Source organism: Urocitellus parryii, chromosome 10 (assembly GCF_045843805.1).
Source record: "Urocitellus parryii isolate mUroPar1 chromosome 10, mUroPar1.hap1, whole genome shotgun sequence".
Taxonomy (NCBI): Eukaryota; Metazoa; Chordata; class Mammalia; order Rodentia; family Sciuridae; genus Urocitellus; species Urocitellus parryii.
The window spans coordinates 104,301,158-104,373,246 of record NC_135540.1 but is presented as its reverse complement, the minus strand read 5'-3'; the positions used below and the strand labels follow the sequence as shown (position 1 = coordinate 104,373,246).

Here is a 72,089-nt window from a genome sequence, read left to right as displayed (position 1 = left end):
GGTTAATGGAAGTTGTACATACAATGATATAAATTACTTTAAGATAGACTGAGATGTGATAGGATATGTACTGTAGAAGAGAGAGAGAGAGAGAGAGAGAGAGAGAGAGAGAGATGGAGAAACCTTTACCACCCAAAAGACAATAGAATACTAAAAATTACCCAGTAAATGCAAAAGAAAACATATAAGCAAAAATATAGAAATAAATAAGAAGATGAAACAAATAAAAAACAAACTCAAGATGTTAGATTCAAACACATTAGTGTTAGCTTAGGATGGGTTTGCAGCCGGAACGGTGGAAGCCGGTAATCCCAGCTACTCAGGAGTTTGAGACAGGAGGAGTGCAAGTTCAAGTCCAAGGCCAGCATGGGCCAGATGCTGTCTTAAAATTAAAAGATAAAAGGGCTGGGGATGTAGTTCAGTGGCAGAGCACCCCTGGGCTCAATCCCCATTACTGCTACCAAAAAAAAAAAAAGCTTGCAAATTCTTTGAACATTGATGTCACTGAAAGACAGAGTTCATTTCCATGTCCTTGAAAGTGCATAGGCTTGTGGATGCACCTTTCATGGTTAGATCATATAAGATCTACAGCTTTTTCACTTTTCACTGAATGTTCACTCTGAGCTGCTATTGTAGGAATTTCAACTACACTAGCATTACACACTGGGAAGGAAGCACACTGCAGTGCTTTAGTCAACAGTCCCCATGAACCTGTCCTTTAGCCACTGCAGTCCAGGCATAGTCATGCCAGGGAAAAAGTCCCAGAAAGTGATTTTCCAACCCTGAATGTTCCAGATCTCAGCCATTTAAGTCATCCTGGCTAAAGCCCATGACAGTATGGAGCAAAGAATAGCCATTGCAGCTGTACCCCTGTACCCTTTCTGAACCCCTCATCCACCTAACCTGTGAGCATAAATGTAATAGTTATTATTACACCATTAAAATTTTTTTGCTCTAATTAGTTATACATGACAGCAGAATGCACTTCAATTCATTGTACACAAATGGAGCACAGTTTTTAATTTCTCTGGTTGTACATGAAGTAGAGTCAAACCATTAGTGCAATCATTACGTGTACCTAGGGTAATGATGTCCATCTCATTCCACCATCTTTTCTTCCCCCATTCCTCCTCCCCTCCCTGCTCCCCTTTGCCCAACCTGAAGCTCCTCCATTCATTCCAAGCCCCTTTCCACATTATGGATCAGCATCCACTTATCAGAGAAAATAGTCAGCCTTTGGTTCTTTGGGATTGGCTTACTTCACTTAGTATGATATTCTCCAAAGCCATCCATTTACCTGCAAATGCCATGATTTTGTTCTTTTTTAATGCTGAGTAATATTCCATTTTGTATATATACTACAGTTTATTTGTCCATTCATCTATTGAAGGGCATCTAGTTTGGTTCCACAGTTTAACTATGGTGAATTGTGCTTCTATAAACATTGATGTGGCTGCGTTTCTGTAGTATGCTATTTTTAAGTCCTTTGAGTATAGACGGAGGAGTGGGATAGCTGGGTCAAATGTATACCATTAGCTTTTAAAATGATTTGTTATGCAGCAATAGATAACCAGAATACTAACCATATCAGTAATCATATTAAGTGCAAATTAACCAAACACTTCAAATAAAGGCAGAGATTATTAGATATATTATAATGTAGTTCCCAAAATACATATACTATTTACAAGAGAAATTCTTTGAAAAAGATAGATGGGGTAAAAGTAAAGAATCAAAGTATATTTCAAGGCAGGGAGTATTACTAGATATAAAGAAAGACATTTAACACTGATGAAATGATCAATTTATAAAGAAGACACAAAACAAATCTTACATGTCCTTTATAATGATAAAGAAAACATTGGTGAAATTAGAAGAAATAAATAAAATTATTATAAAAGGTGGAAATTTTAAAGAACCTTAATAATTGACAGAACAAGTGGATAAAAATCAGTATAGATATATGATGTTTGACTAATATTACCAACCAACTTTATAGAACACAGTAAACTGCAATTTGGAGTATGTATCTTTTCAAATGCCATGGAATATTTACTTCAATAGACTATATCTTGGCCATAAAACAAATTTTAATAAAATCCAAAGGACTGATAATGATCAAGTATCTTATCTAACTACAGTGAAATGTAATTTGAAATCAAAACAAATATATATAGAGAAAATTTCCTATATATTTGGAAATTAAGCAAATTATTTCTAAATAACCCTAAGCTAAAGAATAAATTACAGAAGGAAATAGATAATATTTCAACTAAGTAGTAATGAAAATATATCAAAATTCATGGAGGGTGGGTAAAGTAATGCTTAGGAAAATGTTAATAGTTTAAAATGCTTATTAAAGAATAAGGGCTAGGGCTATAGCTCAGTTGGTAGAGTGCTTGCCTTGCATGCACAAGGCCCTGGGTCCTATCCCCAGCACCCAAAAAAAAAAAAAAAAAAAAAAAGAAGAAGAAGAAAAGTTAAATGAGCTAAATGCTAAATTTCTTCCTTATGCAGCTGAAGAAGAGCAAATTAAACCTAAAAAATGTTTAATAAAGACAATGTGAAAATTGATGAAATAGGAAATAGACAAATACAAGCAAAAAAACAAACAAAACCCCCCACCAAAAGCCAAAAATTGTTTCTTTAGAGAGATTAATAAATTTGAAAAATGGCAGCAGAGATCACATGACTGGCAAAGCCCAAAATATTTACTATCTGGCCTTTACCAACACCCATTCTGGATCACCTACAGCTCTCATGCATTTATTGAGGAAATGTAAAATGTTACGTTCCTTGGGAAACAGTTTGGCAATATTTTATACAGTTAAACATGTACGTACTTTTGACTCAGTAATTCCATCCCTAAGTGTTTACCCCAAAGAAATAAAACATAGGTACACAGAGGATTTGTTCAAGAATGTTCACAGTGGCTTTATTTATACTACTCAAACTGGAAACAGTTTGAGTAGTATAAATAAAAACAGTCCACGTATCCATCATTCAGAAAACAGAAAAACAAACTGTGAAATATTTATAAAATGGGATACTATTCAGTAATAAAAATAAATCATTGATATACTTGACAATATAGGTGAATCTTAAAAACATAGTGCCTATTGTTTTAGAAAGCCTCATACAAAGAGTGTAGAGTATATCATTTCATTCATTTAAAATTCTAGAACCAGGGGCTGGAGTTATAGCTCAATGGTAGAGCACTTGTCTTGCAAGTGTGAGGCACTGGGTTTGATCTTAGCACCACATAAAAGCAAATAAAGGTATTGAGTCCATATACAAATTTAAAATTTTTTTTAAAATTCTAGAACCAGAAAAACTCATCTATGGTGGAAAAAAATCAAAATTGTGGCTTAATTTGGTGGGTAGGAAATTGGCAGAGATTGATTGGAAGGACATAAAGTAAATTTCTGGGCTTGATGGAACTTCTTTATACCCTAAAGTGATTTGGGTGCATGAATTGTCAAAATCAGTATATATACACTTGAGCTGTATTAATTTTCTTATATTTGAATTTTATGTCAAAAGAAAAAAACTACAACAAATATTAAGCACTACTTAATATTACACAAACTGAAATATTTAAAGAGAAGCATGCTGATGTCTACAATGTACCTTAGAAAGCAATAAAGAAAAGATAAATTAATAAATGGATAGAGAGATAAATAGATGATAATGATAAAGCACCTACACTTAACTATCGATAGGCACTAGGTATACAGGTGTTCACTGTAAAATTCTTTCAACTGTGCTGTGTCTTGAAATTTTTCATAGTAAAATGCTACAAAGATTTTTTAAACCCAAAACATTATTTAATAAAGGGGGAGGGGCCGGACAGGGAGTGAGTGGTCGGGGAGTTGTTCCTTTGTCTTTTCTGTGATTCTTTATAGATAGAAGAAAACACTTCTATAAAAACTAAGTAAACAAAAATCCCAGTAGAGTGGAATTTTACAGGATATCTATATTAAGTGGTGCTTAAATCCTTCCAAAATATGTCGGAAAGGCCCAGGTTCCTGAAGTTTCAGGAGATTTTCTTGCCTGAATTTGCCAGGTCACTGGTGACCTGTTTGGAATTGAACTAGAGATACCAATGCAGTAAGATTATTTTGCTTCCAGAAACACTCCGGCTGAGAGACCTATTGAGAGGATAAGGTCTATAAATGGATCTCTCTCAAAGGATCCTATTATTTTATAAAAGCCCAAAGAATGTTTCCCATCAAGTCCACAAGGGAAAATAATTCCCTGTATTCTGAACTCTGTGAAGGCAGAAACAGCTATCTTGCTCACCATTTTGTTCAAGGTCTTAGTGCAGAATCTAGCATAAAGCAAAGCTCTGTTAAATATTTGTTGAACAAATAAATGGATGCATGATAATCCCTCCCATTAGAAATCTTCGAGTAACTTTGAAAACAAATGATCCACACATTTCAACTGCCCCCACTCTGGATCAATAGAAACAACTTCCCATTAAAGACTTGATTAAATATAGAATTTTCATCTTTATCTGAATGGTTAAAATATCTTTTCAACAAGAGAAAACCCCAAATGACAATGATTACTGCGACTGCCATTTATTGAGCAGCCACTATAAAAGCTAAAAATCATGTGGGGCACTTTAATTTGTTACCAATTCCTACAAAAATCCTAAAAGGTAAGAAAGCTGAGAAAACTAGTGCCTAGCCAAGATAATTCGCCAAAGAATACACTGCTAATAAGACCTAGTACACTCAAATAGAAGCCCCTGACTCCAAAGCTTATTTGCCACAGACACCTATCATAGTAGAAGGTGCATGTGCTCTGTGCAGTAAAACACGTAAATAAATATAGAAAAGCTATTATCTAGTTAGGTTGCTTTTTCCCATGTGCATATATGGAGAGCCCACTCTTGGCAAACACTGACTGTAGACCGTGTGTGTGTGTGTGTGTGTGTGTGTGTGTGTGTGTAGTAACAGCCTAAACAATTAAAAGGAGGAAGGAAGCACATCCTCTTTGGCCTTTGGCCTCTCCCTTCCTCACCCTCTAGTCAATGCGAGTCCATCCAGACCAGAGGTCTCTTTCTACTTCTAGTAGAAGTGGTGGTCCCAGTATTGTTATTCTGTGTGCAGCCCACGTTTAGGGGCGTTGGTGTTGTTTACACAGCTAATCTCATGAGAGGTCCCCTCCTGGGGTATGTTGTCTTTTCATGCCCTTCTTGAATGGACACTCCAGAGTCCTGTTCCTCTCCCCAAGGAAGCGTGTTTAGACACTGGACATTTATGCCCCTACCCTGATCACAACCATCCCTAAACAACTGCAAGAGAATAGCAGCCATGTGAGGGTGAGGGACCTCACACCTGGGAAGAAGCCTAAATCCTGCTCAAATCCAGAGGCCCCAGATGAGTGTCCAGTGCCGCCCACTGCTCTCATTCATGTCCCTCTTCGCCATGTTGAAAACTCTCCCATCCAATTGGAACCTTGATTAGCAAAGAATACCCACTGATACATGGGCCTGAACTAGGACAGGGGATTACCAGGCCTCAACAAAATGCCAGCTGTTACAAGTGCTCCCTGTTCAGCCCACTCACTGTTATAACCAGGGTTCCACTCCCACAGACATGCGTCATACCATTAGATAAGAAAACTGAACAGAAAGTGAAAATAAAATTCCTACATATTTTACTTTTATTATAAGATATGTCATGGTCTGGGATAATGTACAAGACTTATGTGTACACTTAAAATAATACTTACAAAGAATACCCAGCTGAATACTCAAAAACCCTAAAAAGTTCACTCCTGAGAACAATTATCTAATTCAAGAAATGGAATACAGCTATGGTCCCAAAGACCCTTGCATGACCCTCCCCATCACTTTCTCCTGCTTCTTTATCAGACATAACTAGTCACCAATCTCTAGTGATGAAAGATCCTCTAGTGATTACAGAAGGTTATTATTTACAGTTTATGTGTGTGTGTCCCAAAGCAAAGTAATTTGGATTTGCCTATTTGAGCTTGATATAAGAATTTTAAACAGGCATCCTTTTGTTCTTTCTCACTCCTCCCACTCTGCCTCCATACAATATAGGTACCAAAGAAGTTCTATCTCAAGACACAGCAAGAAGGCAGCCATTTACAATAGAAGCAAATCCTAACCAGAAATCAAGCAGGTTTGAAACTTGATCTTGGAATTCCAGCCTCTACAACAGTCAAAAACATATTTCTGTTGTTGAAGCTTGCTGTAGCAACACAAGCCAACGAATGCAATGCCTAAGACTAATGAAATACCTGCTGTCCATCAAACCACAATTTGCTCAGGACCACTTCTTTCTTTGATGCCTTACCACTTGTAAAAGAGAAATGATACCTTTGCTAAAATCTCTTGGTACAAAGGCATTTGAATTCACTGCCTCTACTCATTCATAGAAACAAAGCATTATATTTTATAAATAAAGCTACTGCTTCTCATCTCTGTTGACTGCATTCACATAATGTCAACAGAGTTGGCCGGCAGTGGTTCTGCTCAGGCAGCCATTGAGGGTCTTGGTGGTTGATGGGTTACACCCCACCTGGAAACTGTCTCAGCTATTTTCCATTCAAGTCTTTCCCACAGTGAAAAATATAAAATTTTAAAAGAACCCTTACTATTTAATATTCAAGTTGCCCTTAAAGATAAAAATAAATATTTTTCTGTACTAAAACACAGTTAATACGATGTGCTAAGCAGATTTAGACAGCCTCTGCCACCTGTCTGACACATGAGAATAGTAAGTTAGAAAATACGGTATCCATAGCAGAGGTTCAAAAGAAAGCAAGAGAAATCCACAGGTACCAGAGTCCTAACAAGTAACTGAAGCTTAGTAGGTGATGGGTGTTCTGAACTAAAGGATCTTAGGCCCGAGGCCTTGCCAGGACAGGTAAGTTGCTTGCGTATCTGGGAGGATACCTGGTCTCCTGCGGAAAGTGAGAACACAGAAAAGCTTACCTCTAGAAATAATCTTCTCACTGATCTGGAAAGCACGAATAAAGTGGGTTCTCTATCTGGTTATGATTTTTAAATATGAGGTAGTAAATTCTCTTCTTGTTTAAACCAGTGGTTCCTAACTTTCACTGTGTCTCAGAATCCCTGAGAAAATTTAAGCAGTGCTGATTCCCAGGTTACTGGAATGGAAAGCCAGGATCAGAGGCAAACTCCTGCAAACTCCGTGTCTGTTAGGCACATCTGGAAGTGTTTTGATTGACAGGGTCACCTTCATGGACATCTTCATCATTGTTTTCCTTGAACCTTCAAGGCAGAAATTTGCTTTGGGTTTGCCCACAGGTTCCTGCAGGGACTGAACTCTTGGCATCTAAAGTGATCCACTATTACTTCCGTTTCTTGAGTGTTTATAACAAAACCCACCCAAGTCCACTTGCAGGTGACTTTGGACATTTGTTTCATATTAAGGATGAAATATATAGATGAACCTGCTAGATTATTTTATAAAAGTGCTCATTGTATGTTTTCTTAAGAAAATACTTTGTAAAAAGTTACCTTTAATGCAACACTTGTAACTTTATTTCAGTAAATGTTGAGTTTAGGTATGGTATCAACTACAGTATTTAAATCTTGAGGTTTTGGTGTTTTCACTTGCAAAAGGTGCAGGGCTCTAACGCCTTCATTCACTGAGGTTTTATAAAATGCCAACGGGCTCAGAGAAGTTTGATGCAAGTATATTCTTAAAGTTGCTCTTAGCAAGAAGCTTTTAAATAGCACCTGCATAAAGGGGGTGTTCAGCAAGCGCTTGGGTATCCCCCCCCCCCGCAGCAGCTCTCAATGGAGACTATGGGAAGCGCCATGTCTGAGCAGCTGGTGGGTGCATTGGGATAACACAGTCATCTCGGAGATCAAAGGTATATAAAATCAGGGAACCCCAAATAAGAATGACAAGTTTCAAACTGACCTACACCCTAGGTGCCCCCGCCTGAGGAGCACATTGGCCTGAGGAGACAACCATGAACCTTTCAGATACTACCCTTCCCGGTTCGGTTGTGGTTGTAACAATTAACACAAGCTGCAGGCTGCCAATAAAACATAATAAGCCAGCCCTCCAAAAATGCAAAATCACTGTGGGAACCTGGTCAGGCCTGCCACACTTCTGATAGTTTTCATGCCATTAAACAGCAAGTAAGTTAATAATTGCAGCAGTTTATCTCAATGCTCCCTGCTGCTTTTAGTGCTTAACTTAAATGTAATGTTGATCAGCTTCTGCCAGTAGGCAAGAGGGAAAGCTTTATCAGGAAATGTAAAGATGCTTTGAGATTGTTATTATGCCTTAGGGCAAAGCTACCCTTAAGTGCCCCCACACTGCTCCACATGGAACATTATCTCCTGAAAGCTCTGGAAATGAGTGCCACAGCATTCAGTAGATTTCCGCCCATGCCTGCCTCTCACCACTCCCATAGACACTTTTTTTTTTTTTTTTTTTTAATGTAGTGCTGTGCTGTCTTAAATCACATAAAATGGCAATTGATAAGATATGGTGAGTGGTGTCTTATTCTCAGCATAGCTTGGCTGACCTGGGCACCCTGTACCGCAGTCCTACCTAGTCCTTGCTGACCACAAAGCCATGGGCTTTCCGATTATCCTACATCTATTGCACAGCCTCCATTAGCTGGTGTAGTAGATGCTCAAGAAATGTACTGTCCCCTTATACTGACTCGGTGCTTTGTAATGCAGGGTGAACCAAGAACCCCAGAAGGCTGCAAAAGCCAACAAAGACTGACTTTTAATTAAGTGCCCTGGTGGGAGAATCTTTTGTCATTTAAGAGGAATCATTAAAGCTGCCACTTAGAGTGATTCACTTTCTAGAAGTTTTCCATCACACGTCAGTGGATGGAAGAGCTATCTGTCATGTTCAAGTGAGCTGTGCTGTCACATGTTGTCTGTGCAACGAATGCAAATTGGATTTTCAGGATGGACGTTCTTGTTCTTAGTGTTTACATATATCTGATTGGAGGATACCTAGAAGATATCAGAAGGGAAAGAGAATGTCAACTCACAGAAAGGTAGGTAGAATGCCAGCCAGCCTCACTGCAGGCTGCCTGAGCATAGAAAGGCAAACTCTCCAGAGAACCTTTCTACCACAGCACTAGCTGGCCGGTTCCAAGGAAAAAGCCTTTGGAAACATTTGACTTTAAAATCCCAAACTTTCCACAACCTTCTTATCATCTCATCCCAATGGTTGCTTCTTTGCTTGTAAAGCTGGTCCCTGTGAAACCGAAGAACTCCAAAGATAGAATTGCAAGTGCTTTTTCACTTTTTCTCGGTTCTTCCACCATCTCCAAAAGTTCCCAAACAACACAGCATTAACTATGACAGAAAAACCCTAGCAAATTCCAAAAGATCAGGCCGGACCAAGCAAGAGAGGATAAACAGAAGACCTTCTTAGTTTATTCTTAGTTTGATCTTGGTTGATCAAAATTTCACTCTAAAGTGGCATCTTGGTTGATACCAGAGATTGACGGATACCATGGACGGATGTTACTAATGAATACTGAGTTAGTTGTTATAAGCATAACCTCTAGAATGAGGTTCTTAGAGCTAAACCTGGATCTTCTACCTACTCATTGTATAACTTTGAATAAGTAAATTAACCTATCTAAACCTCAGGTTCCTCATCTATGAGGTGGCAATTGTATTAGTCTCAAGCTCATAGGTTGTTGTGAGAAATACATCAGAGAACAGATTCATCACCGCTTATCAGTACTCTGCTTAGCACAGAGTACGTGCTTAATAATTGTTATTGTCGTTGTTTTATTTACACTCAGTCAATGGAAGTAACACCTAAGTGCCATTAGCATATGAGGTGAGAGCCATTCAGTAGCTTACTTGACCAGAAATGAGACTGAGTCTCCTTGCTTCTGACAAAATGTTAACCTCATTCAAAACTACAGCTTCAACAGCCTGGCCTGGCATCCACTTGGCAGTTCTGGAGGGACAGCAGCCTTCACCAAGATTGCCTGGCCCTCCCAGGCAGCCTAACATCATGGTGTCAAACCCTGAACCTAGCAGAAAACACCGAGGGAGCTGCCATATTGAGCCTCAACATGACTTCTTCAAAGCCTCCTTCATGGAAACAAAAGGCTCAAGAACATTTGGTCTTCCATGGCTTTGATTCCCCCCATCCCAGGTCCTGCTTCCTTAAGAGCCCAGGAGCTGCTGAAACTACCGTACTCAGTCTCCTAATCCATCATCAGGTGCCACTCTAACAATCTAGCAGGAAAAGGTACCTGCCCTCCGCTGGGCTCCCCTGGGGCGGGCTCGGGATGATTTATGAGGCAGCAGCACCCCTTCCTCACCGACTTAATATGCTTAACAGCTAATTACATCTGTGTAGGGATTATACTTTACATTGTCCAGCTTTATGGAAACAATCCCAGGCTTCCTCAGATTCCCTGAAACCGCCTCTTATCTTGGAGAGTGAGATCCTTATCAGCGCCATATGTTCCAGGGCCTGTGCAGTTTCCAAGTGACCCCAGGAAAGCCTCCTGGGACCTAATCAGTCTGTAGGTCAGAGGAGGGGCCTGAACAGTGTCTCAACCTGAAATTGGGGGGCGGGGGTGGGGAGGAGGTCACAGCCAAGAGGGAAGATTCCTCCCTGCCCTATGTCCTCCATAAAGCTGTCAAAGGTCGAGGATCTGGACCAAGATGACCCACATCAGCCCCTCTCTCCAGGTAACCAACACTCCCTTTTCCAACCTTCACGCAGTGTGGACCTTGAATGTGCAAATCCTAAGGAGGTGGGGGTGGGGGGCAACTTCCACCAAAGTCAAAGTGAAGGCTTTACATTTCCAGGGATGCCATGGAAGGACTGTTTTAGTGGTAACCCTGGTGTTCAAAGGATATACCTTCAGCCTTTTCACTCACAAGCTAGCCAAGCCTCTCCAACCCCGGAGGAAATAAGTCAATGTCCCCTTTGGCCAGGATGACAGGGGAGGCCCCCGCCGGGGAGCCAGTTTGCCTCACACACAGTTTTCTCAGGACCTGGGAGTTTCCCAGCCTTGGCACACACTAAGAGCACTCCTGCCCTTGGGTTCCAACAATTCAGTTAAAGACCTTGTCTTAAGACACTGGTGGGGGAAGGGGGGCGGGTGCTGGTAGAATGCAAAGAGCAGGAAATGTCTCCCTAAGTGAAGAGCCCAGGATCCCCAGGGATGGGGCTGTAGCTTTCCAGTCTGTGACTCACAGGCCACTTCCCTGCTGAACCCAGGCGGGACTCCACTCCTGGGCCACCGTGTCTCAACCCCTCTTCCTGTCTCCATTCCGCTCAGACCCCTGAACAAAGCCCAAGTCTGGAGTCCACTGCAGAGACTGAAGTGTTGTGTGTATATTTGGGCGTCATCTGTGGAAGCAGCTATTTTGAAAATAAATAAATAAGTCAATAACTTCCCTGGCCTCCGGAGATCTTGGTGAGCTCTTAGAAGTACATACTTTAACCATTTGAGACCGAAACCTTGTCAGTTCTTGAAAAATGAGAGGTAGGCACAATGCATTCCTTTTCATTGATTCACACTAGACAAGGCATTTCCTGAGTGTTTATTATGTACCGGGTCCTGTGCTAAGCACTTTATATTCATTATGGTATTTAATCCTTACAATAACCTTATCATAAATGTCTTAGTCATATTATCTCCACTTTGTGAATGAGGAAACCACAGCTAAGAGAGGTTGGGTAACTTCCACATGATCACACAGCGAGTAAATAGTGCAGCCAAGATCCAAACGGAGGCCTGCCTCATTCGAGACTGTAACCTGCTGGGCTGAAAGGGAACTTAGAGGCCTCCTTGTCCACCTGCCATTCTGATTTCTTAACTCTTTACAGTGTCTTGACTTCTGTCCAACAACCTTACAGAACAGTCACCGTCTCCTCCAGGGAGGGGAGAATCCAAGAGGCACAAAGGAAGGGACACGCGATTGACCCAGGGTCTGTCATTCTCATGGTTTCTATTCATTGGACTAACTTTGCCCTTTGAGAAGACAAAAGAAAGCCACAGAACTTTCCATGGAAACCTCTTCCTATATTGAAAGAGAGCCCTTGCATCTCCCTTCAGTCCTGTCCAGTCTATTTTGTTTCCTAGCTATTCCTGAGCTGAGGCCACTCTGCAGCCTCCTCTCAGCCGCAGTCTGTCCTCGCCTCTTAAATGTGGTTACAAGCATTGAGTGTTAGTTAGGTGGATCTGACCAGCCTGGGGACAGTAAGACAACGCCTGCCTTGTGCCACGCGTCTATCTAGTTACCCAGCATAGCATTTCCCTCCCTTTATGGGAAACTCCAGCACCCTGAAAACAGTCAGAAGAACATCTGAAGATTTGCTGGGAATAACAGCAGATTAAAATGACAAAAAACAACTTACCAAAGGCCATTGGCTAAGATTCTATTCACCAAATTTTTATCTGATTTTTATCCCTGTATTCTATTTATTGACTTTTTTATTTATTGAGTGTCTGCATCATCAAGCACCATTCTAGATAAAGCATTGGTGTGTGCGTGTGGGAGGGAATCTAGCATAATGGAGGTGCTCCAGCCATTTCTGAGTTCTTCTCATTCCTTTTGGAAGTCATTTAAAATTTTTAAATATTGGGACATTTTTAGCATCCTTTCAAGGATGCCTTGACTTTCATGTTTGCCTTAATTCTAGCAGTTGGTGAGAATTTTCATATTAATGTGATTACTGTGAGCCTTTCCACAAGGATTTTTATATTAATGAAAAATATAATTTTAGGCTGAAATCAATAAATTTGAATCATTAAAATGATTAACTGTATTCATGGGAGGTTTAGGCTCTGTCCCTCAACTTTTGAAAAAAATTGAAACTTTTATAAAATTGTGTTAGGAAGACAGAGTGAAAATCAGTCCATTAAAACTTTGCAGGCATCTTTAGTGTAAATTACTACCAATTTTTAAGTAGTTCTTAAGGATGTGGGCTTGCTCATAAGTTTAATTTGATGAGTTACTCATCAGGCAGATTCGCCATCTGACAAACTGGTTTTTAGTAAGTTGATCGTTGTTGAATTGATTCCTGACAAACTGATATACAGACTGATATTTGGTAACCAATTCAAAGCTGCTACTACTCAGCTACAGTATTTTATTCCACAATTTAGGCAGAAAATCAAATTAACTTGTATGATGCAGCCTTCCAATTCTGAGCAGTGACTCTCTCCAAACCTGGACTGTATCACACTGTAGCCTCCCCAGGCACCTGTCACCAGAAGTTTCTTTGCACAGCAAGAGTCCTTGTGCATGTCTGGAAAATAAATGGCAGAGAGAGCAGTACGTTCATTGGAGACCTCCATGGTAGTAAAGAGGTAAGGGCAAGGGGCTGGGGCTGTAGCTCAGTGGCAGAGTGCTTGCCTAGCATGCATGAGGCACTGGGTTCCATCCTTAGCACCGCATAAAAATTAACAAATAATGGGCTGGGGTTGTGGCTCAGTGGTGGAGTGCTCCTCTAGCATGCTTGAGGCACTGAGTTCAATCCTCAGCATCACATAAATGTAAAATAAAGAGATTTTTCCACTTAAAATTAGAAAAGAATAAATATTTAAAAAAAATAAAAAAGTAAAATAAAGGCATGTTATCCATCTACAACTAAAAAAAAAATTTAAAGAAGTTATGGCAAGTTATTGAGCACTATAATTCAACAAGGTATAAATATACCTAACTTCACTATCATCAACACCATCATGAGATTATAATAATAGCTAACCTTTATTGAATAGCTTCTACCCACCAGGTAGAATGTGACATCTCATTTAATTCCTGTCCGGAGGAAGAATGAAAGACTCAAAGAGGTTAAGTAACTTACCCTCAGTCACGCAGCTAGTAAGTAACACACTCCCTTTTCTTTGGAAGTTAGATGTTTATTATGACACAAGCTTTTATGCTTAGTCACAGCCTACTGGGTTTATCTTATAGATAAGCTGTCTTAAAGACGGGAATGCTAAAGCTCACGCCCACTAAGACGCTTAATGGTACCAGATCTCCTAACATGTACCTTTCATGTGCTTGGTTGATTTATTATAGGATGAATCAGCTTGCTGCCTTCCATCAAGAGGGAAGAATCTATCCTGATTCTTATCTCAAATAAGAAGATGTGCCCAAGATCTTCAGTGGACTGCACTCAATCTTGATATGATCTTGTATAGAGGTGGAGGTTTTGAACCTTAACTGCCAATCTTCACTTGTAACACAAGAGCTGTTGCAAGGATTTAATGAGATAATGTATGAAATTCAATTCTAACATATGATAGATGATCGATGATCAACCTTAGTTCACCCTTCAAGCTGTTGAGGCCTAAGAGACCACAGAGCTACTTAAATGTCCATCACTATGAAATTAAAAAAAAAAAAACAAAGTTAAATCCACAATACATACTTATCTAGAAGTTCTGTTACTCCATGATTATATTTTCGCCAACATACATGTCACTCAAAATTAATATTCAGTGGAACATTTTTAACGTGAGCCTTATTAATAAATTCTCTGAGATCCGACCGACTCTGGAAGGGATTCTGGCATGACAGCCTCCTGTCTTGTTCCTTGGCTAAGCAGAAAGGAGCTTTCTCCTCCAGTATCAAAAGCTACAGGAACAAAAGCTGAGCAGAGCTCTAAAAGTCACTAATGAATTGGGACAGGAAAGGAAGGAGGATCTTTTTTCTCTCTTTGTGACAAATCTTCAAGGTAATTTGCCAACCATATTAGACAGGCAGGGGGTTAACCCAGCAATATATCATCATCTATCCACAGTGATTGAATCGACAGGAAATTCATTTCTATTGACTCTGACCACAGAGTACTTAAAGGATTCTCAGAGTGATCTGTGTAGAAGTATACTTTTTTTTTTCTTTTTTGCAAAATCGATGTGTTTAGGAAATATTTTTATGTTATGTGCAGATATTTTGAAATGCTTCAAGGGGAAATCATTCTATGAAACAAATCCTATTGAATAATTCCTAGTAGCACTAATGACAATAATAGAATTCTTTCTGTACTCTGGATTTTCATCCATTGGAAAAGTTTAAAATGCAGAACAGAAGCTTAACAAGCAACCCAGCATTCCTCGAAACAACACCAATGATTCCTTCTGTGTTGTCCTTCAATCCTTGCCCAAACGAGATTCTTCTGGAACAGTATCCCATCTAACTTTACAAGTGAAATACGAATCTTGTTACATGAAGAGAACAAAGATAAGCCTAATTTCCTCAGCCTTTAGTAAGAAGGTTCTTACCTGGTTGTTCCCATGTGACTCCCAACCTAAAATCAGGCTGGCTTCCTGAAGGGTGCATCTATATATTGTAATACTTAACACGGTTCCTGAACCTAATGAAGCATGGCTGATAAAGAATGGCTGAACCAATAAGAAAATGTGCTCAATTCATTAAGATGAGAACATTAAGATACACAGAGAGTTTTGGATGAAGAACAGAGTTCCTCCTATTTTTTTTTTTAATAACTCTTGGCCCATGCAACTAAGGAAATAATTTTGACCGTTAGCTGTAGGATGTCTGGCAAATTCTGAATCCTTAACAAATACTTGTGGAAGCTGTTAATGAGGGTCCTTTTGTGTGTTTTGCCCTGGCTTACCCACCTGAGCTACACTGTGACACATTTAACTTTTGGGTTTCTACCACTTAGATGAGTTAATATGAATAAACTTTTGCAAAGAATATATGGCATATTATAAGCATTTTATAGGTAGAGTCAAATGGAAACCAACAAATGAGAGATTCCTTATTCAAGTTCAGTATTAAACTTTGATGACTGCTTTCTAAGAAATACCTTGCTTTTCCCCAGTATATACTGCAGAATACCTTCTGCCATTTTTCCTGTTAACTTGGGGGATGCCCATGGAATGTTGCTGTTTATATTTTATCTGTCCTGAATTCTTTTCATTGTCTCGGTGGCAAAAAATAGAATGTGGAATGTTTTCAATTCCCTTTGTTGGGATAAGCCACTTGATCTTGAAAGGATCCCCCATGTTAGCACCAGGATCCCCTTACTCCTCTCCTGGTAATGCTAGTTCAGAGGACTCTGACGAGTCAGCCCAGGCCCTGTCCTGTGAGCTGCGCATGGTCCCAGAGTCAAATGTTGGGAAAGTGCCTTTAACTACAGAATTCAACCCACTTTCCTAAATTTATTCACCTGGCTATGGTTTTAATATTTGTCCCAAAAGTTCATAAGCTAGAAACTTAATCTCCCAAGTCATCTGTTAATGATATTTGGAGGTGGGACTTTGAAGAGTTAATTAGGATTAGATGAGGTCAGAAGATTGGGGCCCTCATGATGGCATTAGTGGCTTTGTAGAAAGAGGAAGAGAGACCCCAGGCTAGCACGCTTGCTCTGATTTGCCACATGATAGCCCCCAACGTGTTATATGCAGCAAGAAGGCCCTCACAAGGAGACAAAGCCTTGCTATTAAACTTCCCAGCCTCTGGAATCATAAGCTAAGTAAACCTCTCTTTTTTATAAACCTCTCAGCCTCTGAGGTATTCAGTTATAGTAACAGAAAACAGACTAAGACATCCCCCAAAATATTACTTTCTAATGAAATGAAAAGACAAGCAGAGTAAAAAATGGAACAAAACTAGAGCAAAACCAGTCCTCTTATTCCTTGCCTTTTTTCTATTGCAATGATCTAAAAGCAATTAAGGTATGAGGATATGCTGACACCAGTTTCTAGTAAGTATACCATTGTATGTTTTAGGTATAAACAAACAGTGAGGTTAAAATGAAAAAAAATCAAACTACATATTTTCCTCTTTATTTTTAAACTAAAGCAAAAAAAATTAGTGAAACCACTAAATTTGATCTTATTTTAGAGGCATTAAAATGCTACATAAAAATCATGTGCCATAAAGAAGAATCTAAGGTATAATTTGATGTCTTCTCACTAACATTCACTTGATTTCAACCACAGTTTAGTGTAATCCTTGTGTTATCAGTGGTTTTCATTCGAATATGTTGTCCTGACTCAGAGCCCTTATCTCTGGGTTAGACTTCTGGGTTGGTACTCTCTATCTACTCCTTTAGCTCTAGAACTTCAGGCCAACCTATTAAAGTTCTTCCTGGGGTGCTCCTCCCAGATTCCACCACTTCTCTCTAAAAAGAATAATTTTATCACCTAGAAGCATTCTGCATCTTTTCCAAGAATTCAATTTAAAATTACTTTTAAAAAAAAAACTATAGATTTTTGCTTATGTCTAAATCCTTAAACATGCAAGATTCACCTAAAATGTAATTTTATCAAAATGAGTTAGAAACCTCTTTGGGCTGTGCTCACTGCCTACCCAAGAATGCATGGACATGCCCACTGTCCTTAAGGGAAAAAGGGCATGCACATGTGGAAAGATGTATGGGGAAAGCATTGCCCCCCAACCTCACCCACAGATTTCAGCTTTCTGGGTTTTCCTACATCTTATCATCTGGTGATACATATCTGAGTCAGAGTAGAAAGACATGCAAAGGAGACAGTATGATTGGATTAAGTTAGCAATTACAAAGTTGTGAGCTTGAGATTTTTACTTCTTTCCTTTCCTTGAAAAGGATAAAGGAATATGCATGGATGGGAAAATCTGGTCCTGGAGTCACGAACCTGAAACTCCCCACAACTCTCCCCTCTCCTGTGATGTGGAGGAGGGGGGCTGCTGGGGTGGGGTGCAGAGGAGAAGAAGGTCAGTGGGAAGAGAAAAGGAGGAGGAGGAGGCTGGAGCCATTGAGAAGAGCAAGATGGAAAGAGGCTGAAGCCAAGGAAAGAGTGTGGCCTCGCCTCAGGCACCCACCAAACGACTCCAATTAAAGCTTTGAAAACAGGACCCTGCCGGAAGCTCTTTAAAAAGCCACAACGTTTTCTTCATTACAAGGGCAAGTGAGGAGAGAAAATAGGGCTAAGAGCAAGACACGTGGAAGACAGAGCAAGGAGGGAGAGGGCCAAACCGCTCCCCTCATCATTCTGCCCAAGGTGCAGAAAGCATTTCTTAATAAAGTGTGAAGTTTCAGCTGAATCCAAATTCCTAACTTTGGAAACAAAGCCAGGAGCCACTTAGGAAAAACAAAATCTTTTCTTTTTCCTAAAGTGAAGAAAATCTTGTGTTTTTATAATGAGGTCTTTTCCACCGTGAAGAGCCTTGACTCTTCTTCCACTCATTTACTAGAAGAGGCTGGAACAGAGGAGGAACTCTTTTCAGGCCCTCGTTTAACGAAGGTTGGCAGAAGACTCTAATTGACTCATCCCAGTCAATCGCACAGTCTGCTAAATTCTGTCCCCAGGAACCACACACAGGCACAGCTGTCTTCTTCTCCATCATCAAGTTATGCAGAATGTCTCAGTGAGAGAATATGGATTGAAAAATTATACAACATACACATTTCTCCAGCTATTTCCCCAGCAGTGGTATCATGATTGATAATGTGCTTGGGAAAAAAAAATAATAAACTTATTCCCTACCTTACTCTATGTATAAAATAAATACTAAGTGAATTTAAATGCAGTAAAAAAGAAAATTTAGAATTTGGGATTATTTTAGAGTTAAGAAAAATATTCTTAAGATAAAAATCCTGAAGCCATTTTTAAAAAAATAATAAGAGGCCTATTTGACTAGATAAGTATTTCAAAATCTTTTGGGAGGGGGAGGCAGGTACCGGACTACTCCACCACTGAGCCACATCCCCAGCCCTATTTTGTATTTGAGTTGCTTAGCGCCTCGCTGTTGCTGAGGCTGGCTTTGAACTTGTGATTCTCCTGCTTCAGCCGACTGATCCACTGGGATTACAGCTGTGTGCCACCACGCCCAGCAAATATTTCAAAATCTTATATTTAAAAAATCCACAAAAGATATGGTCACTCAACGGTGCCAATATTTAGTTAAATAACCATGTTAACTAAATTCAGACAAAGGTAATCATTCAAAATGGCAATAAGGAACCTGGTGTTCCAACTCTGACTATGAAGTAAATGTTACTGTAGTCTATACACCTGGTCCATGGTTCCCTGAGCTCTGGCCACCTGTCTCAGGATTTCTCACCCATGAGTTTTGAGGGCAGCTATTCTCACAGACATGGGGATCACTGGAAGCCACCGAGTCACATACCTCTCGGTCTACCTGTTAACATTCTCAAAGGTTGTCAGAATATAAAGAGAATGTGGCTGTGAATTCTTTGTACAGTGAAGAAGAGGGAGGAAGGAGCAATCAGCCTCCAAACAGAAGTTTTCATCCTCAAAATGGTTGTGATAATATTATACCACTATATTTTTTTACTATGAATACGTTTATTGGTTTATAAAGTATATAAACATTTTGCAGAGATATTCTGTATAAGAAGAATAAAGGAACAAGTAAAAAATGGAAAACAATCACGTTAAGTCTAATTCCTCCTCCTTCACTTTTGCAATGAGATAAATGATAGGGTGGTATATGTGACCTTGCAAAAGAATTCCTTCAAGTGTTTCAATTTTTTTTTTTAATAAAATGACGTCAGTTGCCAAAAGCATCACATCCTTTGTTATGCTACATAATACTGATACAAAATGTGAAAAGTACAAAGATTGTTATATATAATATAAGGTTTTAATATATTACATTTGTTCTACATAACAGACTATAAATATATGTGCCATAGCATGTTTTATAGTCATTGTTCCCAGCGTCTCACACTATGGTACCAAATGAAAAAATACATTTTCTTTCTGTCTTTTCTTTTCTTTTTTAAAGGAAAAAAAAACAAGGGCAAAAACCAGTAGAAATAGCTTTATATGTTAAAAGTCTAAATAATACAATAGATTTTGTTAAAACTTTGGCTATAAGGTCATTTTGAAATCTGGCTAATAATCAATTCAATGAGTGAACAAACCCAATCAGGCTATCTGGAGTGTAGAGAAGCCGAGTAACTAAAATACTGAAGGGCTGGGGATGAGGATGGGGGAACCAAGGGACAAACCCTTCCTACAGCTTTGCCACCGCAGCTGGACACTGAGCCCACAGCATTCAGTCCTGGACACATCCCATCAGGACACATATGTAGGCATTCATCCAGAAGAAACCAGAAACTGGTTGGTGCAGTTGGAGTCCGTCAACATGACAGGGAGCCTCGGGCTGAATGTCCCTTCTTTGTGGCGCTCTGAATAAAGGATCGGCCTGGGAGACAAGGAGCCAGAGCCTCATCATTTCCTTCCTGGGGCTCAGCCAGGAGACACGTCAGGGTCCGGAAGGAACTCTCATCAGGAGTCGGAAACAGCACCAGGAACTCGCCTTTAGTCCAACTGGGAAGCGCACGCAACCTTCTAAAACCAGAACAGAAACCTTGCTGAACCCTTTACATTTCCCGAGGGATCGAGGGATCATGCACCACTTCCCCAGAGCCACAAAGCGCATCCGCAGCCTCTGGCACTGTCTCCATAGCAAGCTCGCATCTTCCTTTCCTTCAGTTCACATCCCACACTTGAGGCGGACTCGCAGCCCATGTGCTCAACCAAGCCTCCTAGGTGGACTCGGCCCTGCAAACCGTTCCCATCTCCAACACCTAAGGCACCTACACTGCTTGGTTTACCTTCTAGTTTTTAAGTTGCCACTTCTTTAGGAGGGCTGTTCCTAGAACTAGTCTCTTGTTCTAATCCATGCTGAGACCCACAGCAGGGTGCATTATACACGCTTTTTAAATGAATGAAAGAGAGAATTCGGTCAACACTGGGAGAAGACACAAACACATTCTTAGGTCACAAGCCACCTCTCAGGAAATGCCTAGAGGACGAGCCCTGCAGTCCGAGGTCCTTTTCTGAAATGAAAATCAAATGCGGCTACTTCCGGGTGGTGGAAAGAACAACACTTGACAATCTGAGCAGCACCTCTCATGTGATTTACAGGAGTGGGGGGGAGCTCGGGCACCTCCTTTTAAACAGGAGGACAGCTCAACGTGGTCCCGGTATCAGGCTGGAGAATCTGGGCTGTGCTGCCACCTTGCACTCCAACCTCCACCAGCTTTAAGAGTTCTGCCTCCTCGCTGGAGTACACCGTGGTGTCCGTGTCATCAGAGTGATACCCAGACTGGTAGCCACTGGTCTGGTTTGAGCCTTCAGATGCCACCGACTCCCTGCTCTTGCTGGGCATCATTCCACTGTGGAAGAAATGGCAAGCAAGTGAGTTGGAAGACACAGGACAGTTCTTTGGCTTTTCACCCTAACCCCACTCCCAGCTCCACGTGGGCCATAATCTCCCTGGAGACACCAGCTCCCTATCTCTCTCACTTGCTAATCGGCATATCATGTTTGCTCAGACAAGGTCTATTTTCAGGTACTAGCATGGACTAGTAGATGCAGATAAGTCCTCTTGATCAGGTCCAAGTCTTTCAAGCCCAGGATGAGATGAAAGGCAGTTCTGCTGAGTTGTGCACAGGCTCCAACCAATGGAAGATTTTTATGGTCTTGCAGACTGACGAGTTTGTATACAATGATAACAGCCAAAGGGCCTCTTTCATGATGTTAAAGGAAACTGGGACGTTCTACAAGTTCACTTGTGCTTTCCCCATTCTGTCAATTAGAGGACCACAAGGTATGGGTAGGGTGTTAATAAAGTTCTTGAGCAACTTTAAACTTTGCTAACTTCAAGCGTGTGTGCAATCAAGCCAGACATGTCAAAAACTGCTCTTTGCTCATCAAAACCACATTCCTTGGATGGACTGAGGCCCTGATCACTCAGCAGCAACTGGATAATGTGCTCAATGGCATAGTTAACAAGGTCAAAGCTTAGAAATACAGGCTGTGTGGATCCAAAACTTCAGGATTTACACTTTCTCAAGCCATTCTAAGATGTCTTTTCTCCTTAATAGACATTCTGCTTAAATTATTCATTTTCACAACTTCATAAAATGGGTTCTGTTAACTCTGTGTTCACTTGTGATTTAAAAGTTATTTCAAAGAACTACAAATACAATTTTTCTTTCAATCCAATCACAGTAAAACTAGTTTAAGTGTCTCAAGCAATGGTATGATGCCTGGCACATAGGAGCTGCTCAATAAATACTTTAAATCAATATGTGAAGTATATAATTGGCTCTCACAATTTCTTATTAGGCACTAAATAAAACAATAAAATCACACAATGACATTTGTTATTATTACTATTATTACAATAAACATCTCTCAAAAACCCATGGGTGTTCCCATTTTATACAGCAGTTATGGAGATTAAAATCACTTTCTGTTCTTACATAGAGTGAACCCTCTAGCAAATGAATAACTACTCTTATTCTATTACTTTTACAAATATAGGTTTTCATAAATATTTTATGCTAAAAGCAGGTACACCTATTAAACAACAATAAATTCCTACTGAACCATATGGGGGAGATTATATTCAAAGTCAAATTTAATGCTCTTCTCACAGTTAAATACTTAATAATTCAGACAACAGCATTTAAGCATCTTAATTAAATAGATATGTATCTATTGACATACCATACTTCTTAAGAAAAGATGCATTCATTTATATGCCAGTTTGAAAATTCTTCAGAGTCCACAAAGATTTTAATCATATCTCAGGGGTCACATCCAATGACCCTTTTGTTATTTAGCCAATACCGTACAAACTACTGGCCATAGTAAGCATACTCCAAAATTCCCAAGTGTTTGCACATTTGGTCAGAGAAATTGACCAAATCTTTTTTCATGGGGGAGAGACGGGGATATGCTTTAGACTGGTCACTTAATTTCATTATTTGGTTTGTGTCTATTCTTTATTATGTTGCTAATTTAGGATGCTAATTTCCCCAACCATCAAAGATATTACATGGAATAGCTACACTTACATTGGAAGTCCTAAATTTCTTCCAAAATTTCCTATTGAAAATGGTCTGTTTTTATTTGACTGTTTCTTACCTAAAAGATGGAGCTAACTTGGTTCTGTCTTCCAGAGTTTTCAGCTCTTCTGATGCAAGAACCATACCACTGTCCGTCTGGTTGTCCTTTTTAAGAGACATTGAGATGGTACAGTTGATTGAGTATATTCTGATTTCTTAACCCAAATCTATCAGACAGTACCCTCCAACTTCTTGCCAAGGAAGGTAAAGGTACCCTAGGCAGGATATTGAGAAAGCTGCTGCTAGGCCAAGGAGAAGATAAAATGTGGGAAGAAGCTGAGGATGCCTGCTTCCATCCCTCTTTTTCACCAGAATCCCTTTGCACGTAAGTGAAATTGAGCATAAAGCTAGACGACCTTGAACCTCAGACCAGGCACAGTTCTTATGAAAACACCCAAGTTCCATCTCCATAATGACCCCATGACACATACTCTCAAGGACAGCCTTATAATGAGGCTCCAAGACTCTAATGCTTAGGCTAATATTTATCTAGCTAGTGTTTCATCGTTGGTATTATTTCTAAGACTATTTTTAAAAGATGTACTTACATCTGGGATTACTTTTACTTCTGGTTCTTCCAATGGGATATCTTCAAATGTTTTTACACTTACTGGCCGGCTCTTTCGCTTACTGTTCTGCAGATACTGACTGCAAAAGAACAAATATTTGTATTTGAGCCGTGGTATATTTGGCTGCAGATACCACAAGGAATACCTAAGTTCATTATCTTTCAACCACAAGTTTAATAGCAACCTTCCAAACATCCTTTAGAAAAAGAAACACAAAACAAAACAAAAGTCTTTCTTTGCTAGCTCACACTGAAGGCTTAATTTCCTGTGAAAGTCCATTTAAAAGTATAATATAACTGCAGAGCCTAGAGGAGGCCCTGTTCCTTTGAATCTTCCTTCTGAGGTCCAGTACTTGGACTCTAGACAACAACAGCAGACTGAGTGATCAGCTACTTTCTCCTTGGCCCTGTCTGTATGCAGTTCCCACATGGAGCTCTAGGTATTTTACAAAGTCTTTCACATCTTTCCAGCCATCTCCTGGAAAGCTGTTCTGGATAACGTTCACAGAGCAACCTGGGCATAAGAAACACCTGCAGTTCTCCCTAAAGGAGACGGACTCAGGAGTGATCTGAAGACAACGCCTTCCTTCTGCACGTGACAGGGGCCTACTGCACGCCCAGGAAGGTGGGCGGAGTGTCACCACCCACTGTTTCTATGCTCCACAGTAGCATTTCTCAAGAAGGGCAGTGGCTTGAGGGTTTTAAGATATTTGTATTTCAGAGTCTATCATTGATAAGTAACAGGGCAAAGGCTGAGCCTAGTATTGGTAGGAAGAGTAATGCTTTATCAACCAAAGCTTATTGTTTCCTTTTGAATTCCAAGGGGTGACCGGTTCCCTCAGAGGCCTAAAGAATGAGACTTGGCAGGCAGCAGATCACCTCTTCCCTGGGAGACCTTCCTCCCCTGACACAAGGCTTTGGGTGAGTCTAGGTGATGCTAGCAAAGCCACTTACAGTCCCCAAGTGGAGAGAAGGGAAGGTCTTTTCATGGGGACAGAAAACAAGTCTTCCCTCATCTCCACCTACTTCTCATCCCAAGTGGCTTCTGGAACATGTGGCACAGATTCTGGGCCAAAGGAGAAGGGAATCTGAGTCTCTCTCCTCTTCCCCAGCACCCTGGTTCCTCCCCTGAGTGAGGGGAGCATGAAGTTGACCAGTGACATCCTCACTCTGAAAACTCCACAAAGAAGAGGACATGACATACAGAGAACAAGCACGATCCATTTTTGTCCAAGTTCAGTCCCCAAAAGTAGTGGCTGCCCAAAACCACTAGTACCATAGTCAACCATTCAGGAAGCCTTTACTGAGAATCTGCCACACGCCCAACTCTGCTCTGGATGCTCTGCCACCATCATCTCATGGTATCTTCACCACAGTGGGGGGTAAATACTCCAGGGGTGGGATTATCAACTCAGCTCTCCAGATGAGAAAATTGAGGCCTGCAAAGGTTAAAGAACTTTTCCAAAGCCACACGACTAGAATGTCTGGAATTATTTTGAAGACAAGGATTTTAAGCACGAGAATGATGGTCAATGATGTACCCTTTAGGAAGGTGAGACCAGAGGCAGTGAGACCAGTTAGGGAACACTGCATTTATCTGGGAGGAAGAAGGTCAGCCTGATTGAAGAAAGGGGTACCCACTGGCTTTGGAGAAGTGAACGGATTCCAGAGACACCTGGGTGGAGAACCAGCCAGCACCAGCAGGCTCGGGCAATGACGCAGCCGCCTTCAGATCCTTGAATTCTGAGCCCACTAATTTAAAAAGTAGCATGGTCCAGACATCTTCACAATACTATGAAATAGAACTTCTTATTCCCATTTGGAAATGAGGAAGCCGAGGTTCAGAGAGAAAATGGTGAATAAAGAGTAGAACTGAGATTCAAATTCAAGTTGGCAAGAAAGTGGTTTCTTTCTTTCCCTACTCCACATTGACTCTCTTGGAAGAAGGAGAAAGGAAAAGGTAGAAGAGACTGGAAGACTAGACCATTCAGGTCTTTATTAAGCACCTACTATGTGCACAGCCCTGTTCTCACACCTGTGTGCGCCGATCATGTAGTGGGCAGCGGGAAGGCTAAGGGTGGGGTGTGGAACAAATGAAATCTGGAGAAAGGACAGTCTCACTTCAAGCAGCCTAACCTCAGAGCCAAATGCAGCCCTGCCGGCTGTCCCAGACATCAATCTACCAGAGGCATTTAATCACCACCAACAATTAAACAGAATGAAGAAAATGGCAGGCACCAAAGCCTTTCTTTGGGAGAGAACTGTAAAGAAATGTTTGATAAACTGCTGGGAGTGGGAGATGAGACTCCCAAAGGAAATGACAGAGTAACCACAGATGGTCCCCAAACTGACCTCAAAGAGATGAATCCAATGAATATGTGTTTTTTTTTTGCAGGAAGCATGCAAATTTGGGGCCAGAGCTGACCTACAGGGGAAATTAGAGACAAAGCTAAGTCTAGACAGAAGTGGTCCTTTCCCCACACACTTCTCAGCCTCTTCTCTAAATAAAGGCTGAACAAATATTTTTCAGATAGTTTAAAGGGGGCAACGAACCAGGAGCTGGCTCCCGCAGCGATGTCTCTGTCCAGCTCTATTTATAATGTGATAGAGTTGAAAATTATAAGGAGAAAGCAAGTGAGAAATCAGCTTTTCGACTTGGCTGGAAAGAGGACAGAACAAGTCCCCAGAAAGGTACCCCAGCCCCGTTGCACTCTCCCCAAAAAAGCAGTGCCCCAAGATGAAGTGCGTGTGTAGATGCGTCCAAGATGATTAGAAGGTCAGTGTGAGTTTTATTTGTATGAAAGAAAAAGAGGTAGAGAGAGTTGGGAGGGGACGCAGACAAAAGATTCCAATTTCCATTTTATTTTTTTTAAATTATAGCTGGCTTAAAGAGAAACGAGCCTGGGAAGACCACTTCAAGACAACTCACAGGCAGAAAATAGGAGCCAGGCCTGTGCTGGGAGGATGGTGTCACATTTGTCCACGCTTCTGGGGATAAATGTTAACAGCCCTTTTTTAGATGCAGCATTGCACTTGGCACTTTCATCACACACACATGACTTCATCTTCTGTTCAGTGCCGTATGCAAAGCGCCCAGGAGAGCCAAGAGGCTGCCAGCTTGGATCTCCACTCAAGTTGGTCACAGAAACACGCGGAATACAGCTCACCCATCAAATGGCTCTCTGATGGAGGAGAAAGCAATAACCATGTTGCAGGAATGGGGATCAGGCTAGAAGGGCAGATGAACTTGAACCAGGAATTCGTATAGTCTCTCCCAAGCCACTGAATTCACGGTAGGAAAAGCCTACGTGGGGATGAATTAAATGTGGAAAAATCTTTTCTCTCTGAAGGCCCCTCCTTGGCATGGGAGAAAACAGCAGAGTTAGGTACCAGAGGAACTGGGTTTGTCTCAAGGACGTGACTATAAGTAACTCACTTAATCCCTGTCCTTTATTAAGCGCTGTCGCGTGCCAGGCACATTATAGCTTGTGATTCTTCAAACAATCATTTTCAAACAGCACCAGTTGCCTCACCGCATTTCACAGATAAAGAAACTGAGGGAGAGGTTATATTATTTGCAACATGTCATGGAGTGCTAAAAGCCAGCCTTGGAAGTCCCACCCAGTTCTACCTGACTCTAAGGCCTGCATCTTTAACCACGGCACTGAACGGCCCACAGGCCATGGGGCTGAGCCTCATGGTCAACATCTACATCCAAAAGAGATCACAGTTTCTACCTGGCCTGACTCTGAGTTGTCACATGGGCAAAGTCTGATAATACATGGAAGAGTTATTCAAATAATGCAGGATGCTCTTGACACCAATGGAATGGCGGGTGGCTCGCTGGCTGGCTTCTAACGGTATCACAGGACTCCCGCTGCCCTGCAGGATTCCATGAGGCTTCCCCAGCTTTCCTGAGATGTGGCAACCTGGGGCCACGGGCTGGACACAGGAAGGAGCTCCTTGCCTCAGCATACAGGAGGGAGGGCTGGGCCCACGCTGTCAGGGGTTCCAGTTAGAAGAGGAAAACACCAAAAGCAAAGTGACGTGGCCCCAGCCTTAGCAAAGGCAATTTTAATATTATGTTGGAAAAAATGGCACCAACTCTTTCCTGATGCACAGGTGCTGGGAGACAGAAAAAAAAAAAAGCAGCCGCCTGCAGACCCTTTACAGCTCAGGGCAGGACTGCAGAGCATGTGTTTTAAATAAGCCCAGAAGCCCCATTTTGCAAATAAAATACTGAAAGTCAGATGCAGAGAGGCTTCTGAGATGTGGTGTCCAGTCTACCTCAGGACAGAGCCCCGTGGCATGCTGTGCCTTCGCCAGAGAGCCATACGTGTGTTTTCATATATGCAGAGAACTCTTCCTCCCTAAATCTCTCCTAAGCCATTTAATTCACATTAATAAAAGCCTACATGGGGACGGTTTCAATACAGATGTCTTGGTAAAATTGTGGCTCTCTCCGGAGATTAACAAACTGTGGCATTCCAGCTATTTGCAGCTGCAGGGCTTAGAATTCTTGAAGGAAGAGCTGGGCAGCAACATGGGCTACAGATGGACAAGCGATCAGCTCCCCAGACCCTCCTCAAGGAGCATGGCCCGTGATATGAGTGTCAGGGATTGAGGTCCCTGGAGTGTGATGCATGTGGCAGCTTTATAAAATGTCTTCCTTCCAAGCCCCCTCCCAGAGATGGCCTTGAGCCCCCCAGAGGAAGCTGGCCATATACGAACCTGATTCCTGCTGTGTTGTCATAATGGAATTTGGGGTCACACACTTCCTCTTCCTCCATACAGGAAACAGGTGAGGTAGGCAGAGAGAGTCCAGAATCCTCTTCCATGCTCAGAGTCTCTGATATGGGAAGAACAATGTAGTCTTTGCCATCCTGAAACAATAAACACGGAGCATTCTTGTTATGGCTTTGGTCCTTCAAGGGCCTTTTCATGAAAAACACAGGCCCCGGGGGGCTTCTTGGGTCTGGGGTGTGCTGCTCTCAGAACAACTGAACTGACTTTCAAGACAATGTTCAAAACGATTTGTCAAACCAGAAGGGTGCTTGGAAGGGATGTGTGCATGAGAGTATATTCAAGGAGTCTAGTAAACACAATATGGGTTCAGGGGCCACGGAGAACTGTGGTTACATGGGACGAAGAGGTCGTAGTTGTGGAGAAGGAGAGAAACCATTTCTCGACCGTCAGACCCTTCAAAGGGCACAGCATCCCATTTTAGCCTCTGCCCTTCAAGGCAATGGAAAAGGGGATGGCAGCCTAAAGAAAAGCAAGAAATGGGTAGGAACATGGATTTTCCGAAAAAAGATGTTACAATTTAACAGTATGTCTCAAGAAAAAGAAATAAAAGTTAATTTGACATGTTTCAACACTTGCAAGGTTTATTGATAAAAACAGATTTGACTCATCTTCCCCCGAGTTGTTCTAAAGAAAAGAAGGAGGAAACTAGCTTCCATTGTAGTGAGAGATGTTGACTGGAGATCAACTTTCTAATGATAAAGGCCACGACTATGTGTGATTGGGAGTTATAATAGCTGAGATTTTTTTTACCAAGAGGGGAAAATTCATCTATCTTCCATAGTTGGGATATAGTTTTGCCTGCAGAATTTATTACAAATTACTTAAATTTCCTTCCACTGTTGATATTCTGTGGATTGACCAGATTTTTTTTTTTTTTGTAAACTTTGGAAGACTATTTGAAGAGGTAACAAAAAGATAAGTAAGAAGGAATAGGAGTGATCTGCTCCCAGATTATGAATTAGGATCTCATCCATCTAAAGGGTAATTATAGCTTTTAGAAAAGTGCCGTCGCTTACATCTAGAGACCATCTTGTTCAGTGGCTGAGAGAGAAGAATGGTAGCCTTGAGAAAGGACAAGCAGTAGAGGCGTCTTTGCATCTGAGTACTCTATGTGGAAGTTTCTCAGATGGAGGCTTACAAACCTGCTGAGCGTTCGCTTGTAGAAGATTTCCCAAATGTTCCACCAACTCTGAAAACGTGGGTCTCTGGTTGGGCTCCTCATGCCAGCAGTCAAGCATGGTCTGGTACCTAGAGGAGCAAAACACCATTTGCATTATCTGCCTTTTCCCTCCCAGATCTGATGCTCAAAACAAGCAGCCGATTGGTGAGCGTTTATAAAAAGCCTACCATGAGCTGAGATGCTGTATCTCTGTAGCCTGGGGCCCTATCCTTGGAGGTCCAAGTGTGTAGAGAAAAGAAAGCACATTCCATCTAATAAGAGCTGTTCAGTATGGACAATAAAATGCTGTTGTTTCAAGAAGCAATGGTTCTGTGTTTGAGATTATGGAGAGCTTCAAGGGGAAAGGACACAAACTAGGCCCAAAAGGAAGATGAACATAAAGGAAAGTCCCCTGGGCAGGGAGATTTGCAAGGAAAAGGATCAGAAGGGGACTTTGTAAAGCCTTACATTTCTGGTGTGGTATAATCAGGGGCCCTCATTCTTGTTCCTTCTTTCAATCGCCTACAAAATTCTTCATCAATCTTTACCCCCGGATATGGAGAAGCACCTAGAACAAAACAGGAGAGGGGCATAACATGACTTCATTTTCCCTCCCAGGAGGCCCTGAGCCTGATTCTTGAACATCCTGATCGCCTATGTGTATTTTTTTCCTTCTGGATTTTACAACCCGTAGCTTCCCAGAAATTCCACGTGACGGACACAGAATACTGGAGAGAAAATGACATCCTGACATCATCAACTTTTACCATCCTATTGGGAGTCTGGGGGCTAGGGACAAAGAGAAGCAACTTACCTAAGGAAAATATTTCCCAGAGCAAAACACCAAAGGACCACACATCACTCTGAATTGTATACACTCTGTCAAAAATTGTTTCCGGGGCCATCCACTTCAAAGGGAGGCGGGCCTAAGAGGATGGGAGACAAGAAATCAGAACCCAAATTAGCAAATAACTGAAGAAAACACTTCCTTTGTTCTTGAACACAGGTCCTGTAGCATACTGTTGAGGCGTTTGAATTCCACAATTTAATAGATCACCAGGCTCATCTTTGAAACTTACATCTCCTTTTCGGACATAATCTGGGTCTTTGTAAATATCCCGGGCCAAGCCAAAGTCACAGATTTTAACCACGTTCTTCTCTGACAAGAGGATATTTCGTGCTGCCAGGTCCCTGTGGATACACTGAAAAGAAAATTTTATATATATATTAGGTCTCTGCACAGCTGACCTTCTCTTCTACATCTGTTGTGACCTCATGCTTCAAAACAATCCCACATCACAGAAGCAACTGATTAACAAGGACTGGGCTAGGATCTTTATCAACACTTCAGGAAAGAAGTCTGTGAGCTTCGCTGAGATGCACATCTGTTTATTCCATAAAGAGCCCAGCCTTCGGAGCTGAATAATTTAGTTGTAGTGTAATGATGGGGTCATAAATAGACTTCTGTAGGCCATTAAAGAATGTGTTTCTGGTCACATCCACACATCCCTTTTGCCGGTGCCGTGTATGGTTAAAAATGTACTATTCTAAGGAGGTCCCTGAATGGATTATTTTGAATGAATGCACGGAAGTCCAAAACAAGGGCCCCTATTCCACATGGACTGAAGCTGGACTGGCTGAGGCAGGTAGTTCTCAGAGGGGCTCATCCTGTTTCCAAAGTGTTAGGTTTTACCATAAGCATCAATTACATAGTGGGTAGGGAGGCTGAGGCAGGAGGATTGCAAGTTCAAAGCCAGCCTCAGCAACTTAGCAAGACTCTAAGCAACTCAGTGAGACCCTGTCTCTCAATAAAATACAAAAAAAAAAGGGCTGGGTATGTGGTTCAGTGGTTAAGTACCCCTGAGTTCAATCCCACAGAACTCCCAAAAAACTATTACAGCAAATTCAGCCTATTGTAAGTCGAGGTGATTCTCTAGTGCATCGAAAAGCAGGATGAACTCATCTTGGCTTCTAATAAAATCTATTCTTTTCTGCTTCTTGATTTTCCTTTTCTATCTGCTAACTTCATCTAACTTCCTTCAACTAAGCAGTTCTCATAATTATTATCATAATTCTCATCTAAGATTACAGGATAAAGTCGTGAGGGATTAAGAGTCTTAGAGGACATGAGAAATGAATGAAAAGCCTGGATGAGAGGCTGAAGTCAATGCGGCAAGGTCACAGGGGCCAGGCATTGCTCACCCTGCCATCCTGCACCTGGACTGCTCCCAGAACCAGGTGCATTCAGCAGCACCTTGTCTAGCATGATGCAGCACCAGTACTACAAACACTGTACTTCCTACTCTCCTTCCAACCAAAGAACTTCCTTTTTTTGTTTTTGTTTGTTTTTTTAGATTTACATGACAGTAGAGTATATTTGGACATATTACACCATTTATTAAGTGGAGTATAACTTATTCTAATTAGGATCCCATTCTTGTGATTGTACATGATGTGGAGTTTCACTGGTGATATATTCGTGGATGAACATAGGACAGTGATGTCCTAGTCATTCTACTGTCTTTCTTATTCCCATTCCCCCTCCCTTACCTTCATTCCACTTTGTCTAATCCAGTGAACTTCTATTTTTCCCCTCCCTGCCCTTCCTTGTTGTCACGTATTAGTGAGAACATTCAGCCTTTGGTTTTGGGGGGACTGCCTTATTTCACTTAGCATGATATTCTCCTGCAAATTGGTGCAACTACTCTGGAAAGCGGAATGGAGATTCCTCAGAAAACTTGGGATGGAGCCACCAATTGACCCAGCTATCCCACTCCTCAGCATATACCCAAAGGACTTAAAATCAGCATACTACAGTGATGCAGCCACATCAATGTTTATAGCAGCTCAATTCAAAATAGCCAAGCCATGGAACCAAGCTAGGTGCCCTTCAATAAATGAGTATATAAAGAAAATATGCCATGTATACATGATAAAAATTCCCTTTTAAAACCCAGCAGCCAGGTAATACCCAAGAAACCATCTGGTAGATCCAAGAAAAGTCAATACCTTCCAACCCTATTTCCTTCCTAGTTGCCAAAAGGAAGCCTGACTAAATGGTGAGCTTCAGCTTCAAATAATAATAATAATAAATCATAATATGCAAGAAGGGCAAAAGGCCTTTCTCTCGGGGAAAACCCTGAAAGGCTCTGGTTTTCTCCCTTGCTGTTGGGAGAGAAGACTCCAGAAACATCTGAGGTCCAGAGGCTTTAGAAGCTGTGATGGGCTTTAAATGTCAGGGGAGAAAATGGGTTAGGGGTTTCACTGGAAAACAAAACACTTAGGTCTTTCCTTCCTTGGTAAGGGCAGAGCCCATACGTCTTGTCAACAGACAGCTTTTACTGAACATTAATTTGAATTTTTCAAAAAAAATTTCCTGTTTAATGCAAAGCTAGGCATCTTACCCTCTGTAGTGTTGGTGGTGGCTTCCCCTCCCTCTCCTCTCCGTGGTGTTTACAACCTTTGGAATATTTGTAACTTGTCACGTCCCCACCTCAGCCTTTGTTTGCCCTACTTTTCTAATTTTAGCTCTTTTAATCGCTTTCATCTGAAGCCCGTCCTTCCTGGTTTCTAATTATATTACTAACAAATACTTCTTGGTGATGGTGATGAATGTAAAATAAACTAAATGCAGACTGCCTTACACGAAGCTATCTACAAGGCCCAGCTCCTCACCTCTCCTAGGTTGTTGCTCAAATATCACGTACTTAGGAAAGCCCTCCTCTTCCACCTTGTTTAAAATCAAAGTACAAACACATAGAAACACACACAAACATACCTCTCCTGTATACACTGTGGGCTTTCCTGCTTACTTCCCCCTACAACAAACACTCCTATCTAACCTGCTCTGGACGTGACTTACATATATTGCTATGGTTGGTTGCATCCACTAGAAAGGAAACTCTATGAAGCACTTTGCTGGTTGGTGCTTAGAAGACTGTAGTAAGGACTTACTATATGAATTAATTTCATAAAATTCCTAACCACCCCCTATTAGCAGACACAGAGCCGCTCCAGCAGAGCTTTTTCATGAATCCTACAAGTGATGCAGGAACTTCTGCCCCAAACAGACATAATGACTGGCTCTAGACACCTTATGTCCATGCCTGTGATCTGAAGAGAGAGGTCTCCTGCCCCGGGATCTATCTTACCTTCCGTGATGCCAAGAACTCCATGCCCTTAGCCACTTGGAAGCTATAGCAGATGAGATGCTCCAAGGTCAGGAAGTCCTTGTACAGATCTTCTGAAGCTGCCAGAAAAGGCAGAAGGACAGAGGTGAGGAGTCTCATCGGTTGGTACATTTTGTTTCTAAATCTGCTAGAGTAATGATCTTTTTTTAAGACTTGGGAGGTAAATTTCAGAAAAGAGAAGCACAGAGAAGATGCTTCTATCTTCTGTCAATTTGCTGAATCCCAGTATTATTAACCTTCATCATACCCTTAGGAGAAATACTGGTTTTTCCATTTTAGTCAAATTGAACTAGTAAATACAGGAAGTAGAATGGAGGTAAAATTGGCCTAGAGAACAGGGAGCAAAAATAAGACCTTTCCAAATTTGCTGTTTTAAGCAATTGCTTTTTTCATCTACCCAGAGGGATAAACAATAGTTTCATATCAAAAACTCTAAAAATAAAACAACAATATTCAGGGTCATCAAATCATTTTTTTTTCTTTCCAGGCTTTGTCCTGGGACAAAGACCAAAGGTCAAACTATAATCTACAATGGATAATTAAAAATACCAGAAACAAACTTACTTCTCTCACTTTCACACTTAAAAAAGTGCTTTCAATACACTAAATCTCCCCCGTGAGGATGTTTTTTTCCTCCAAGGATATGAATGAGAGATAACAGGAACATGACAGAAAGATGAATTTACCTAAATTGATAGGATTTACTTCAGTGCAAGGGATACAAATAAACCCTGCGACATTCATGGGGGTTTCAAAAATGATCTGCTAACTTTGGTCAGATAAGACTTATGACCTCTTTCCTGGACATAAATACCAGAGTAAACACAAACTGAGTTGTAATAATAACCTCGTAAGTATTAAAAAAGCTGTAACCTTTTCCTCAATGATTTTTTTTTGGGGGGGGGTACCGGGGATTGAACTCCAGGGCACTGAGCCACATCCCCAGTCCTATTTTGTATTTTATTTAGAGACAGGGTCTCACTGAGTTGCTTAGTGCCTCGATGTTGCTGAGGCTGGCTTTAAATTCGCAATTCTCCTGCCTCAGCCTCCTGAGCAACTGGGATTACAGGAGTGAGCCACCGTGCCAGGCCCTCAATGGCTTTTATACTTAAGGGGCTCTTCAAGGACGATTAGTGAGACCACTTCATTTTCCAAATGGAGGCAAAATTTCAGGCCAACACCCTTTCTACCCCAACACCCCACCTTAATCCCCTTGGGTTTCCAGCTCATTGGCCCCCATTTTGTGAGAGAGAGAGAGCAGGGAAGAGATGGTTCCACTTGGTTAGATGGGGTCTAGACAACCTCCCCACTCTCTTCTAACCCAAGGCCTGACCTCACATTGCCTCCTCAGCGTCTTAAGAGGAACAAGTTAGATTTAAGTTCTATCTGTAGACTTATGTCAAGGAAAATGGAAACGAATCTCTTCCACTGTTTCATGATTGGGTTCTTCTAAACTCACACCTTAAAAGGACCCGATGTCTCCATCCATGGAGCTGTCTCTGCTCCTTCTGAGGAAAAGCTAGAGAAATGATCTTTTTAAGACTTGGGAAGTAAAGCGAGTCCTGGAGCTGACTAAAGTCTGGGTGGTTAGGCTGAGGCCAGAGCTCCACCCACAAAGAGCACTAAAATATCACTGGGAACAAAACTAAATAAAGACAGGTCTATTTACCAAGACTCCGTTGAGGAAGTAGGGCTGGGACAAGATGTGAAAAGCCACTGGGAGCAGAGCAGAAACGAGAGTTGGCTCCTAAACTGTCTTGGAGAAGGCTGCATAGGATGGACTCAAAGGCTTCCATGTTGCTGATGAAGTGTGCAACGTGGGCTGATGGGTTAGAGCAATGGGGAGGCCACTCAGGCCCCAGGGAGCCCCCTACCTCTCCCCACTGAGCGTTCTTGCCAAAAAAGGCTGATCCAGTATTTTAACCATATTGGTCTGATTGTTAGCAGGTGCTTAGTTGGGCCACCCAGATTTCTCAGCATGGCCCTGTTCAGCCATTCTATCTAGCCTGGTATTTATTTAGGGCTTTCACACTTCAAATTTGGGAAGACTGAATAGAAGCTGCCTAGGAATTCAGATCTCTTTCCAACATGAACCCTTTGCCATGACCAAGGTCCTGGTAACGCCTGCCACCTCGTGTGCTCCTGTGAAAGCAGGAATCCGGCATGCAGCTAGCAAAGGCAGGTACCTTCTTCTCCCTCCACGTCACTGAGGGATCTCTCTTCGACAAACCCAGAGCTGGCTGAGCTCTGGCTACTGGTGATGCTGTCCAAGCGACGCTTCAAATCCACAGAGATTTCCCCAACATAGTCTTTTCCTTGACGGAATCGTGCCCCTTTGGTCTAAAAAGGAACAAATGAACAAAACAAATTCTTGGGATATGAAATGGGTCCTTAAGATGTCTTAAATTGTAGGAACAACTGAAACTCTATCAAAGGAGACAAGAACGACATCAGGATTATGCCATTGCTGGACTGAAATATGGGGCACAACCTGTATATAATAGGGTTTCTTCCATAAAACCAAGCTCCCTCTTTATCTCAAAGAGATAAGTTCCTCTTTCAGGTTGCACTCACACACGTCCAACCCTGGTAGGCCTTAGACAGAGGGACATGAACTTCACAGGGCCAATATGGTGAGGGGAGAGTAGAATCTAGAGATGTTTTCCTTCCACCCTTCCCTTTCCTTAATCAAAACTGTCTTCTCCCCAACTCTGGCACCCTCTGTAATGGGTCAGGAGATTCAAGTCACAAAAATAAAGCATGCAAAGCACATGCACCCCTAGAAGGTGAGAGCGGAAGTTACAACAAGCAAGAGGGCACGTGAGAAGTTTGCTCACAAGCTCTTCACAGAATTTCAGCTAAAAACCTGATCTGTACCACTTTGAGTTTCCCTTCATTTGACTACATGGCAAAACTGAGTCAGGAAACAACATTACCTTGTAGGGAACAAATTCATTTCTCTTGCCTCGTAAGTAGGTTGACAGGTTCCCAAACTTGCAGAATTCCACAATCACCATGAGAGGGCCTGCAAATGGCACAGTGTGTCAAGAAAGACCCGTTCCCATTTGTTTCTCCCTAAGTGTTTACTATATAGAGAAGCCCAAAAGAAAAAGGCTTCATACAACCTTTCCTTGAGACAGAATTACAGAAATCAGCTGGTTTTCTCAACCCTTTTATGCTATAGCTTTTCTTTTCCTGAAAAGCTACTGCAAGGAGATTAACCAAAATTTCTGAAGAAAACCTTTTTCCTATTCAATGTAAGCACCAAGGTGTCTCCTTTTGGGAGGAGTTTATTTTTCTTATCTGAACACCTTTTACACAAGTAGCAAACTGTATCATAGTGTTGTGACATTCCTTAATTCACAGGAAGTTTTAGAATATTTTAATTACTATGCTGATTAAATTTCTGTGAAATGTTAAGTATATCTAGGAATCTGCAAAGTACTCTAAATTAAGGAAATAAGGGCCATGGGTAGTGATCATTTCCCTCAAATACTAGCAGAGAAGCATGAGTCAATATTGGCCATCCAGAACCATCCACAGGTACTTACCTCCTGGCTTGGTGCAGGCACCTAGAAGGTTGACCACATTGAGATGGTGGCCAATATGAATGAGGATCTTGAGTTCAGACATAAGGGCTCTGTGTTCACTGTGTGTGGCTCCTTCTACAAATTCAGGATAAAGAGGAAAATCATCCATGTGGGTAATACATCGGGATAATGGATGCTCTCTCCCCAGTACATGCAATTGTGCAACTTAACCTCTCTGGGTAATATAACTGTAACCTAATTTAGAGATCAGTCACATTTTCTGAAAAATCAAGTGTACATTCTATTTCCTAATTCCAAATCAATTTCTTACTTTAAGTGAGCCCAGAATGTTTGGTATTGTGAAGCAGAGAACCTGTCTGCCACAGAATCGTGCCCAGATTCTCTAACTGTACAAAACTGGATTTTGATGTTCCGGGATTACTGTGGTTCTTAAGGCCTGGTCATTTTGGTGCCATGCATTCATTATTCCCGTGTGCCAATAAGCCACTTAACCAGGGCCAGCTAGTAAGGCCAGTTGGCACATGAAGCTGATGGAGCTAATACTATGCATTTGATCCTGGATGGACAGCTGCATGTCCCTCTAATTCACAGGCATGGTCTGCATTTCAGGGCCTGGTGTGCCATCTCAAAAATTACATACCTCTCTCACCAGTAGAGGAAAGGCATAAGGAGAGAGAGGGCCCCTTCTGGCAGAGGGTCAGTAGCACGATCATCGTTAATGAAAGCACATCACAGTTGAAGCATAAAAACTTCATGAGCATCCCCTCCCCAAGTCAAAATGGCAGATGAGATTCATTACTATTAGGATGAACAATTCCTTATGAAGCTTTTAATTTTAAAAGAATAACCCATAATCCTTTATTCCTTTGCATAACCATTTTTACTTTGCAAATTATGTTTTATGTGTGAAGTTCTTTTACATATTTTCCAATTCTAGAGAACATGTTGTTTTTGAATTCCACTATTTTTACTGATATCAAATTTCCTTCCCCTGTTTCTAGAGGGTCTATAATTATCTTACACCACGATGTATTAAACATTTTTAATATGAACAGATTTTTTTCCTCATGACCCAGAATCACCCGAATAATTGTATCAGCTGAGCCCTGTATAAGAGCTCCAGGCACGGTGGGTGACTCCATCCCCAAATTTGCTTACTAGTCATGCACTCTGGCATGAGGTTACAAAGGAGGGAACTTATTCCAACTTGCACAAAGGTGTTAAAGAGACTGGCTTCATGCTTGCCAGTTGGCCCACATAAGCCCAGAGCCACTGATATGAGCCTTACAACATGTAACAACAGGATGCCACAGATACATCACCATATGATTTTGCTTTTACCTTTCAACATTTTGACGGCCACAGTCTTACACGTTGCTGTCTTGTCAATTCCAAAGGCATCAGCCTCAATCACTTGGCCAAAGGCACCACGGCCAAGAGGTTTACCTAAAAACAACAGCAATGACAATGACAAAATGGGCTTGGATTATCATAGCACCAAAGCCACAGGCAAAGATTCCAACTAGACAGTGTGATCAGACAGCCCAGGTTAACATGGACCATCCAGTTCACTCCCTTGTCCTGGCTTAGTCAGTCATTTAACGACTACTACTCTCCAAAGGTCCTGCTTTGGGTGATGATACAGGGATTCTCCCTCTATGAGGCTAAAGGGATGATTATCCAAAATCAAGAGGTGGAATTAATATTTCTGAACTAGATGACATCTAAATAGCCTAGGTTTGTCTTCATCCCAAGGGAGGCAAAGATGGCTTGTTAAACCCAACATCAAACTGATATCAACTGAAAACGCACCTAGCTTGAGCCGGTCCCTCGGGAACTCCCATTTGCTGGCATCATAAGGCAGGCGTTCACAGTGCTCGTCCAGGGGCAGCTCATCTGGATCCATGACAATGGACAAGTAGCCCGTCTTCAGTTCCCCTCCATTGGCCTGGAAAGCATCAACCCTCCCAGTCACACACACACACACACTGTTGTTTTGTGTACTTATTATTGTTGTTTAATAGGAGCCTCATTCCTGATGTCTCATTTTCCAATAAAACTCTTGGAGTTTCAGAGTCGTCCTATTATCATACTGCTGCCAGTGTCCCCTCCTCTCCCCAAATGAGGGCAGAATTAAGTTTTCAAATCTTAATTACGCTAGACAGTCCCAACTCTCCTCTAGTGGCTTCTATCAATTAATGCCCAATGGTCTAGCCAAAGAAAATGGGCAAGAATGTTATTGTATTGAAATAAAAATGTGCCCATTGAGCCAATAACAATGGGAAGAAACAACTCAAAGAACCCCAGTCAGCTTTCATTAATCATGAAAACCAACATGCATGGGACAGAAGGGAAATTATTTTGTTACCCGCTTAACGGTCCGGAGCACGATGACAAGAAGTAGCCAGAAGAACATGGCAATCACCGCGGTGCCTACTAAAATAATGACTTCCAAGTTGGTCTTTTCCTGGGCACCTGGGAGACACAATTGAATGAGTGTCAACAGCTGGTGACAAGGTTCAGTAGGAAAAGACAAGATCTCAAGCTTATCCATTCTGAAGAATCCTAGAGAGACATAACCACACACCCTGAAGTTGCATGGAGTCTAGAGCATTCTATGGAAAATTTAAAGCTTGAAAGACTTTAATAAAATTCTAAAGTAATTAAGGATAGACATACAAATGTCTGAAAAGACACATAGAACATGGTTGGAGTAAGTATTATTTGATGGGAAGGAAACAGATGACATTCTACAGGGAAGGCAAGTACTTCTATTAGGGGATAATAAAGTCTGGTTTGGTGCTGAAAGTCAATGTTTTGATGTGTATGCAGTTGGAAAATAGATCGTTTAAGACACCACATTTGGAAATAAATGAAGTTTAAACAGAGAGCTATCTGTGACCATACACCTACTCTGTACTTTAAATATATTGCCCCACTCAATTATCTCAACACCCTGCAGTTTTCAGAAGAAAAAAGAAAAGATCAGAGAGGTTAAGCTACTTGATTGGAAGTACACAGGCAGTAGACAGAGAGCCAGTCAACAGTTAAACTAGGATGGTCCAACATGAGCTGACCATTACACTCCCCTGCCCCCTGCACAGCGGGACCTTGAGCGAGGAAAAGAGAGCCCTGAGATGAGCACATGGTGTGCCACCTAGGAAGAGGAGTTTAAAAGGACTTGTGAAAGGAAAAAGAAAAGGAAAAGTTCAATGTGGACAAGAAAGCTGCGGATGCTCCAGGCTCCAGGGTGTAGTTCCAATTGGGAGAAATGAAATGCAGAAGGAGGCCCTTGACTACGAGTGATTAGTGAAGAAATGATAAGGAAGCAATTATCACTTGGGGTCTCCCATCCAAGAGTGGTGTGGCTCAAATTAGGCTGCAAGCTGTGGGAAAGGTCCACAAGTAATTATTAGTTGGCAAAATAAGAGTTAAAGGGACTCGAGTCCCAAGTGTCTGGAAGTAGGCTTTGCTTCTCCAGTGGTCCTAAGGAAGTGGTTCCACATTCACATACAAAGATTTAAGATCCATCTGTATGGAGAAAGCAGAGACTTCAAAGATTTCGGCTGCCTGTAGATGTGTACCACAGTATTTCTGTTAACATCTGGGAACCTAGCAGGGGTATTGAACATCTACCTCTCCTTTTCTTGGCATTCTCTGCAGGTAAGAAGGTCCTGTGATCTCTGTGCCAATGTTCCCTCGTAGGTATCTGCAACCAGCTGCAGATAGCTGATAGAGGGAGGCAGAGCACAGCAAGGCCACCCTAGGATTCACCCTAGAACTTGAATTCCTTTGAGAGCAACAAAACCACCACATCCTCTGAGATCTTTACTTACAAGTGCAGTTTATGAAACAGTAATAAACCTACAGATTTGAAAATATGTCCACATGTCTAGATGTAGTGCTTGGATCTGACAGGTGAAAGGCACCAAGAGACAAGTTAGGATGAGTTCATAGAAACCCCTTAGTCCCTCTCCTGTCACCATCCTGCTGTCCTCCACTCGAGTACCATTACTACATCTGGTACACAATACGGTTTTGTGTTCCCCTGGGGGGTTCCAAAAAAGATACAAGAATACACTGCTTACGAAAAAGTATTCTGTCACAAATTACTTTTCCTAACTGAGAAAATGCCGGATTTCACATCACTCCCAGATTTCCATCCATATTTACTTAAGAACCCAACATTTTCCATTTCAGAAAAGCAAAGGTCTATTGTTTGCAAGTGCATCTTGATTATCCTTAGACCAACGAAAACTCTGAACCCTTGCAACTTAGTGGACAGCAATGATCTTCAGGATTAGACAGCAATTTCTAACATTTTTCCATATAAATGCAGAAGTATCATTTCCATGAATTAACCCTGCCTGGCTAAGACTTTTTCCACAAGAGGAACTGCAGGGATAAGAAATATGATACAAGCAGAATTCAAAAAAAAAACATTATTTTTTTCTGTTAAAAGAATATATGCTTATTGATGCAAATTTACAAAGCACAGGTTGAACATCGTTAACCCAAAAGTCCAAAATATGAAACTTTTTGAACATTGACCTGATACCAAGAGAGGAAAATTCCACACTCAGCCTCATCTGATGGATCTTATTCAAGACACAGGCACACTAAATATAGATTGTATAAGATTGCCTTCAACTTATGTATATGAGATTGACATGAAATAGAAATAAATTTTGAGTTTAGATTTGAGTCTAAATCCAAGATAATCTATTATATATATATATTTATATGTGTGTATACACATACTATATATATATATACATACACATATATACATACACACATATATATGCAAATATTCCAGAATCTGAAAAATCCAAAATATGAATCACTTCTAGTTCCAAGCATTTTGAATAAGAGACACTCAGCTTGTACAAAGAACACTGACAATCAACCACTAGTAATCCCACCCAGAGTTTATGAGAGTAACATACACACAAGCAAATCTTTAAAAACCAGGTGATGAGCCCATGACTTCACACTGACCTTCTATTATGAAAAACATCTCCCCTTTGGCACACCCAAGGACATTGCAGGCCTGGCAGGTGTAGAGGCCTTCGTCCTCCTTCCTCACTCTTCGGATAGTTAGGTTCCGGTTCCCGTCCTTCAACACAATGCCTGAGAGAGGATGGAAAGAGGTCTTATTTCTGATGATGTGATCTATGGAGTTGCTCAGGAAAAATTTTTGTAAATACACATGCTGCCCTTCATCTTGGGCTATTCTCTAACTGTGAAGAGTCCCACAGGACCCAGTGCCAGCTCATCTCCCATGAGGCTTCCAGGAGAATTTGGCAAGGCTCCCAGGGCTCTGTTTCCATGTCTATGAAGTGAGCCAGACCAGGGACACTAACACTGCTTTTCTGTCTAACTTAAATCAAGAAATAATATGGGTGTTAAGCAACATTCCTGGAAAATTCTATAACCAAAGAGATACACAGGTTCTGTTCACCTGAGTCTTCTACGAGGGTCTCGTTGTCTTTAAACCACATTATCTGTGGAGGGGGGTTCCCAGACGCTGTGCAGGCCACTTCGATGGTTTCACCGATACTTGTCGTCTGATTCTCTAGGTTTCCTACGATCATGGGTGCCATGCGCTCTGTCCACATAAAAATAAAACCAGAGAACCTGTAGTCATAACTTTTGGAATAGTTTGAGTATTAATGAATGGCTAAAGAGCAACCTGTTGATTTACTAAAGCTGAAAATACACAGAAGTTGATGACAGCCTTGCTGTTCACTAAAGCCAAATAAAATCAGTTCAGTTCAGATAGATCACTGCATTTCTTTGAATGTTTGCCTTAGCAATTCTTTCTGGAGATCACACGGGCGCACCTTTTTAGATTTCCCCATGAGAAACTGCCCTCTCACAAAAGTTCTAGCTGATGATACCCTAGAAGGCCACCATTGTTTTCTCTTGGAAGTTACCAGACTTCAGTGTAATTCCACAACGAATGCTTAATATCTGTCCGATAATTTTTACATAATTTGCTTATACTATTTCTAACTATATATAAACTATATGTAGTTTATAACTATAAACTAAACTATATTTATTTATACTATCCATTTTATGATTGAGTATGTCAGGTTCAGTAGCCTGAAATAACTATAGTTCAGTGGTTCAAACAACTTGTTCTAGTCTTTATGACTAAGTAAATAGATGAACTAATAACAAAACCTAGTTAACCTAAAAGTCAAATGCTATTTCCATTAAAACACAAACTAAAAGAACAATATCCTGAGGAAAGACAGGGATTTAAAGCACATGATCGTTTGTATTTAAATATATAACAAAAGCATATTGTTCGGTATCTTGTTTTTTAATCCAATCTGCTAGTCTATGTCTTTTCACTGATGAGTATAAGCCATTCACATTCAATGTTATTTACTGAGAAAGGATTTTCATTCCCTGTCATTTTGATTTATTTCTGGTGTTTAATTTGAATTTGTTTACCCTTTGATTGACTATTCTTCTATGATAGAAAAATTTTTCTAGTGTAAAAAATTAGATTAACACTTTCCCTTTAAATTGTCCATGTGCTATGGGACTGTCTTGTCCAAAACAAACGAACATCAAAAGGAATCATGCTGGAAGAATCCACTCCAATACTTAAGAAAATGAGATTAACTCAGTGCAGTACATGGGAGCAAATGTACAGGACTCCAATCTATTTCTAAGAATAGATTTCAGGACAGTGACTTGGACATCCTTAGAGAAGCAAACCCACTAACTGTGAGCTCATATTTCCTGGGCAATGCCAGGAACCTCCCTCACATCTCTTTCTGATTTCTTTCATTAACTTGAAACCAGTCCAGCCACCAATGTCAATAGAAAATGCGTGGTCATGTGCGTAATATGATTTCAAGGGCGAGGGGGATGATCTGACCCCTAAATATCTTTTCTTCTATCACCTGAGTTTTTAAACCAGCAAATCATATATGACTATCTATCTGAAGATGCCTCCTAATATATATATATATATATATATATATACCAAATCCCCGAGCAAGATACGATTCCTTTAAAACTTTCATATAGTTAAGTTTACCTGTGCAGTTCCCTTTCCTAACAGTAAGAGAGAAAGAACACATTCATTCTAGGCCCTGGAAAGGGGCACTAAAAGAAGGAGAAAATAGAAAGAAATGGCACGGAGAAACTCTCCAAATTCAGCTGATTTCCCCAGCGACAGAGCTATGGTTGCCCAACTTTCAGGTAAAGCACAAGGTTAAATAAGCTGTACAGAGCAGCTCCAGCTAGAAATTTACAAAGCTTTCTGGTCACCAAAAGTATCATCTTATTGACCTTGAGCTGTCCTCAAGGACCATATGAGATGCCTCAGAGGTACTAACAGTGAACAGAAAGCCCCTCCTGGACTCTTCTAGGTCTAAACTCAAACCATCATCAGTGTCCACAGAGCAGGTATCTCAGTGAGCAGCTAGTATATGCCACTGTATTCTGTGACTAGACCTCCAGCAGGATGCAAAACAGGGACTAATCCCTATCTTCTTGAACATGGAGAGAGCTCACTGTGCAATGACTGTCCATGGTTGCTGACATTCTCATTCTGTCCATCTGGCCATCAGAACCAACTTCTAGCATTTTCTTGGCTCATAGTGTTGAATCAACAAATGTGTTGATTCAAATAAGTGAATGCCCAAGAATAAGGCAAAGAGTTCCCTGGTTCAAGCGAATCCCTCGTAGACCCTAGTGAGTTCCCCCATCATAAGGCTACAAAGAGCTATGTTATCTTCTCTTTTTAATATATCCCTTCCTCATTACTAGCTTTGTTCTGCCTTGAGGTCTTTCAGTGACTCGGTGTGTACCAGTCTACTTCACAAGCTTCTAGGGACAATAATCTTCACACAGCACCTGAAAGCACTATTTTTATGACATTCCTGCTGACTTGGAACAATGATCCAGAGCTGCCTCTTACCTAGGACTGTGAGTTGCCTGACCACACATTGTCTCTTCTTGGTCTTCCTGTCTTGAGCAGAGCAGACATAGTCTCCTTGGTCCTGCAAGGACACATTCTGGAACTCCAAGGTCAAAACATCATTTGTGCTATTAGAGAACACGGTGGCATTCAGTCTCCAAAGAGCATCCAAGTTCTTGCAAATAGGTGTGAGCAGCTCTCCTGTGGGGATAGCCTGTGGGTGGAGCTTGTACCACGTGAGGTTCTCAAATGTGGTTCTGTCTGCAGTGCACCACAGAGACATGCTTTCCTGCTCGGTGGGCTGGCTGGCAGGTTGTGAAGTAATTTCAAGACCCTCTGAAATATAAAGCCCATAGTTAGAGGATGGTGGCTTCACTTGGTACAGTATTCTACCCTCTTCTTGCTGCCTTCAAACCATGATAAAGTGCCAAGTGAAGTTAAGTTCTAGCAGTCTCAGAAGATTTACTATAGAGAGACAGCCAAACTGGACAACTCAGGTGCCAAAATTTATTATCTGGAAATGCAAATTAATTCCCCAGATATATATATCACATTTCCACTTTGAGCTCTAAATACAGCTTTTAAGATTAAAAAAGAAAAACCCAAAGCAGACTATCCAATCATATATCATGGAATTCTAAAAGTCAGTTGCTTATTAACACACAACACTCAATGACAATAAAGCTACATTTATCACAACTAATTAGCCCAGACCAAAATATTTTATCCAGTACAGTCAGCTAAGGTTTATTCCTAAACCTAGGAGACACAGGCAAAAATCAGAAGCATTGGACAGTACTGTTCCCATGTCATTCCTACAACTTTCAGAAACCCCAACCTCAGAAATTGTTCACAGCAAACCCACCAATATTTATTGAGCCTTAGTAAACCACGCATTGTGTTAGACTCTGATGAGCATGAGAGGTGACCTACATAGGGCACACAGCTTGTGGTCTGAAGCATCCATGAAACTCTTCTCTCCAGTGAAGGTGTACGAACTGACTTCACATAGCCCTGACTTCACAAAACCTGAGTTTTCCTTTGTGAACAAAAGCACCAATTCTAGATCCCACCAAGCCTTCTCCCCCCACACACACACACACCTTTCACATGAATGGCAAGGACAAGAGAATTTTCAAACTTAATAGCCACTTGTGAGTGGTGAGTGATCCAACCCACCCTCCAGAGAGGAGTACTCACTGGTCACGTGGAAGGAGATAATCCTCTCTCCTCTGCCGGCTTTGTTGACGGCTTCACATTTGTACAGAGCTGACACATTCGCAGCTTGGATGACAAGAGTACTTACAGTCTGTGGAGAAAACAATTCCCAGGCCATAAACAATGCAGGCTGTGTTTGTGCACATGCATTCAGTCCGCATAATTGCTACGACCTGCCCACTCCATTCACACTACCACACTGACCACCCTCAAATGGAAGCAATTATAATTATGCAGATGTGTAACTCACATTTTACACAAAGGTGTTTGAAAATCATTAGGTTAATGATGTGTTTTAATATAACCTACACATTTTCTCATTCTCATATCTATAAAATTGAAATCACTTCACAATAGGTGCATAAATTAAATAGCATTCATATTTCATTTTTTTTCTGGTAAGTTATTAGTTAGCTAATGGCAGCACCAAAAGTCAATGGTATTTTGAAACTGACTTAATATGCTATTATACATCTACCTATTGGATTATTAATCTCCAATATGCCTCACATATTATCATACCATCCTTCCAATAAAGAGAGATAAGGAGATTTTCAAGTTAAAGAACACTTCAAACTCACTTTGTTTTTTCCTTCGATGAGGGCATATTGTTTTTTGTTGACTTCAATTCTATTTCCACCCTGGAAGTCTTCCACATTTCTCCATTCTTTACAAGTATATTGGTTTGTCATTAAGGCAGATTGGCTACAAAAAAAAAAAAAAAAGATAACAGATACATTATGATTTAACCACCTTATTTGAATAAATAGTAAGGAAAAGGGTCAGACTTTGGTGACTGTGTTCTTAGAAATAACTTTCCATGCAGCCTACCACTTTACAAGACTTGGCGCCAATTAAAAATAGGCCTCCGCATTGAAGGAAAAGGTCTTAGGTAGATTCATTCAGGATACAGGAGGGAAGAGCTATTCTGGGAACAAACCTCCATTCATAAATTGGATCGACAAGACAATTCAGGCTAATTTAGTTCAAAGGAAGGTAAGGAAACTTAGAAGCCATCGGGCTTCTTAAAGTCATTTCTTGCTGGGACCATGGCCTTTGTGTAGGAAATGGCCAGCAGCTGAGGAAGAAACTAGTAGTGGCCATTTCAAAAACAACAACAGGAAGTGGACTTCTTGGGGGGGGAGGGGTTGGTTGTTGTTGGTTTTTTTTTTTTTTTAAGGATGTCTGGATTTGTGTTGGGATTTGATAAGCTGGACCTGAGGCTCTGAGGGCAGAGCTAGGTTTATCGCTGCCTCCCATCCATCAGCACTTCCTCTGAGAGATGGACCTTCTCTCTGATAAGAGGGAGTGCAGTGGTGGTCTCCCATGGACTGGCAGAAGAAGAAAAGCCAAAGATTGGCAATTAGCAAACGGAGCAAATAACTGGTTTTGGAGAAGTGCATATCAGGACCAAGAAAAGAGAACTAGCTAATCACAGGTTGGGATGCCTTAAGCCAAAATATCTGCTAAAACTTAAGACAAAAAAGGATGAAAGGAGATTCCGAGTTCCATTAGAGGAGCCTGCGTAGGGACAGTTTCCTCCATGCAGAATGGAGTCATGGCATAGCTTGGCTATAAGAAAGGCAAACTGGCAGGAAATAGAGCATGTGGCCCTACTCACCTGGGCTTGTAGGAGCACTCTCTCTCCAGCTGCCAATACCAGTGGATGTGACGAGGGGGAGGAACAGCATAGACGGTACACGTCAGGGTTTGCGTGGTGCCGTACTGGTAGGAATCCACGGGAGAGATCAGGGACTTCTCACCAATTTGGGGTGGGACTGGAGATAGGAAAAACAATTTTTAACTGTCAATCACCTCTAGGGAATAAAAGTAAAGAATTTCAGCTCAATATTGAAGCTAGCTTTTTTAAAGCATTGGATTTTGCCTCCACTTTCTTTTCAAAAGAACATCTAAATTTGAAAACAGAAGTTTTGAGTTCTGGTGGTACTCATACTAATAACAATAAACCAGTAGTAATGAAAACTAAGACGCTGCTTTAGGCAAGATTCACACCCCTATGTCTTGGTTTGTCTCATCTGCATTTCAGAGATTGTCTTCCCAATCTCACAAGATCAGAGTAAGGCTACAGAAAGAAAATAGCTAGAAAAACATAGTAAATAGGTTGATTATGTTCCAAGCATTGTTGCATGTGCATTACACTGTTTGATCCACTTAATCCTCACAACCACTGTTACTGTCCCCCACTTTATATCTGAGGAAAACAAAATGGAAAAGTTCAAGGACTTGCCCAAGGTCACCCATTCAAATAGGCGGCCAAACCCAGCACAAACCCAGACACTCTCACTTCTGAAACCAAACACTGATAAACCACCACATTAGAAAGGAAGTTGTAAATCCTTAGATTGCATCCTGCTCTCCCTCTCTCCCTCCCTCCTTCCTTCCTTCCTTCCTTTACTTTTTCCTTCCTCCTTCCCTTCTTTTTTTTCATTCTTTTTTAGTTCCCAAATTATGAATGTAAAACTATGACCTTATTATCACAGTCCACCTAAATCCTGTCCCAAAGAGAGGGAATGGAAACCAAGGCTGATGGCCACAGGGATGCATGCTATAAAGATTCACTCCTTCCTCTCTACTTTCAAAACCTGGCTTCTTTTTTGCCTTTATTTCATATAGCAGGGTAAATGCTGGGGTTGATCAAGTGTCTAGTGACTTCATGAATTGATAATATGAGGTTATTTGCTGTTAATTTTTTGATCATTTCCTTCTCCTGTCCTTCTTATCAGCTTTCCAGTTTCTCTCCCTTCCCCAGTCTCCCATACCCAGGCGGATGCTAAGCAACTTTCTAGAACCTATTATCTGTGAAATACTCCCTGAACAAAGAAAGAAAGCCAAGTTCAGCAGACATACAGAGGAGTATCAGGAGATGCGGGGAAGTGCCTTAACGTCATGAGAGTATCTTAAAGTTTTCATGTGGCATGTCAGTAGGGAAGGAACACAAAGAATTACAAGGGAGAAGCATTTCTCTATGTTTGGAGTAAAACATTAACGGATTTACTCAGGGAGAAAAAGTACTCTGTTCAGACATATTTATTACATCTTGAATATTGTCTTTCCTCCTGGAGAATGGCAATGTCATTAGCCAGATAAAGGTCCTAAGAAGTCCTGAAATAAGGAAACTCTTTCACATCACCTTCATACCCCACCCCATACTCACTTGACTACGGCAGTACCTTTCTCCCCATCTCCAAATAATTAATATCTTTCAGTGTCGGGAAAAGAAAAACATTTAAACCCTCCTTAAATCAAATGTTTACTATCTTTCCTTTACAGACTCAGAGGCAGATCCTGGACTCCAGGTAAGCCATCAGTGTGACCCAGCAAAAGCTTTCTGAGTAGGATCTTCCCATGCTTCAAAGATGCATGACACCAAACTCCAGAGTCTTCCCCATCTACAGACCACATGCGCAATTCCCTAAGACAGGAGCAAACTGACCCTGTGGGCATTCTTACATCACAGCATTGGACCACCAATTGCATCATTTACTTTAACCTTGCATTTGACCACCAAATAGCTCGCGTCCATGGCTTCTTAAGGAAGCATGGCCAGAGCACCCTGGCCTACACCTCGTCTCAGCTCCACCTCCCTCAGTTTGATGCAGTGGCCCAGTCAGGAGGAGTGAGCAAGGAGCGGTGGGTTGGCAGTTTAGAAAGACACAGCCATCCTCTGATAAATCTTGGGCAGAGGGGAAAACCGAATGGACTCACCATTCACCACCAGAGCCACCACGTGGCTCTGCTTCTCCTTTGAAATGGGATTGGTAAGGATGATGGTGTAATTCCCTGTGTCTTTTTCACTCACTTCCATAATGGTCAGGACATGCCCCACTTTGATTGTGTGATTGGATTCAAGGAGTCTTCCATTTTTATACCTGTGGGAGGGGAAGAAATTCCAGAAATTAGCGCACTCAGAGGGCGTGCGCTCATGTGAAATACGCTTTGTCCTTACTTCCGATAGTTACCATTTGATTTCAGGGGTTGGGTAACCGAGGTACTTCACAGGGATTCTGACACGATCTCCCACTGTGGCTTCCACCAAAGATTCTGTGCCACTATCAAAAGCAACAAAGGGTTTTGCTAGAAGAAAATGAAAACAATTGTTGTCATAAATGTCAAGTTACTATAAATGAGCATTTGGTTTAGTTTTTCATTTCAAGTGAAAAGTGGAAGACCTTTGAGGTCCAAGTGCTGCAGTTCAGAGTCTCTCTGCACATACCAGTTTTCCTCCAGCCTCTACACTCACTTTCCTTCCCCTCCGGTGCACTCCCAAAATCACAAAATTGTCACTTCTCTGTGTGGCTTCTCCAAGCCCAGGCCCCTGTGGGTGCTTCTGGTCCTCTGCTCCATGACAATCTCCACAGGCTCTCTCTGTGTCGATGTGCCCCAGGACTCCGTCCTCAGACCTACTCCTTTATCTAGAGGTTCAAAGTACCAGTTGCATAATCCTAAATTTCTCTCTCCTGTCTGGACTTCTCTTGGGTTCTAGGTTTACACAATAAATATCTCCAGTTGGATGGTTAACTCGCATCTCTGAATGATCACACCCAACCTGTTTCCCCAAACTCCCTCCTCAATCTTCCCTGTCTCAGGGATGACTTCACCTTCTCCTCAGCTGCACAAGCTAAAGCTCAAGTCACCTTCCACTCTTTTTCCCCAGCCAGAGAATCCATCAGCAGGTCCTGTTGACTCGACCTTCAAACATAGGCAGAATCGGATAACTTCTCCTGGCCCTCGCCTCCGCTACCCATGTCCAAGTCATCCACCCTTTCTCAACTCATTATTGCAATGAGCCCTGCCTGGACTCCCTTCTTTTGCCCTTACTTACTTGCTTGGTATTCCTTATAAGTTACAGAGTAATCCTATAAAAACAGAAGCCAGAGCCTGTCTCTCTCTCTGATGCATTTTCATATATAAAATCTGAAATCCTTTCCAAAGCTTGTAAATAGAGAGTCGTGTGAATTATTTAAACTGAGAAATTTACATGAATGAAAAAGAATAAGTGAAAAATCAAGGTGATTTGAAAGGAAAAGCAGAACCACGTGGTATCTCTGCCCAGAGCCCCACAGTAAATCAATCATTGAATCTGAGTTGCCCCAATTTGCAAAGCTCATTGTTACTCAAGCAGGCCTCTCAGCTTTATAGCAAAGTGAAAAATTTTAAAAACTACCTTAGATACTAATGCTGTGCTTACATAGTAATGATTGTAATTACAATTAACTGTAACAAGCAATGCTTAGAGAGCACTTACAATATTACTACATTGTATTTTAAAATTGGGATTTGAAGCCAAGACCCTTACTCCCAAAACTAGGCTCTTGACCTCTAGGTCATAGAACCTCCCTGGCAAGAGCTCAAAAGTGTTTTCTGAAAGAACAAAACAGAAATCTTTAGGTGACCTAAATACATTTCAGTTACCTCACTTTTCTAGGTATAGCTTAATTCCCAAGGAGATCACAACTTACCATGGACTCTTACAAAAGTGCTATTCTTCTTGGTCATCAGCCCACTGGACGCTGCACAGGTATACAACCCATGGTCACTCCGGGTGACAGCATCTATGGTCAAGGTGCTCAAAAATTTCTTCATCACAGGCATAGACTGGGTTTTAAGGTCCCGGTTTATAAGTTTCTTATGCTGATGCTAAAAAAAAAAAAAAAAAAAAAGAATTTCCTAAACTTCCAAAGCCCAGCATAACATTAACCAACAGCTTCTAGAGACCCAGGAAATCAAGCCAAACTACTTAATGTCACTAACAGGGGCTTTTAACATCTTGTAGACAACAAATTCATTGGGATTCAGGAGACGTAAATGGAAGCAATGGAATTAGGATGTAAAAACCCACCTGGTGAAAAGGAAGTGCATGTGAACTGCAAAAAACACAGGCGAATGTGACCACTGTTTAAGGAGAAGTGGCCTTAAAGGGAGACTCATGCAATCGCCTAGTGAAAATGAATATTCAGTCTGATGACAGCAGAGTAGAACAGAATTCTTAGTTCTGCATCTTTTCTGTGGTTTACTGTGTTCTGCAATGCACTTAAAGTGTGTGTGTGTAAGAGAGATAAACTGTGTGTGTATGTGTGTGTGTGTGTGTGTGTGTGTGTGTGTGTGGGTGTGGGTGTTAAGGCTCTCTTGCATCTGGCCAGAAAGGGTCCTATCTCTTAAGGAGAATTTGTCAGGGCTTATTATCAAAGTATTTAGAGGTCTGGCTTTGAATTGTTAGTGTTACCTTCAAAGAAGGGTATTCCCAGTTGAAATCAAGCCCCACATTTAGCTCAGTTCTTGCTGTACAATTTAAGACAAGCTTCTCTCCAACAGATAGCTCCACTTCATGAGGGGGGCTCAGAACCACATCATAAATCTTGTACCCTAGAGCAAGCAAATTAAAAACACAGAAATTGAGAGGGAAAAGAAACCTCTAAGTTGGCCCAAATTTATTTGAAAGTGATATAAAATATGTGATATCATTTTCCCCTACGGGCCTCACTAATAAATACTTGGTAGCTCTTGGATTATGGAGATTTTACAAAGCACTACCTTGAAGGATCTCAAAGATGTTATAACCCACTGGATAGAAAAGTCTAGGCCAATGGGGTCAGCTTTAGTAAACTGTTGAACTTTCCATAAAACAGGCACAATTAAAAGAATTGATGCCAAACAATGCCAAGAATATTGAGTTTTCTCATAAAATATGTTCTGGAATAACATAATTTTTCATTCTTGGTGTTGATAAAAAAAAAAGGAGAAAAACTCAATTGCACATGGGTATATAGGATAGGAAAGGGTAGTTGTAGTGAATTGCCCAGCACCATATCCTGAGTTAATATATTTCCTAATATCCCTTGTCCTTCACCCTGTAAAACCTTAATCTCCAGAACCTTCTTGCAAAAACCACCCTTTATTGTCTGACATTAATAATATGGGAAGGAAATATCCTCTTACCTACAACCACAACTATGTACATAATAGACTGGTAAGTCTCGTCATTAATTTTTGCTTCACAGAACACCATGCCGGCATAGCTGATCATGTAACTGGGAATAGTGAAGCCTTTTGTGCTGTCCCAGGAAATTCTGTTGCCATCAGGAACAAACCTCTTTTCTGGATACCTCTGGGTAATAAAAATATATATATTAAATATTTAATCCAATACAATCCAAAAGTGAAAGCCGTGGACAGTGATCACTAAATTCACCTTATTTTTTAAAATGCAAGTTGATTTTTTTTTATTCATTGTCATTTTGGCTCTTCCTAAATTCTTTAAACTGTTTAAAATTCTTTGTGGGTGGGATATTGGAAATGGGTTACCCATCTTAATATTAGTCTGAGATCATGAAAACCTAAGAGATGATTGGAAAAGACATAACTTACTGCACAAAGAGACACGTTGAGATTTGAAATGGACCCCCGACAGGGAATCACCACAGTTTTGTTTTTGTTTTCAGTAATGTACACAACTCCATGCTGGTCACTAACAGAAGCAATAAATGGTGATCTGTAATCTAGGGGAAAAAAAAAAACGTAATTCCATCAGTGAGTTCCTAGAAGAAAAGTTCATAAACTTTTCAGATTCATAAATTCCAACCAAATAAGAGAATGATTGGAAATGACACTTCACACTGGTAATGCTGTCCACAGGTTAATCTGCTGGGAGATATCTGGATCCAAAGATATACTCCAGGAGGTGTGTGTGTGTGTGTGTGTGTGTGTGCATGTTTGTGTGCAAGAGTGCATGTGTGAAAAATTTGAAAGTTCTGCAATGAGACTGACTCTTTTCACAAGGAACATCAACAAATAGAGTATATTTTAAAGGTTCTCTGTTTTGACATTTGACCTTTTTTTTCGAAATGAATAAGCATATTTAGTTTAAATTTTAAAGTTAAATCTACACACTTTACCTACACATTTTACTGATATCAAGAAAAAATCACCTTCTGTCTTTAGGCAAATAATGTAAATGCCATGAAAACCACTTAAAATCTTTAAGTTGACAGAAAGTAACTAGGGATTTTTATTCAAGGAAATACTTTATAGGACATTGAAAGACTGTGAAGATTAGAGGTAAGAGTCTCTATAAAATAATGCTGAATAGTTACTGCATTTGGTTTGAGATTCAGCAAGATATTGATATCTCCAATAACAAACAGTTGAAAAGCCACAATGTCAAAGACTGAGGGAAAAAAAACAAAAAGATTTTAATGTCTCTCAGACATTATTCATATGATGTTAATGCTCTGCAGACCACCTACTCCATTCCCTAGAGAGAAAGAGGATGCTTAAAAGCTCAAAGATAACATTTCATCTTGTTATGCCCAACATATCTGACTGAGCATTTTCAGAGGTGAGGAAAGCGTTAATTGAACCAAAGGGGAGAAAAGCAGCTTATTCTCTGTAACAGCAGAAGTTTGATTTCCTTCCCAGCTGGAAAGCACAGAAAAGCAGCCAATCTAGCCCACCACATGCCACAGCCATTATCTTAGGAGGCCAGGGCCTACTTCCTGGCTCCATCCATTGCTGGAGGGAATGGGGTCAAAGACAAGGAAGTAAGGTGGGAACCACGGGGCACATAAAAGACCTGTCCCTAGGGAATACTAAAGTCAATGTATTCTTTCCCATTGTTAAGCTTCATGACCAAAATCTTGGATAGCTCAACTTAGAACATTTAAGTTTAGACAGGAAGCAAAATGTACCGGTATACCCAAAGGCAAGTAACGTACAAATAGAGCGGGGATCGGTGCTGTTCAATGTCATCTACGCTTCATCCACATGTTGAGAAATATTACATAACTTGCTTATAGAAGAAACTTTTGGAAGCTAAATTAATACTTTGACGTAAAACTAAAGCTATTCAGTAACCCAATTCTATTTTCAGTAATCGAAAAATAGGAAGTAAACAAAAGAAACCCAAACAACCACCCATCCTTTCAAAATAAAATATTTACTGTAACTCATGAAATGCATCTTCACATGGCTCCAGGTTTCCTGACTTGGGGAGAAGGAAATAACGAGATATAATGGGAGAGGCTCATCTTGTAGTATTTCCAGACAGGCCGAAAGCAGGAAATCCTTACAATCTTCTGAGAGAGCCTCATCTCCCAAGACTGCCAGATCAAAAGGAGCCAGAAATGCTCCCAGATCTGAGCCCTGCCTCTTTCAAATCCTGCAGAGGGGAGGAGGAAGGCACTATCTTGGACTGTGTTTACCCTGAGCAAAAATCATTCTCAAACATTGTGCAATGCAGGAGTGACCTAGGTTATTCTGATGTGGCCTCCACTCTTCCATAGCACTGATCACACTGCACCACGGAGATGTAAGTGAAGATATGCAAGGGTGTTTCCCAAAGCTGAGAAATTCCTGTCCTGTAAAAGTCACTTCTGGGAAAAAGTTTAAAGTCATGTTCATCTGCCTCAAATCCCCTGGGATGTAAAGTTGCATGTACACAAATTAAATAAAATGTCTTTTAAAATCCATCCTTCACTACAGAGATAAATACTTTGCATAGCCAAACAAAATATGATGCAACCCTTACATTCTTCAAAATGACACAGTATTATAGGTATCTCATTAGTCAGGATGCAAGAAAATTAAGATTGTATCAGATTTTCACAATATAAAAGAAAGCATAATTTGTGTTCAAATACTAACTCCATGGATTTTACATTATAAGGATGCTAAGGTGAGTCCCTGGTGTCAGTCCCAAAGTGCAAACTCTGTCAAATCACACAAGCAAAAAAAAAAAAAAAGAAAAGAAAGAAAGAAAGAAATGCTGTCCTCCAGGGATGTTTGAGGTAGAGTCTGTTTGCACATAACTGTGTGACTTATTTTTTTATAAAGTGTAAGTCAGAAAAAATAAAGCTCCTATGTACAAAAATACTCCAGAGCCCTTGGTTGTTTTCCCATACATTCTTGTGACAATCTCCTACACTGCTGTAGATAACCTATCTCACCACAGAAACCTTGCTATAATTCACTCTCCAATCTTTCTTGATTTCAAAGATTTCAGCTTTTTCCCCCTCAAACACCAGAAGGCTTTTTAGGAGCCTCCACAGACCATGGGGAGCACAGATTTACCATAGGAAGAGAGATCAGAGCTGAACTAATTGGGCAAAAGCAACGAAACGTGGCCCAAGCTCCAGACCCAACCGGTGAGTCATTTCTCAAAGGAAGCCCCAGGAGAGAAGAATTTTGTAGATTCCGCTTGGCAATCAGCCTTTGGAGCAAGCCTTTTGTCGGACTCGATTCTTCTTTGTGCCTATTGTGTTTTATAACTGGAAAATTAACGTGGGAAATGAATTCTGTTCCACCACTCACCTTGAACATAGACATAGATGACAGAGGCCACGTCAGTGTCCCGGTAGAAGCACTTGTAGGCCCCAGTATCATTTCCGATCACTTTTGGAATTGTGAGTGTCTTACAGAAGAAGTCATCGCTGCACTCCGTCACCTCCACCCTTTCCTCCGAGCCACTCTGACTATTGGGCCAAAGCCAGTCCAAGTCCCTCTGTCCCCTGAAAAATTAATTCCAGGAAGGTATTGATGGGAAATGTCACACCATGAGGCTGCTTCTAAGAAAACAAAAGGTTCCTCAAACTCACATCAACTCCTCACAGACAGATTCAGAGCCTCCTACCAATGACAAGTTGGATTGACAAATGACAAGAGGCCATAGACTCGGCTTCAGGAATCAACTATCAGGAGTCCTAAGTTTTGTACTAATTCACACATTCATTCCTTCAACACATATTTATTGAACATCTATGATGTGCAAATCATTGTTAAGGACAGGGGATATAGCAGCCAATAAGTCAGGCAAAAATCAGTGCCTTCAGAGATTGAGGGAGCTCGGTGGTAAAGCCCCTGCTTATAGTCCATAGCCTCTGGGTCTAATCCCCAGCAACAAGGAAAAGAAAAATCCATGTTCTTATAGAATCTTAGTCTAATGGGAGATAGTCAATTTTAAAATATATGTAAAGCTTCTTGTGTAAAATAAGGATTAGTACTATGCCAAAAAATATAGAAGATAGAAAGAGAGAGAGAGAAAGAAAGAGAGAGAGAGAGCAAAGAGTCCTGGAAAGAAGAAGCTTGATGAAACTGGCCATACAAAAATTGAGAGGAAGAATATTTCAGGCAGAGGGAAGAGTAGAGTCACCTTTACTGGCAAAGAGTAACCAGTTAAGAGTGGGCAAAGCAGGGAGTAAGAGATGAGGTTAGGAAGGAAGGAGGTGGAACTAAGGGCTGATAAGGACCTAGTAAAAACTGCATTAAAGCATAGATTAATTTTATTATAGCATTTCTCTGCAAGACCCCACAGAAAATAGTTAACATCAAGAAGAACACAACCTTATTCAAAGAACTCAAAATCTCCATGAAGTCGTAGCTCTATCAGGGAAGTTACTTTTAACGTGCTCCATGACTTTTTCAGACTCTAAGGAATTTTTATGCAGAGTTTCAAAAGGGAGTGTGGAATCTTGGTGGATTTTAAATAACCTTTGCTTCTGGGAATGTCTTAAATTAGCAAAGCTAAAGAAACGGCACCTGCTACTATGGTTGTTTTTTTTTTTTTTTTCCCAAGGAGTGGGCATCAGGGACCTTCCATTGAATAAGGGGATACCCTTTCCACTCTGCAATCTAAAAGAGATCTGTGTTATTCTGTTGACCAGTTGGTATTCTGCGAGTATGAAGCAATGTCAATCAGCTGCCCAAGATTCTTTGTGGACCTCAGTACTCTTCTCAGAGGGCAAGCTTGCCTCAATCCATCACGGTCTCTGCCAAAAGCATACTAGTCTTGAGAAGCTTCTGGGTCTTTTGTGAATGATCACTACATTCAATACAAGGTCTTCTAGCTTACTTTCATTTATTTATTTATTTGTTTGTTTGTTTTTTATTTTATTTTTTATTTATTTATTTATTTTTGCTTTCTGGTTAGAAAGCAAAGTTTAAAGCTCCTTTCTTATCCAAGAGATCTGTTTTCCCTGTTATCAAAAATCAATAGCATGACTTCTTGCTAGCCAGTGGGAGGAGAGACATTCCAGAAAAGCAAGCCAGAGCATGAAGTCCGTGACCTGTACAGGACACATACTCAGTAATATCACTGGCTTAATGTTAAACTGCTACTACTGTCAGAATTTTTTCATGAAATAAAGTCCCTATGAAGAACTAAAAAGATGTCCAAAAGCCATACTAAGGAAAATAAATGATGGCTCTTACTTCTTCAGCTCTATTCTATAAAGTTATGTTCTCAAACTTCATTTATTTATTCAATACTCATTGAGGGTCTGCTATATGCCAGATGCTGTACAGATTTTTGATGTGTGTATGTGTGTGTGTGTGTGTGTGGGTGTGTGTGTGTGTGTGTGTGTGAGAGAGAGAGAGAGAGAGAGAGAGAGAGAGAGAGAGAAAGAGAGAAAAAAAGGGATGCGTGCATACTGAAAAGTAGTAGAAAAATTACCAGCAAAATTGCACACAATTTTTGAGAAAAGACCTTCATTGTGGTTTACATGATTACATCACTGCTTAGAAACCTCACAACTGATGAACAATTACTACAGTGCTATTATAAATGTACTGTAATGGAAATTGTTTTTCCCTTGATAAACAATGAGTTCTTCAACATAGGAAATCTGAATCTAAAATGAATCCTTACCTGCAAGTGATTTGAAGAGTTGTGTTAGCCATAATTGTAAGTATGTCTTTTTGTATGCTGAGCCTGGGTGGATCAAGGGAAACACTAGGCAAACCTAGAAACAAATTAAATAAATGAATGTAGGTGCCATTGAGTTAGACCCCATAGGAAACACCTTCCATAAACAATGCATACTCTACACTTTAAAAGGCCTCTTCAGCAATTCATTGTATGAAACTGGGATTTGCTTTTCACCATTCTCAGTAAAAGTTCACAAGCTGTGTCATAACAGGAAGAATGGGCAGATGGTCATAAACCAACACAACAGTTCTGCAATTCATGGAGCTAGGGTGGAGTTCCTGTTTTCCTGCATTGCCAACTTCAAGGTCTTACAAAAGGATATGGGACATTGAAACCAAATGAACCTTCATTGGATGATCTCAGTCCCTTGGGAAAGGACCCGCTGACATTTCTTATAAAACATAGGATGTACACATTTGACTAAATCGCTGATTAATGAAAATCACTTGGAGGGATTTCTACATAGCTTATCTACATACCCTGAAGGGGTGAGAGTGTCTATGACCCCATCACATTGTCCTCTGTCCATTTTCTAGTGCTGGCAACTGAACCTCAAAGGTTGAGATAATGGCTCATGAAGATCACACATTAAAATGGAAGCAGAGGAATTGAGGAAGAGAAAACATCTCCCAATTTCACACACACATGCATATTAATATAGTTTTCCTTAAAGAGCAGGACTAAAAATAGTGGAATACTAATGAACTTTAAGTGGGAAATCTCAACTTACTAATCAAAGGTCTAAGCTTATCCTGACATCAAGTTTGAAGCCCAAGAAACCTGTCTTTACCTAAAGGCTGAGGAGGAAGCAAAATACCTTCACATGGGTCACTTCATACCAACATAACTGAGTTGAATTCTCTGTCAATTAAAGGAGAGGAGCCAGCAGGTGCTGAAAAGCATCAGAGAAAGAAGAATTGTCCATTCTGCTAGGCTCTTAATGGACATCAATATCTTTAAGGTATCAGCTTAAAAAAGTAACTGATACTGGGCAAGCACCACCACCCCCCACCCCACCCCCCTTTCTAACTCACATCAATTAAGAACAAATGACTCCCTAAGCCTACTCTGGCATTGACTGATGGGAAAATAAATGAGGATGAGCAAATATAAATAAGTGTGAGACAGTACGAGTAAAGAGAGTGTAAGTAAATATCTATTGGAAATGTCTAGTGCATTGAATCTTTGGCTCCCAATGTGAACAACTGGAGGAAAAATGAACAACTGATGGCACAGTTTCTCACACCCACACAAATGTGCAAAATAGGTGGCTGACATCACTGTAGATTTATTCAACAATAATACAGTTTTGAAAAAATACTGGAAATTAAGTTATATCAATAAACCTCAGAAATTAATTGACATCAGTGTTGACTTGTTGTGCTATCCATGATATTCCTAGACCTACAAAATTTGCATTTAAAAAACATTTCAGCTGACCCTAATGTAGAAGGTCTATGAGCCACTCTTGGATAGCTAGGTACCTAGTCATGGACAGTCTGTTTAACTTAATTAGCATTCTTCACCATGAAGGAAATAAATGTCTCCAACATAAGCAAAACATAAAGCAAAGTGTTTAAAAGCAAAAGAAAAGTCTTCCAATAATGGAGTTCCCCTTGACACACTCACTTAATACAATTCACACAAGGATCCAAATGAGAAAGAAACCATTAATTAAACACATTCATGTAAGGAAAAAGTGATAGTAAAATGACTGGCTGCTCAATAAGTTATGTCCACTTCTCCACCAAAGTAAAGTAAAAGACTTGTTTTTGTTTTAATCTTCTGGGTTTTTGTTGTTATTGTTGTTGTTTTTGGTTCTTTGGTAGTCTTGGAGACCAGATCCAGGGCCTCATGCATGCTAAGCAAATATTCTACAATTGCACTACACTCCCCAGCCCCTAAGATACTCTTTAAGTTCTATCATAAATTATTGCCACAGATCATTTCATAGTCCAGACACATTAGCCCATGTAACTTTTTTTAAAAGGCATGTTCTTCATTCATAGGAAGCCAAGACAACACCATACTCTTCTAAAGCCATATCTACAACAAAAATCTATTCAACAACGCTATCAATAATAACTTCAGATTTATCTCTGTAGACCAAGACTTTTTTGTTGTTCTATTAAACTTCATTTGTTTTCATTGGCAAATTTGATTCTTACTCTTCAGAAAGTTCTAAATAAAATGACTGTAAGAGGTACATATGCTACTACTCAATAAAAAGCCCTTTTATGTTCAAATCCCATAACCAATATTAATTAATTTGTGCACTCTTACCCTTCCAGCTCAAAGACGGGCAGGAAAAACAACAGTGGCTCTGTCTCTAGAATTCGATGGCACCAATTATAGCCCAATCCAATTAAGCAAGTTGCACACTCCAAAAGGGCAACCTCACCATTCTATTCAGGGCAACCAGATCACAGTTACTACTGCTGCACTAGGAAACACCCCAGGCTTTAAAGCAACTCACTTCTTTTTGGAATACATGTTCTGAACCTTCATTCTCTTCCAAGAAAGGGGGACAGCAAGGCATTGAGGTCTTGGCAGGGACAAATGGGTGCCCATGGTGGAGCTAGCCCCAATGAACCAAGTCATTATTAGGAAAATTCAATAAATGTAGACAGATGATCTTGGTACTGTAGGCGAGTACCAGTGTCTTTTAAGACATAGGATTCTTTTCTTTTAATATAAGGAATTTTTTACTCCCCCCCCCCTTCTCTCACCCTCTTCCCTTTCTCATCCTCCAAAGGGTGGAAATCTGGAAATTGGAAAACTGTAGCTATAGAAATGAGCGGGGTGGGGAGGAGGAGAGAACGGGAGGGGGGAGAAAAAATAGGAGGAAGAAGGGAGAGCTACAACACCAAGACATTGTGTGTTCCTCATCTAAAGGAGAAGGAAATTTTGCCTGACAAGGAAAGCAGCCCTAGAACTAGGTACTAAGTTCTGCAGAAGTTCCCAGACCTGAACCTCTGATGATTCTCTTAACCAAAAGACCAATGATGTTAAATTGTTTGGCACAAAAGATTGATAGTCACTTTGAGACCTTAGGGAATCTGTCACGGACCTGCGGACAAGTCCTAATGTCCTCCCTCCTCTCTCTGTTAGAAAAGCGTCATCCTGCACCGAAGAAGCAAAGAAGTCTCCCTCCGTTTGGACCCCACCTTGTAGGATAGGTGCGCATGTGTATTCCAGCTAAAAGGGAGCAGCAGCCTGAGGGCCCTTGCTCCCTTTGGGACCTAGCAGAGAGCACTGTGAGATCCTGATAGCCAGATTTGCGCTCCCTTCAGGATGTTGTGTACAAACCAGCAAAAAGGTTTCACCGCCTGTTCTTGCCTGCGGGAGCACCTCCCGCCCTCCAGACCAAGGCACCTTCCCACTCTAGCCTCCCCAGAGCCCGAGGGTGTTTCGGCTCCGCTGGACACGCTCTTAGCGAGGCCCCATAAGATACCACAGTCCTGAAAAGGGAACTGGACTAGAGCTCAGGAAAAGGAGTAACCTTGGGCCAGTCTCTGAGCCTCAGTTTCCCTTATAGATAAGTGAAAGAATCCAAAGTGTCAAGTCCTAATTTCTCTGGCTGTATGATTCCAAGTTAGATTTCACATGCCCATCTCACCGCCCGCACCCGACCTCTCCGCCTTCTCCTACTGAGTGGGCTCCTTACCCACAGTGGTGGCTCGGGTCTCCACGCAGAGCCACAGAGCGATGGCCAGCAGCGCCTTGCTCTCCATCCTGCACCTGGAGCGGGGCATAGTGCCCAGAACTCAAGCGCAGGCTCTTTCTGACCTCGCCTGTGGTGCAAAGAGGACGCAGAGGTGGAATGCGCTCCCCAGCGCAGGACCCCGGGGTACTCAGGGCAAGGACGCCCTGACTCCGGCCGCAGCTGCAGGGGCTTCTGCGGGTGCGGGCAGGAGGAGTTATGCTGGCTGTGGGAGGGAATCTGGACTCTCTGTAGTGCGCAAGTAATGTCCTGCTCGGGCAGAAGAAACGCAGTGTTCAAGCCTGCTCTCCCGGAGTCCCGGGACTCAGTGCCCGGTGCGAGCGCGGGCTGAAACTCTAGATCGCGGGGGCAGGGCCTTGTGGGCGGGGCGAGGCGGAGCTCCCCTGCGACCAGCCCAGCAGAGCACTGGGTATCTGGCCTCGATCCCCAGCTCGCAGCGCGCACTACATCCGGTGATACAGCACCTGTCCTGGACTGTGCCACGAATCGCCTCGGGGTAGAAAGTCCCAGTGCTAAAACTTCGTTTCTGGTGGAAATAAATTGTAGCCGATAACGGGCTCTAAGCCTCCCCCCCCCCCAAATTCAGTCGGTTGCTGACCCAGGGAATCTGGGGAGCATCCGCAGAAGCTCAGCGAAGGACACTGCGCCCTCACCAGGCTCGTCAAAAAGCGGGACCTTCTTGGTCGCTGCAAGCGTCCCAAGTGGCAGAGGATCCGCTGCAGTTTCGGACAGCCAGTGAGAAGTACATAATGAGACTACACTTACTCGGGTCGTAAACTGGCAGTGACTCAGCCAGTAGTTTTGAGTTCTGTACTGAGTGCTCCTTGTAGACAACTTTGGCCAGCACGATGGTTTTAAAAAATCCCAATCTGAACGGCTTTATTTAGAAAGTTCGCTTGTTCAATTTGCCAATGTCCCCGCTATTTCCTCGCCTATCCCGTAGCTTCAGATATTTTGAAGTTACCTGCCTAGACCCAGGAAGCACGTCAGATCGGGACTCCTGCCAGGTTCTCACCAAACACCTACAGGAGGGCTCCCTGGAACTGGAGGTGCTCAGGGCTCCAGCACAATAGCGGCAGGGACATCACGGGTCCTTCCAGTGAGGATGTCCTCGTGGAGAGGCTTTTGTCCACTGTGCTCCCAGGCGAGGAACTTCTAGCATGACTGTGACCAGGCCCTTTTCAGAGCAGAGCTTTTTCCAGCCAAGATATCCTTCTGCTAGCACAGGGAAAGGCACTTGGCCAATTAGTGTAGCTGAAGGAACAATGAAACCAAGGCTCCTAGACTCTGGGGACCCAGGACACCCTCACCAAATTTAACCACTTTCTCGTCTGTAGACGTCACGTGGCGCTGTTTGGAGGGGAACCCTGGTTCCTTTTAGACCATTTGTTCCTTCTTTTCTCTCCATTTCTTCCCACATCTGAGGGGCGACATCAGATGTCCCCTAACTTGGTCATATAGTCTTTTACTTCATATATATGCAGGTGCTATTTAAATGACAAGTTGAACATCGTTCAGCAAGATGAAGACACACACACAATCATTGTTTCTATATCTAATTCAAACCAGATTAATTGTACACAATTATTGGAATCTGTTTCCCCTCTACATTTAAATGTATTTACTATATTTACTCTTTTACTTTCCGGGTTGACAATTGAAATATTTTAACAGTGTCTGAAGTGCAATAGTGTATATTATGGTTACATTTTTGAGAAGAAAAAAAAAAGTTTTGGAGTTGAAGGATCTTCCTTAGGCAGTCAAGCATTTTTATGATTCCTTTTTCCAAGCACATATAGGTATAGGTATTTCCCACCCTTCTTTTTACAAATGGTAATTTGGTGTAAACACTATTTTAAGGCTTCACTTTATTTTATTTTATTTATTTACTTTAAAATATATCTTGGAGATTATTCTCCCTCAGTCCTTCTCATTATTTTAACACCATTAAAAATATTGTTCCATTGTGTAAATGTACTAATATTTTTCTAGGTGTTTATTGTGGGGAGAGGGAAAGATCCTTAAAGAAACTCTCTCTGCTAATTTAGCAAATAAACCAGGATGGGGTCTGGCAGAGCTGGATAAAGAGAAGGGAGGTAGATCCCATCTTGGAGAAGGAAGGCAATGTTTCTCCATCTCCATCTCCAAACAGTTCTTCTCTCTGGAAGCCTTATTTACAATTCATGACACTTCCTCTTCCATGTCTTACTTAAGAAGATAGTGTCTCCTCTAAATGCAAACCAGAACCTGCAGGCCCCATGGTAATAGCCCCTTTAGAAGTCTTAGAGGAAATGATGTATCTTTGATGGCCACAGGACCAGAATTTGGCAGGATCTCAATGAAATCAGTCTACCACATTCCCTCCCACACAGCATTTGGAAATGCCTTGTGATTGTGAAAAATGGCAAAGTCTGTTAAAAAAAAATATATGTCTCATGTGCTGTGACTCCCATTTTCTGGCATTGCAAAGGAGTGATATTTGTGAGCTAATTTGCTGTTATAAGATGGCCATCACCTAGCAAAGTCTCCCAAATATATTCTGTGTTCCATAGATGATACTCAGAGAAACTGCAGAGGAGTGACTAAATGCAGTCTCCGGGGCCAGGCTGCCTGGGTTTGGCTCCCAAATATATATCACTTACTGTCTATATGATATGGTCTAACTTACAGGCTATGCAAAAGATTATGATAGTGTTTTATCCATAAGGTTTCTACAAGAATTAAGTGAATTAATATATACAAAATACTTAGGACTCAGAAGCTAGCATTCCCAGACACAGTGTTCACCATGAAAAACATTCTGTGAAGCTTGGTTATACTATTAGAGTGCATGGACTCCTTCAATAGCCAAGATCCAAACTGCAGATAAGGCTTACTCGTTCCTTTTTGAGCACTTACTATGTGTTAGGCAGTATTCTAGGAGCACACATTACAATGATGAAAATAATGGTAATAGGAACAGTCATCACAACAACTTCACCCAGGGCAAATTTAATATAACCACAGAATAGTTTTCATCTCTGGCTATTTTTTTGGATCTGTGCACACAAAATATACGATGTGCACATCCAACACACTGAATATATTACACTCTGATCCCCAAATTTTATTTCAACACTACCAGTACTTTGTACTTCATATCTTAACAAGTACATGTGAGAATGGGCAAAGATTAATAATTGAGGAAGTTGGGAGATAACTGCATAAAGATTCATTCTTCTATTCTATTTGTATATTTTAGAAATTTTCCCCTATAAAACTTTTTGTTGTCATTAAGTATAATCAAAGTGATGCCCAATTCAGTAAAACACTACTGACTCTCACTGAGTCACACTCAACGTCTTGATACGGTAAAAACAAGGATTGGGAGTGACCTCAAGCATAGCTTTTCATTGTCTCAGACACTGCTTTCTTCATTTGTAAATGAGAATCATTTACTGTACCCCAAGGATTGTTATGGGACTCCAGTGAGATGGTTTCATGAAGATGCTCTATAAACTGTACGACACTTTCTACTGATGGTTGTGGTAGTGACAAAGATTTCCTCAATAGAGCTTCATTTCTTTCCTAGTAATACTGGTTACCCAGGTCTTTAATTAGCTGACTGATATCTGCTGCTCACACTCTCATTTCCTGAAAATTGTTTTCAACATGAAGAATATCAACAGCTCAAAACTATTCCCTATCATTTTTGGGCATAGAGATAAGGAAGTAGTATACAGAGAGATAAATATACAACAGAAAATTTTGCAGCATAATACACATCAAACAAATTTCTGCCTCTGGGAAATCATGAGGTGGAGGCAGGTGAATAGGAACTCACATTTTTGCTTTGTATATTTCTATAATTTTTTTTCAAAACAAAAAGTGTTACTTTCACAAATACAAATAAAAATTAGGATCCATTTTCCTTTCCAATGGCTGTTATATTTTCAAATATTGCCATTTATTGGTTACATATTTATATGACACTTTCTCATGTTTACTGCATTTAATTTGTTTCCCATATCAGTTGCTGTTGTAACTTATCAGAGCCTGTCACTATCTTGCCAGATGTTGGCTCGGTTTCATAATCCATCCATACTCATAACTCTGTTGCACTGGAAGAATGCATGTAAAAACCCTCATTTCTTGTTATCTGTCTTCTTAACACACTCAGTTTTATTTGAATCACTGTGTGATTTATATTTTTAACTTATAATATATGTTTATGTACAAGGAATAGAAAGCTAAGTCACCATAAAGTCAAGCTAGCCTTGGATGTTTCCATCAGGGTTCAACTTCATTCATAATATCTTACATTCTAATAAATATAAAACCAACTCTTCATATTTTTTGTTAAACAGGTTAAACATCTTCACTTCTTGCTATGTGCAAAGGAAAATTTTCAGTTATTATAATGTATGTTACCTACAGTGCCTGCCCCAAACTCTTTTAGTTTCTTGGAATATCTCATATTAAGGATAAGAGTAATCATTTAAAAGTCTGTAAAGGATGCATGGAATTTAAATAATCAACCCAAAGTTCACACAGCACCAGAGAAAGATGCTAGAAAATGTTAAGAGTAGCCAACAATTGCTGAGCACATCATTTGAGCTGACACTCTTCCAAACACTTAGTTTTGTTCTTCACTTCATCTCCACTATACCCCACAAGGACAGCAAGTACCATAAGTACTCCTTAGAAGAGAAGAGATACTTTATTCTTAATGTAAGTATATAATCCTTTGCCTTCTTAAAAATCTAGCAAAGGAGAAAGTGTTGTATCTTTTTGCAAGCAATTAATGCTGTTTTTCACCATTAGTTATCAGTATGATGAAAGTCAAGACACTCTGCATTTTAAAGTAATAATAAAAAGAAGTAGATTTGGCGATCACTTATTGTGTGCCAGGTATTTTCTTCAGATGACCTTATGTAATGTTCACAATCTCTCAGTAGAAAGATACTATAATTATATTAGTCCCGCATAAGGGCATGGGGATGAGGTTTAGGGGATTTTAGAAACTTCTTCCAAAGTCTGACAACTGTAAGTGGTGAAGCCAAGATTTAAAAGATGTATGAAGCTTTCAGGATAAACCCTACCCCAAGCACATACAGCTGAGGTCTGATCTCATTCAAGACATGAAGCTAGGTGAACTGAGGCCACCAGTTTCCTCTGCCTCCCCCCAACAATCACTTCCATTTTCCTAAGCAGATGGAAGGCCAGAACTGACTTTAAAAGGGTATTCTGAAGAATGAAAGGCAGGTAATTAGACCTCCTCCTCCATACCCTGGTGAACCCCAGGCACAATGAATCTTCCCCTCCTAAAAAAGAAAAATAGTTGCTTCTATGTAAATGCTCACTTACAAATTTTGTGCATTTCTTTTCTTCCATGATGTGTGTATGTGTGTGTATGTATGTGTCTGTCTGTCTGTCTGTCTGTCTTTCATCCTCCTGGATTTCCAAGCTCAATGTCCAACCCATGTGATACGTTTTGCTTTCCATTCATCTGTCTTCTTCACTTGAGACACCCCAGGAAAAAATAGGAAGGAGCTCAACCTCACCTGAGCAAGTAACTCAGTTTAGAATGATGGTTATTAAGGTATAATAAAAATGGTTAAGGACATGATGATAATGCAAATGACGCCTAATTAAAATAACCTACTTTGCATACTATAGGTCTAATTAGAGAGATTATAAAGATACTGTGGGGTTAAAATTACACATTAGCTATGTTAAAAGTACTTTATGTATATTTAAATTCATACCTTAATATTAGTCATACATATAATAAATATATCCAGAGTTATACTGAATTCATACTTTATCCTAGAAAAATTAATATGGACTATTTCATTATTTACAGAACTAGAGAATTACTTTCCTTATACAACACTTACATGATAGTGATAACATGGTCATATACTTATGCAAATGTTTCTTCTTGTAAAGAAGAGATTGAATCAAATCATTTTTATATTCCTAGTGTCTAACATCACTCAGAACATTAATGGCATTCAAATTTTATTTGTTGTCATTTTCACTTCTGCTGCTTGTTGCTGCTGCTGTTTTGTTGTTGTTGTTGTTTGTTTGTTTGTTTTCTTTTCTTTTCTTTTTTTCCCTTTGGAATCACATGGCTCTTGGGCACCCATCACAACTGACTTCACAGAGAGCAACTTGTTGAAGTAAATAGAACGATGCAAAGTCAACTTAGACACAGAGTTAGTCTTATTAGTGGAGATGGAAGGTTTTGTTTTTGATTTTGAATGAAGAAAAGGGAATACAGCATTTATGAGATTTACAGGTGCTATATAAGAAATGTGTGATTTGAATTCATGTCTGTGCCATTTGCAGATTATAACCATTTTCCAGTAAATTAATACCATCTTCCCTCATAAAGCTTGCCAAGTTTTCAAAAAACTGACTGGTATTCCCAAAACATGTTTGTTTGTTTGTTTTGGGTTTTTTTTTTCGTGTTTTTTTTTTCCCCCTAAAGAGCTATTGCAAATACCCAGAAAAGAAAGGTACACATACTCCAGGTTAGTTGTGCTGGATTTTGGCATTGTTCACATTTTTACAGAATGAAATATAACATTTCCCAGTAACATTGCTTCACCAGCATTGAGAGCTAGTCAACGACAGCAGAAAAGTTTTATGTTCTTTGTATATAAATGTAGTCTCTAGAGTTTCCAAAACATCATTGAAAATTCCCTAGAGGCACAAATAAAAATTCTCTTTGAGCAGGGTTTCTGAATGCTCATTTCTAACTCACATAATAAACCAAACAACTCACCAAGGAATGCCTCACACAGAGGGAAATTTCAAGATAAAATGAAAACTACAACTCAAGATCTAATTGATTATCATCCAAAAATCAGTCGGGCTGGTTTCAAGCAGATGAAAAGCCGTAAGGGAGTTATTTCATGAATCTGACCATGTAATATAAATAGAAATTCCAGATGTGGAGAAAATGAGTCTAGTAACAAAGCACCACATCAAAAATATTAGATGCTGAAGTGTTGTTGGAGTATACAGTAACACCTGCATCTCCTCATCCTAAGGAAACTTGACATTGCTTCTCCCTAAAGCTGTTTCAGTGTCTGGTAATTTTCCCTTGCATTTGAAAAATTTCCTGAAAAAGAAGAGGTAATCTCTCACCTTCTCTGCTACATTACAACACCTTCTCAGTCTTAATTGCCAGCCTGTCCACATCTTCATCCTTGTCCATCATTCTTGGGTTTTGTCTCTGTTTGACACACCTACCTATCCAGCCAATGTCCTTCATGGGCTTAGGCTCCTTAGCTCAACCTTAGATACTAGGAAACTCCAAATCCATCCATCTTCACCATCCCTAGGGCCATCTCTTCCATGGCCTCTCAGGGATCTCACTCCCTCTTGTGCCTTCCCCTGTCTTCATTTTGGGGATTACTTGCAAAATCATGCTCTCCTGTTCTGACTTACTGTCTGAGGTCCACATTCTACCCTCCAGTCCTTCCCAGGCACTCCCATGGGTATGTTTCACCAACTTCTTAAACTCAAAGTGTCCAGAACAGAACTCCTTGTCCCAGAATGCCTCCTTCAGTTTTCTCAAACTCAGAGAGGCCTTCTAAATGATCATATTCCACACCACAGAGCCAATAGTATTCTCCTGCCTTTTCTTTTCCACCCAAATCCAATCTTGTCTCTATTGTTTACATCGTTCATATCCACCTCCTATTTTCATTCATCTGACAGCCCTGATTCATAACTACTTTACCTTTTTCCCCGAAAAATGCTAATCCCTCCTCCCTCACCAAAGTTATGTTCCTAAATCACGAGGCTCAACTATCCTTTGGCCATTGACCTTGACACACAAAATCAGTCCCCAAATCTTAAGCCTGGTGTTTAAAGCCTTCATTCTTCCAGAATGTCATATATATATACTCTGTGTTCCAACCATATAGGATCCACTGACCAATTCCAGAAGATGCTTTTACTTGCTCAATGTAGATTCATTGCTTAGAAGGTGCTTTATTCCAATATCTGCCTATTAGAGGAAGCCTCCTGCCGCAGTCTGGCTGGGCACAATTCAGGAGCCACTTGTCAAAAGAAATTAACTTTATTTTTAGAACTACAAAAGCCAAACAAAACAGCTCCTCAGGAAAAAACCCTCAGAGCCCAACTGCCACCACCGGCTTCCCACAAGCCTCTCACCCCCACCCCAGCCTCTCCACCTCCCACAATCCTCCTGCTCTTGAGGCTGATTGGCTGGGTCGTGTGGGCGGAGCCAAGGAAGTCCCCCAATGAGCAGCTCCGTGGTCTGAAAGGGCAGGGAAACAGCCCAATGAGCATCCCCGCAGAGGAGCCAATCAGCTAGATGTTGCTGGGGCGCTGTGAGCCAATCATCAGCCGGCAGCTGGAAGTTTGCTGGGGCCCCTTTGGCTGTGGCTCTCAACAACCTCCCTTTTACATCAGGCCCCAAGAAGTCTCTGGCATCCCTCCTCCTCCATCTGACTTGCTCTTCCTCATCTGCAGTGGTCAGGATTCCTCAGATTGTGAGCAACAGCAAATTAACTCCCGCTGGCAGGCTTACACATACAGGATCATTTGATGATGGACGGGCTTCAGACAGTTTCATCCAGTCTCACTGTGCCATCTTTTTCTTTGTGATTTTCTCAGTTCTGTCCTCAGGTTTTCTTCGTAGGAGAAAAAATGGCTGCACAGCTTCATGCCACAGAGTTCACAGAAAGGGAACATATCTTTGCTAGTAACTCTTGAGAAATAAAAAAAGAAAATTTTGCCCCCAACAAACATGTTACTGCCTTATCCCTAAACCATTACCACAGTCAAGAAGGATTCAATAGACTTATATCAATCAAGTCCATCTGGGGCAAAGAGGGGGGGAAAGGGCACAAGAGTAGGAAAGATAGACATCATTACCCTAGGTGCATGTATGATTGCATGAATGGTGTGACTCTACTTTATATACAACCAGAGAAGTGAAAAATTCTGCTCCAGGGGTGCTGGGGATATAGCTCAGTTGATAGAGTGCTTGTCTCACTTGCACAAGGCCCTGGGGATCGAACCACAGAAAATTAATAATAATAATAATAATTAATAAATAAATAAAAGAAAAAGAAAAAAATTCTGCTCCATTTGTGTGCAATGAATCAAAGAGCTTTCTACTGTCATGTATAACTGATTAGAACTCATAAAAAATAAATATTTTTTTAAAAAATCAAGTCTACCTTTGCAACAAAGAGTGGGGTTAATAACACCCAAACTATATAATTGAAATGTGGGAGAGACTGGTCCTCAAAGAAAAATCTGAAGATATTTTTTAGGACATGAGGGGAAATGCTTGTTAAG

The 72,089-nt window shown here is 41.0% G+C and overlaps 1 protein-coding gene across 3 annotated transcripts; it reads right to left on the bottom strand.

Moving 5' to 3' along the window:
• Nucleotides 1-19,314: 19,314 nt before the first annotated feature.
• Kdr (kinase insert domain receptor) lies at nucleotides 19,315-63,056 on the bottom strand. 3 transcript variants are annotated; one of them, XM_026385634.2, is made up of 30 exons: nucleotides 62,706-63,056; nucleotides 58,979-59,072; nucleotides 56,647-56,843; nucleotides 53,707-53,837; nucleotides 53,278-53,446; nucleotides 52,565-52,704; nucleotides 51,801-51,978; nucleotides 50,301-50,415; nucleotides 50,047-50,210; nucleotides 47,942-48,098; nucleotides 46,902-47,025; nucleotides 46,303-46,411; nucleotides 45,103-45,438; nucleotides 42,619-42,765; nucleotides 42,156-42,287; nucleotides 39,523-39,629; nucleotides 38,967-39,102; nucleotides 38,496-38,600; nucleotides 37,155-37,268; nucleotides 36,540-36,628; nucleotides 35,790-35,943; nucleotides 33,565-33,662; nucleotides 30,493-30,615; nucleotides 30,228-30,339; nucleotides 29,882-29,981; nucleotides 29,397-29,502; nucleotides 28,180-28,331; nucleotides 23,429-23,528; nucleotides 22,900-22,985; nucleotides 19,315-21,140 (listed from the first exon to the last, which is right to left on the bottom strand). In XM_026385634.2, exons 1-30 carry the CDS (start codon nucleotides 62,791-62,793, stop codon nucleotides 20,918-20,920), a joined length of 4,086 nt encoding a protein of 1,361 aa, XP_026241419.1. In that variant the 5' UTR covers nucleotides 62,794-63,056; the 3' UTR covers nucleotides 19,315-20,917. The 3 variants fall into 3 exon arrangements, with proteins under 3 accessions (XP_026241419.1, XP_077659366.1, XP_026241427.1); XM_077803240.1 differs by lacking the exon at nucleotides 19,315-21,140 and having other exon boundaries at nucleotides 23,425-23,528; XM_026385642.1 differs by lacking the exons at nucleotides 19,315-21,140; nucleotides 22,900-22,985; nucleotides 23,429-23,528 and adding an exon at nucleotides 26,388-26,630.
• Nucleotides 63,057-72,089: the final 9,033 nt, after the last annotated feature.

Bases quoted from the DNA above. Each gene is read 5' to 3' on its own strand.
- Kdr (XM_026385634.2), bottom strand. From the start codon at position 62,793: ATGCCCCGCTCCAGGTGCAGGATGGAGAGCAAGGCGCTGCTGGCCATC. The intron at 39,630-42,155 runs GTCAGTGTGAAG...TGTGTCTCCCAG, and splicing joins GATGTTTTTCATAATAGAAG to GTGCCCAGGAAAAGACCAAC. The intron at 28,332-29,396 runs GTTTGTAAGCCT...TTATTGTTTCAG, and splicing joins TACAAGCGAACGCTCAGCAG to GATGGCAAAGACTACATTGT.